This window comes from Dermochelys coriacea, chromosome 27 (assembly GCF_009764565.3).
Source record: "Dermochelys coriacea isolate rDerCor1 chromosome 27, rDerCor1.pri.v4, whole genome shotgun sequence".
In the NCBI taxonomy this organism is placed as follows: domain Eukaryota; kingdom Metazoa; phylum Chordata; order Testudines; family Dermochelyidae; genus Dermochelys; species Dermochelys coriacea.
In genome coordinates this window covers 9,053,428-9,123,578 of record NC_050094.1, presented here as the reverse complement: position 1 = coordinate 9,123,578, position 70,151 = coordinate 9,053,428, and the positions used below count along the sequence as shown (strand labels likewise).

Genomic DNA, 70,151 nt, shown 5'->3' with positions numbered 1-70,151 from the left:
TGAGGTGTCTGTCACGCCGCCCTGGCAGCAGGGCGTGGAGTTGCTTCGAGCTCCATTGGAAAGTGCAGTTGACTAGGAGGGACGGCTCTGAACCCCAAAGGGAATTCAGTCTCCATGCTCACTAAGAGTATGGCTACAAGATAAAGAAATAAAGCCCTGGCAGCGAGTCTGAGTCCAGCTCTACAGCCTCCAGTGCCTGGGGCACCTGCTTCGGTGCTTGAAATAGCCATGTAGACGTTCCTGTTCAATGTAGAGCTCAGGTTCTGAAACACAGCAAGGGGGCTGGGTCTCTGAGCCTGAGTGGGAAAGTCTACTCTGCTCTTTTGAGCACTGAGTCTCTAGACCTGGGTTCTGCGACTCGCTGGCCTGTTCTTGCAGTGTAGATGTCCATTAAGTGCCCGGGGGCCCATGCTGCTGGTATCATAGCAGACATAGGCCCCACTCGAGCGACCAGAGTGCCGTATGGCTAGGGGCTGGGCACGCACGTAGTCAGAGACAGTTCCTGCCCCAAAGAGCTTGCAGTCTAAACAGACACGAGAAACAGAAGCCCGGTGACTTGTCCCAGTACACACAGCAGAGCCAGTTTTAGAGTCCCAGGCTAACGCCCTGCCCATGGGAGTATATTTCCCTTAGGTTCTGCTAATGCACCTTCTTCCTTCCACGAGGCCATCCTCTCTTGGGGAAATTCAGTCTCTAAGCTTGTTCTGTAGGATGGTTGTGCATCAGATTGACTGGCCCCTTTGTTTATCCAGCCCTCTTCGCTGTGACTGCTATATGGTGTTCCCAGCTCTGAGAGGTGGGAACTGTGCCATAGGGATGGGGCTAGCAGCTACTTTCAGACGCTACTGGATTTGAACCAGAGAATGATGTGAAGGGCTGCAGCTCAGCCTAGCAAGCGTCTGTTCTCTCGCACTTTCCTGACCAAACCCATCTTGGTGTCGGTGCTATAACTTCCGTGGAGCAGTAGGGTTATTTTTTAAAAATACCTTTATTGCTTTCACAGTCCAGTAAAGCACTTAGCCAGGGCTGTAGACGATTTTACAGTCTGTGAACCCTAGAGGTTCATTGGCCTAATTCTGCACTTACACTGCCACAGTCCCACTGAGCGTGTAAACCAGTACACATTTGACTTGATCTGTTTTGAACCAGAATCTACAATGAACCCCAATTCTGCTTTCGGATCCAGTGCCCCATCTTCTCCTGGGAAAGATGCCTTCATGCGGGGAAAAGTCACATTAATTTCAACAAGCGTTTTGCTTGAATCAGGACTGCAGGATTTGGTCCTATAGGCTTAAGTAGGCTCATTTTAAAGAGGGACTGTGACATCAGCACAAACAGGGAGATGGCAGGGGGAGGGGAAGAAGTGACACCAAAAAAGGAACTTGCTTTTTCACTTATTGATGATGATAATTAGTGAAGATTTGGGCAGTCGATTGAAAGTTTTTATCCTTTCTATTTCCTAACCCATATTTTCCTGCTTGAGACACTGTGATGATGTCACCGTTCTGTATTTGTGACATCGCAGGGGTCACTGTGTGATGTCACATTTTCAAGATTTATAATGTCACCAGAGGCAGAGGACATAAGAGGAAATCTTGGCTTTAAAACACCAGTAGGACACGTAGGGTAAAGCAGTGGTGTTAATTCCACACTGCTGTTGCCTGTCTTATGGGTAAATGGAAGATTTGCTTTCCCTGAAATTTGCCAGTGACATCAACCAGGGCAGAATCAGACCAACATTGAGTACTTTTGAGAATACTGTCCTTTAATCTCTGGGGTTGTTAACACAGCACCTGAAATAAAATGGGTCTGATCCAAAAACCTTCCACCTGTCCCTCTAACACTTCTTTCCGGGCTGAAGGAAAAGAATGAAGGTTTTCTCAGTCATTCCTGCTCACGCAGGCGGAACGCATCTTCTCTGGCATTATGTGCCTGTGAACTAATCACTAGGATTGGTCAAAAAATGCCTGTTATTTTTCACAACAAATTTCAATCTTTTTTTCTTTTTCTCCCCTCCCCACCCCAAATAAAAATAATTCCTGCAAAAAAATTTTTGGTTTCTCTCTCTCTCTCTCTGTCTCTCTCTCTCTCTCACACACACACGCACAGAAACTAAATTATTTTGAAAAACCATTTTGGATCAAAAGAGTTGGGTTTTGGTGAAATCTTTCGCTTGTTGACAAACATTGAAAAACGCTGACCAAAATGAACTTTTCCTGCTGAAATTGGTTGAAAAGATGTTTTCCATCCAAAATAAATACACACACACACACACAAAAAAAAAGTTTTGAGGAGAAAATTTTGTGCTCTCTACCTCCAGGTATATCTTTGCCATTGGGCTACTTAGTCTTTATGACTCGCTCCCGCTGGCTAAGCAGAAAGGCTCTCCCAAAGCCAGGAGCTGGGAGTCAGCCTCAGTCTAACACATGGCTTTTGCTAAATGCACTTTCTGATGGAATATAATCAGAGGGGGGGATTAAATTGCTTTTCTATTTTCAGCAGAAAGAGTAGGTGTGTCGGGGGAGGGGGTTATTCCCCCCCTTTCCCAAGGATTCCACTTTGCCAATTAGTGTGAACTCTGCAGTTCTCCCGTCACTCATTCCTCCAGAGCCTGGGCAACAAAGCAATTTTCTGTCATCAGCAGGCAAAGTGTTCACAAATGAGGACTGAATGTGCTGTCAGCCGCGAGCTTGAGCCCTTCCTGTCGGCTCTTTAAATGCTTGGCAAATTCTTTCTCAAGCCTGCAAGCTCTGACACATCCAGCGCGCTAGTCTGGGCAGTACAGATAAAAATGCACTGAAGACACCCAGCAGGAGTTCTGGGATGTGTTAAGCTAATTTATTCATATCCCCCCTGCTTGGGTCCTCCTCGCAACTCATCCCAGCAGCAGAGCCAGCTGTCAGGAGGCTTGGCACTGCAGATGTGCCCCTCCTAGTGCGCTGTTAGTAAATATGATTGGACTGGGCCATCGGGCCTCAACCGGAGGGCTGCAACCACTCTATGCTTCCCCTGCTAAGTGGGAAGAGGGGTCCCAGTTAGAGAGGAGCAGGTTTCAGGGGGAGGAAGGCGGAAAAGGGTTTCCTGTTATGGAACCACTGAGGAAGGCCAACTCTAGTGGGACATCCACCCTTTGCCGCTCTCCGGTGAATGGCTAGATCCTACTATTGGTTTACCCCCATGTAAATCTGGATTGACACCAGCGTAAATGAGAGCAGAGTCTAGCAGACTCTCTTTTTTCCTGCACTGCTCTCCATAAGGCTGGATTCTCCACTCTTCTGCACCGCATGTCGTCGTTCGCACCGATACAAACCAGACAAAACCGCTACCCAATCACGCCAGCACCTTGTTCACATTTGCTGCATGCTAGTGTAAATGAGTGAATGTCAACAGTGAATTTGGCCCAGAGTCTCTAAGGGCCGGTTCCTCCCTGCGCTGGCGGGAAGGGCCAGTTCTCTGGTGCTTTTCAGGGATGTGCCCCAATGACGTAGAGTAACACTAACACCCAAGGTTCTCTTGGAGGTACTGATAGCTCTGCACTGGTGTAAGGGACTGCGGAAGACTTTGTTACGGCCTAGCTAGGGAACTTTCGCTTTCTCGAGCCGAGAGGCTACTGTGGGACATAGAAAGCTGCTTTGCTATTGTAGGAGATAGTTCTTGAAGGACATAGCTGCTTTGCATGGCCCTTCGCCAGGTAGTAGAAAGCCCCCCTTTAAGAAGCACCTAATTTTATATTCATGAGCTGTTTTTGTGTAATGCTTATTAATGCTGACTGTCTGCCCCTCCGTTGGACTCCGTCCCAGGCAAAGCTCCGGTGTGCTGGGTTCCCTGCCTCCGTGACTGCAACGCTTGGCGTCCCCGTTGCGGGTGGGTCACTCACCTTCAGTAAAGCCAATAACTCACAGCTGTGTGTCAGCCTCGTTTTTCTCAGAGTCCTCCTGCCAGGCCTGTGGTGCTTCAAGCACCTTGGCCCAGAACATTTGGCGCAGCGAGCAGGGTACTCGGAGAAGCGATGCCGCTTTGGCCGAAGGTAGGGGAAGTGGGGAAGCCGTCGCTGTCCATACAGTACATACCAGGATGGCCCTCGACGGAGCGCTGGGGGCCAGTGGGGCAGGTTATGGCCGGGTGGGCTGCCCCGGCGGACTGGCCGGAGTTCCAACAGGCCGCGGGGGTCACGCCCGTGCAGCTGGTAGAGGGGTTATAACGGTTACGAGCGAACCGGTGCTCTGGGACGGAGCGGCGGGCGATGGGGGAGCTAGGGTGGCTCCTGCTGACCACTGTCCGGGCCCAGGACAAGGGGGTGCTCCACTTACAGCGGGCACTGGAAGGAAAGACTCAGGAATGCACGGCGCAGGGGGACGCCCGTGCCGGGGCTCAAGACGTCGTCACCTGCCAGGCGGAGCGTGCCCAGGAGCTGACACGACGCTGCAAAGTGTTGGTTGCCCGGGTAGCGAATAAAAGGCGCCTCAGGCATGGGTGGCAGACGGTCACCATCGCCCAGGTGCGTGTGGTGACCGCTGCCCCCTCCTGGGACCCCGAGACTTGGGATGGGAACATTTGGGACTCCTCATCCTCGGACGAGGGGGGGGAGGAGTCCCCTGCGGTGGCTCTGGTGCGCCCAGTCCAGGAGTTGCGGGTGCAAGGAGGCGCCCTACAACCAGAAGTCGTCCGCACGTTTAAAACGAGTGAGTTGCAGGACATTGTGAAGACGTTCCGCCAGGAGCCCGGGGAGAGTGTCCTGCAGTGGCTCGTGAGGGCCTGGGACAATGCAGGTAACACGGTTTTGTTGCTTTCTTATGAATTTCAACAGTTGGGGGTCCTATCGCAAGACTCTCAGGTACGTGCACAATTGGCAAACCCGCCGCGGCCACAGGCCGAGGGATAGGACGTCGAAAGCCCCTCATTGTACCGCTGGCTGGCAGCTGCAGTGGAGGTGGCCTACCCCTCGGTGGCGGAGTTGGAGGCACAGACATGCCCCTGGAAGACCGTTCTGGAAGGGGAGCAAGCCCTCCGTCAATCGGGAATGGCCTGGGCTGTCTCCACGGGCCGGATGATGTACTGGTGACAAAATCAATTAAAGCCATAGTGTTACGCCTGGCCCCGATGAGTTAAAACCTTCCCTCCTCGCAGTTGTCATGGCAGAGAATGGGCGCATGGGAGATTTGGCAGCCACCTTATGCAATTGGAAGCTGCCTTGGCGGGTGCTAGGCCAAGAGCCATACGGGCTGCGAAGGGGCAGCAAGGCGGGGGACAGGAGAAAGGGGAGTTGCGGGTACCCCAGAAGACCTTGTGGTTAGATCTCTTGCAGGCTGGTGTCTCTCGTGAGGAAATCAATGGAAAGCCAACCGCGGACTTATATAAGCCGCAGCTGCCCCCTACCAAACGTAGTGCTGGAGGAAAAGGGGAAAGAGTGTGGAGCGAATCAAGCCAGCGGAGCCCTCTGCTCCGCCAGCCAAGTGGAAACGGCCGCGCCCATATTGAGGGCATGGCAGGTCCTCCATTCCGTGTGTCGCGGCGGCCACACACGGGAGGGAGGCGAGGGACCGACACCCCTAATGAACCCCTAGCGATTCGCTGGCCGAGGGGGGGAGTCCAACACGTGTTGGCCTTGATAGATACGGACAGCTGGGTATTATACAAGGGCATCCGGACCTGGATAACTGCGTGGGAGGCGAAGGTTTGGGAACTTGCAGGCTGGCCCCTGTGGGGAGCGGCGCTCTGGCAGCAACTCCTGCGCTATGCCCGACGAGCCCCTCTGGCCGTGCGACATGTAGACGCCCACACAAAGACTAAAGCCTCCGAGGCCCACTGGAACGCGGCGGCCGATGCAATGGGAGCGAGGGGAGGCCCTGTGTAATCTGTTCCCTTTACCTCCCGTAGGTTTAGAAACCAGAGCCCCGAGCGAGACTGAGTGGCACGTATTGGCTAACGTGTGGTGGATGGTGCCGCAGCGGGAATCGCAGGCCGCCGTAGTCCTCACCACCGGCGAAAGATGGCCATACATACTCCCGGAAGGGGAAGACTATCCCTGCATGGTCTCGCTCTCCCGTTTGTCGCGGCGCTCCTTATGAGAATCACCACTGCAAGAGCTACCACCTCCTCCGTGAATATCTGGTTGGTGTTAGCCCAAAGTGCTGTTAATGCAACGTCGTTTTGCTTACCGCATACGTAAGCCGTGGGTGCCGTGATGGAGACATGTTTCATCGGCATCTGCACAGACCTGACCCTCGTTTAGCACTATTCCTTACTGAAGACAATTGATAAGACTATTACATATATGGATTTGTATGCTTTGGGTCCCGCCCAATACAATGTAGACGCGTCTATGTATTCGTTCCGTCTTCTTGGCTTGTATTTTTGCTGCCTTTGCGGCCGTGGCCTAGTCTCCCAGTGCAGTGCGCTGTTTCCCCTCCGCACTGTATCCTCATGGTCCTTGACATCGCTCAAGAAAGCGAGGGGAGGAGTGTAAGGGACTGCGGAAGACTTTGTTACGGCCTAGCTAGAGAACTTTCTCTTTCTCAAGCCAAGAGGCTACTGTGGGACATAGATAGCTGCTTCATTATTGTAGGAGATAGTTCTTGAAGGACATAGCTGCTTTGCATGGCCCTTCGCCAGGTAGTAGAAAGCCCCCCTTTAAGAAGCACCTAATTTTATATGCATGAGCTGTTTTTGTGTAATGCTTATTAATGCTAACTGTCTGCCCCTCCGTTGGACTCCGTCCCAGGCAAAGCTCCGGTGTGCTGGGTTCCCCGCCTCCGTGACTGCAACGCTTGGAGTCCCCGTTGCGGGTGGGTCACTCACCTTCAATAAAGCCAATAACTCACAGGTGTGTGTCAGCCTTGTTTTTCTCAGAGTCCTCCTGCCAGGCCTGTGGTGCTTCGAGCACGTTGGCCCAGAACAACTGGGGAAGGGTTTCAACACCGGGGTTATGCCAGTTCAGCAGCCCCTTTGTACCAACCTAGCCGAGACAAAGGCATCAATCAGAATTGCCAGTAAAGAGGACCAGTATTACCTGATATGATAGGTTGGGAAACTGAAAGGCAAAGCCCAATGAGCCTGGAACAGAGACTGGAACAGACCTTAGGCATATGTTTACACTGCCGCTAGCCACCTGAGCTGGGGCCCACCCAACCTCCTAGGCATGAGCTGGGGTGGCTGCAACATCCACATTGCTCTCTTTAGCAGTGTAGACGTACCCATAAGGACCTGCCTGCTAGTCCTATGCCTTGACCACAAGCCAAAGCTCCCAGCTAGCTCCAGGGCTCTCTCTCAGGTATACTTATATGCGGCCCATTGTTCATGGTGTTTCCCTGCACACAGAAGACAGAGAAGAGAAAAGTTCTCAGGAGGTTGTTCCTTCCAATGGAGGTGACCCTGGCTGGGCAGCACCTCATCCTCCTTTGATTCAGGCCTGCTCTATACTTAAAATGTAGGTCAACATAGCTTAAAATGTAGGTCAACAAATGTAGGTCAACGTGAGAAATCCACACCCCAGTAGCCATGCTGACCTAACCGTCAGTGTGGACGCAGGTAGTTTGATGGAAGAATGCAAACCAAAAAAAAAAAAAAGAGAAAGAGAGAGAGAGAGAGAGAGAAACAATTGTGTTGGCTCAAACAAAACATTTCATTTCATTTTTGAGGGCTTTGTTCCTTTAATAAAATTAAAATTCAGAACAAAACGTTGTTTCAAATTGAAAAATCTAAACGTGTAGTTGTGAAAATGTCAATACAAAATGTTTCCTTTTTCTATTTGTGTGTGTGTGTGTGGTGGGTTGTTTTTCTGCGGGGGGGGGTGGGGAGGGTCCGACTGAAACAATTTGGATTTGTGCCATGGTTCAGTCAGGGTTAGGGCCACACAAAAAATGTTATTGTTTGAAAAATTGTGACCTGTGCTAGTGCTGAGGTCTTTCGAAAATCTGATCTGTATTTAGAAGTCTAAAAGGAAGTTGAGCTCTTTGGAAACTCTGGCCCCAGTTGATAAGGCTGAGCCTTTAGAAATCCGGCCCTGAGCTCTCTGGAAAATTTGGGCCCATGTGCTGAGCATTGCTCTGGATCTAGATGGTCCTGTGATTGTCATACACACAAATCTCCCTTTGTCCTCAGTGTCATCAAGTGCTAGGTTCTAGGTGATAATTAACCAGTAATCTGTGGGCTCCAGGGAAATATTACACAAATACCTCCGTGTTGCTAACATTGTTTCATCTTCACCAGTGTTAGTAACTCTGGGAATCCTTTAATAGACAGCCCATCATCTGCTGTCATTTGAAACACCCGTAGACTGACCCTAAATCATAGAAGTCAAAGGGAGCTTTGCAGTTTATTTCAATGGAGACAGCATCAAGCCTGATGTCATGTAACCCTGCTCAGAGTGGGTCTGATCAACAAGGGGACAGATTTTCAATTATCCAGTTCAGCTATTGGTTCTATGAGTAGTAGATATAAGGTTTTACATGAAGCCCTCTGTTAAACTCCTGTTCAGGACACCACAGGCTGACATCTGTGGGACTTAAGTACATACTTAGTGGGGTGAGCCCATGCTTACATGCTGTCCTGAATAGGGGCGGACTTAAGTGATGAAGTCTCCGATCCTCATAGGCATTTAGGTGCCTAACTCCCATGGATTTCAATGGACGTTAAGTACCTAAATACTTTTGAGGACCTGCGCCAAAGAGATTTCCTGAGTTAAGGCTGTAGAGAGCACACAGAAAGAATCTCAGAGCATAGACTAGCGCTAAATCCAGCACAGATCTCTAAAAATGTCATATTAAAATCCTGCCCAAACCACGACCGGCTAACAAGGAGAGCACATCATCCCGTGAATTATTGTTCTTAGCACAGTGGCATGTAAAACCAACTACCACCGATCTCTCCGCTGTTAAAGCAATAAAACAGCTACCTCCCGTTTTTGTCCTCAAGCCAAAGTTTACATTTAGGAGACATGTGCCTGTAGGAAATTATTCTGAAAGAAATTCATCCATGTTTTTTTTGGATCAAACTCCCTGCTCAGAGGCCAGCACTCTCAATTATCATAAAAAAAAATTCTGCTTCTAGTTATCACAAACTGCCATGTTATGTTGTTAAAGTTACAAACCCTGAATGGATCCCACTAAAGGGGAAAACAATAGCTTCTCAAATGAAAAAGTCAGTCTGATAGGAAATAGAGAGAGGATACAATCCCTTGGAAGTATAGCAAAAAAAAAAGGGATTAAATATTAATTGAGCTTATTTTAAAGTTCACCCTAGGAGGGGAAATCAGCGTCTGTACCCAGTGATCTATAAGAAGCCAGGACAGTATTTTTCACTAATTAAGAGCACTGTGTACTACACAATAAATATGAACTTATTCCTTTTATCTGCTCCAGTAATGTAACTGAGGCAGCGAAAGGAAAATAATGGCATAGCATCAAATTAGAAAGGAAGGGTGAGAGTTTGACCTCTTGGAAGACAATGGCAAAACTCTTATTGGCTACAGTGAGGTCAGCCTGAGCCCAAGCCCATTGAAGTCAATGAAAAAGCTCCCATTGGTTTGGGTGTGGACCTATTTTGCATAAATGTGCCTCTATGTAAAAAGCAGTCAATTATCCAATTGGGTAGCAGAGTTATAAATATGGCCCTGAGCCTAGGGCTGCCATCACCCATTCACCAGGAACCTCACCTGTGCAGTGGATCAGCCCAGACTGATCCAGTTGCAGGACCTAGCCCTAATTCTTACAGCAGTGATAGGTTGCCTAGAAATGTCATGTAAGTGAAACTGCTATGAAAAGATTATTTTTTTCTTCCCCAGCGCTGGAAATTGTTAGATGGTCTTAGAGTCTGATCCTGGAAAACCTTACACATATGCTCATCTTTATGCACGTGAGATGGTTTCTTCAGTGGCATTACACAATGTTAAACAGTTGTCTAAGGGGTAGCAGGATCAGGGCACTAAGTAGTCTTTATCTCTCTCTATCTAAGGGATGTTTTAAAAATGGAATGAGAAAGAGGTAAATGTAAACCAGTTTTGTTTCCTTAAAGTTTAAACAGGTGATTAATACAGGCAACTAAAAGGGCTACCCCAGGTTTTTCCATTAGCAAATTGGATGTTTGTTACATGCTCATTGAAGTTAGCTCTACATGTGCAAAGTTTTATTAGTAGCATTATTTAAATATAAGGCAGGGACTCGCTCCTCTGATACCCTGAACTGTGTGTTGTTAATTACACCAAGAGCAGAGTTCAAAAAAGATGTAAAATGTGATCAACTCAGAGCTGCAGGTAATGTGTAAAAGACATATCTGAAAGAAAATAGATCTATGCATTTTATATATGCACGGTAAGTTCACTTTGGTGCTTTCTCTCTGTCTCTCTGTTAATTGCAATGTGAAATAAACAAAGGTTAAAAAGTCCCTTTAACTGGCTCTCTTGTCAAATGAATAGGGTAAGGCATTGAGGCTGGGGCTAATGAATGGAATAATTGATTAAATATGTCACATTTTTCACTAACAGGTTCACACCTTCCCCAAAGGTTTCCAGATGGGGCATAATTAGCCTCCAAACTGGCTTCACATGTCAGGGCAAAAGGGGAATAACAGTGACACTGAGAATTTAGCCAGCAGAAAATTGCTACCACAATTAGTTCCAGGCACTTAATAAAAGCGAGAAAGAACAGCAGGAAAAGAGGGAAAAGCCCTGTATGCACTCACAGTGGCCTGCTTCCACTCTCCCGCTCACACCCATAAATCGGGAGTAACTCCTTCAAAGCTAGCTGAGTTACACTTGTGTAAACTTGATGCGAGTGAGAAAAGAATCAGGCCCTGTGTATTTTGTAGCAGTGGTTCTCAATCCGAGTGCACATATCCCGAGAGGTATGCAAAGGTCTTCCACGGGGTACATCAACTCAGCTAGATATTTTCCTAGTTTTGCAACAGGCTACATTAAAAAAGCACTAGCAAAGTCAGTACAAACTAAAATTCCATACAGACAATGACTTGTTTATATTGCTCTATAGACTATACACTGAAATGTAATGACAGTATTTATATTCCAATTGATTTATTTGATAATTATATGGTAAAAAAGAGAAAGTCAGCAATTTGTTCAGTAACTGTGGGCTGGGACACTTTTGTATTTTTATGTCTGATTTTGTAAGCAAGTCACTTTTAAGTGAGGTGAAACTTGGGGTATGCAAGACCAATCAGACTCCTGAAAGGGGGTACAAAAGTCTGGAAAGGTTGAGAGCCACCTGTTCATAGGACACTAAAAGCTGGATCAGTTAAAATAGAAAAGAATGTTTCCCACTAAACATAATATTTGAAGGTGGAACTGTTTTTCTGTACTAATGACCCTTAAATCCAGATAAGCACACGGGCCTAGTGTAAATCAGTGGTGCTGCACTGAGTCAGTGCTGATTTACACAAGTTATGGATCGGGCGCATTGACTTCAGTTAACACCAGTGGAAAATCTAGCATTTATGCTGATGATTTTCAGTTGACAATCATCCCTGTGACAAATCAAACGCGCACTGGATTGAGATTCTAGACAAGATTTTCAGTTAACAAATCAACATGTTTGCTTAATTTTTTTTAGCACAAAAAATAAAAAAGATTAAATGATGTATGCTGAAAACATTCAGAATTAATAATCACTGATGGGTCCCGTAACAGGTAAACAAAATTAGGGGGGCATCTTAGCCCCATTGAAGTCAATTGACTACCTGAGAAACACAAAATAGTGACTGAAATGTATATATCTTTAAACAAACCGCAGGTGTATGGGGGTAAGTTCTGGAGACAAAGGAGCTATGCTGCTTTACGCTATCTGGGGGATCTAGCCCATTGATTTATACCAGCTGGAGACTGGCACATGAAGAGAAGGAGTGATCTGAAAAACAGGGAATTAGCGAAACCTACGAAAGGTAAGTCACAGAAGCGACCTGGTAAAACCCCATGTTGATGCCTTCTGCCAATGGAAATTGGTCTATTGTGAGAAAAGGCAGCTTTCATGAAAAATTGTCAAAATCTCTGGAGGTTTTGTGAAGCTTTTTCATTATCTCTTTTTTGCTTGAAATGGTTCTAGGCACTTTTTGCCTACTGAAAATGAATAATATTGATAGTTCTTATCAAAATGGTTATAACACCAATTTTACCAAAAAAAAACAACCCAAAAACTAACCTTGAACCCTGCGAAACAAAAAACCTCAGAATGCTGACAATTCCCCCCCGCCCCCGAGTTCATTTGTGAGCAGTAATTTGCAATAAATAACTAGATAATATTTATGGCAGAGTTTATATAGTAAATCTCTGCATTTACATATACAGTCCACATATCACTATAGCTACGTAATCGATGTATGACCCCAGATCCTGCTATACATGTGCTTACGTTAACACAGATGAGTAGTCTTCAGAAGGAAGACTTGAGGGAGTAAAATGAAGTATGGGTCTGATCCTGCTCCCATTGAAGTGAATGGCTTAAACTCCCAGTGACTTCAGTGATGCACAATCAAGCCCTATATGCACAGGTCTTCACAGGATCAGGGCCCATATTTGTTTAGCTAGCTAGCTAGTTTCTCTTGTATACATATTAACTAACTTCATATGTATGTATGAACTGTGTACATGTCATATATACTTAATCTGTGTAGCTAATTATAAAATTTAAGCCCCTATTTATATAAGTCTGTCTATTAAAAATTTCTAGCCAGACATATTTATAAATATGATGTGGCATATCCCCAGCTGGTGTGAATTGTTAGAGTTGCAGAGGCTTCTGTGGGGTGATGACACGTGACATCAGGTGAGCAGCTACCGCTCAGAATCTCTTGCAGACATTTCATACATCCTGAACACCTGTTATGGCTGATGGCAGAAACATTACTTAAACTCTTCCTGGGCTTTTGCCCCATGTATATTTCCAAACTATATCCAGAAAATGGTTCTGCCAACTCCCCTTCTTCCCCCGCCCCCACAACACACACACACACCTACTGAGGGTGATTTTACAGCTGCTCTTTCTCCTTTATCTTGTGCAATAAAAAAGCAACTTTAAAAAAAAAAAGAAACATGCTTCCTATTTGCAAATGCACCCTGGATTCTTCTCCCAGCCCCGATTTATTATTCATGTGCTCAGCACACGGTTGCTAGATAGTATTATTGTTCAGTTAATATGGCTGTGGTAAAGCGTGGGAGGGCAGACGCCAGGCTGTCTGCTGACAGTTTGCTAGTCTTGTTATTAACTTCTCCTTGGGCTTCCATTAATCCAGAGTTTTTGCACTTGGCTTCAGGCTTGCCCCTGGCTGTTCCACCTCTAATGCATAATTACAACTGTTGGGACCTTCCTTTATCTTAGAGGGGCTATAGGTTTGTTACCTGGCACATGCTCCTTCTTTCCCATTCCTTAACCCTTCCTACTTTCATCTGACCTATAAGTCTCCCTACCCCTCCTCCCATTTCCACAGCTGTAACTTAAGAGTAACTCCATTGAATTCAGCTGAGTTATACTGGGATGAATGGGGAATCCGGCATATTGTCTGGTTATGAGCCCTAAACTCAAAAGTCTGCCACCTGCTGCCTTCCTGTTAAACAAAGCTCCTTTTAAAAGGTCATTCACCTGTTAATATTTGGATTTTAAAGCGAATTAGCTCCTCCAAGGCTCATCCCTTTACTTGGCTTCAAATATTTCCCTGGGCTCTTTATTGTATCTTTTTTCATAAAGCCACCCAACCCTCTGCTAGACAGAATGCCTTGGATCAGGAGCTTGTCCTCTTCAGATCTAAAAGGCGAGTGGCTTGGAGGAATATTGAGACGTGGTATTATTTATTAAGTGCCAACATGCCCTGCCACGTGCAAGACACACAATGGAGTCGGTCCCTGGCCAGAGGAGCATTTGATCTAGAAGGCAGGATGTGCTAAAGACGGTGAAATTTTCCCCTATGCAGAAGGCGAGTGCAGGGCCCTATGAACTGCTTAAATTCCGCACAAGCCCTCAAAATGAAAGTTAAGGTTGAGTGGACGACAGAGGTTGGCCTGTTCTGTTCATTCCCTGTGAATCCCCTGGTATTGGCCACCATTGGAAAACGGGACTCAGGGCTAGACGGACCATTGGTCTGACCCAGTGTAGCCATTCACATGTTCTTACGGTCAGAATTTTTCCAAAGCTCTCCGCTCCCAGTTAGGTGCATGAAAAAGTGGCCAGATTTTTCCCAAGAGCTCAGCATGCTGGATGCAGGCTGGGTGCTGAGCTCTTTTGGAGAATCCACCCATCGGTGTCAGAATGGGCATTGGTGGGTGCTAAGCCCTTGAAAATCTGTCCCTAAGCAGGGCCTGGCCCTTGTGCTGGGGCAATGTCAGCGTGAAAAGCACCAGATGATTTTACTCCCCTTTGGATAGTGCCAGAGACCAGTGGATGTGGCTATGGGTGCTACTTAGACCTGATCCCTGCTGAAGTGGATGGGCCATGTATCTTTATTGCCTGAAGGTTTCACTGCCTCTTTCTTTCCTACGTGCCTGTAAAACAAAAAAATACCCAGAAAAACCCAGCCCCTGCAGGGCCCCTGCAGCTCCACAACTGATGGGCTCATGCTTTCCCTGGGAGCACAGGCTGGGCTGCAGCTACGCAGAACGCTGTGTAGCAAGAGCCTTCTTCTGCACCCCCCAACTCATGTGCACATGGCATCTGTGAGTCACCTGAGTGAAGGACGCAGAATGGGATCCTAAATCTGTCATGTTGCCTCCACCAGCGGCCCATCCCTGATTCGCTTTGGAAGGTGAACTCCTCCCTGCCCTGTGCCCAAACCTAGTAACTGGGCTGGGAGCCAGGTGGGACGTGGGTTGGAAGTGGAGTAAGGAATCCTTCCCCTCCACTTCCAACCCCTCTCCAGCTCCCAAAGGCTCTAGTAGCCACCTCTGTCCTGATGGAATCCTTTTGGGAGGGGGTGGGGCTGGGTATCAGCTGATCCTCTGGCCCTCCCAGGGCCTGCATGCTGTCATGCCAGGTGCCTTGCATGGGAGTGGGCTCCAGCCCACCTAGGGGGTGAATGTATTTTTTCACCTTCTTCATTTGCTCCCTACAATCTCCGGCTTATGAATGCTCTGGGACCAAATCCTCAGCTGGTGTAAACCAGGATGGCTCTGTTAAAGTGAACTTTACACCAGAAGAGGATCCTCTCCAAAAAAGCCTTTCCACCAGAAAACCGAAACTTGTAGCACTGAGACCCCCCCACACTCCAAACCCCAACACGGAGATCCCCCCCACAAGATCTAAACCCCAACACTCAGACCCCCTCTTGTCTCCAAACCCATAGGGGGGGAAAAAAAGGAGGAAATTAACAAAATCTTAAAAACCCTCCTTCAAGAAGAGTTTTGACCCTGAAAAGGGAGAGGGGGCAGAGACACCATTAAGGCCACCAGGGATTTGACCTAGAGGATATTAGAGTGAAGGGCAGCAGGATAAAATCCTAAAATAGGTAGATTTCTGGATAGGAAAATGATTGTGATCTATCTGTGTGAACTCTCTGCTTGGGAGAGCCCTGGTACTGCCCAGTTCTCCATTGTAACCCAGAACAGCTGTGCTGTTGGTCCCAGTGAGGAGAGAACAAGGTGAACAATAGCACAAACCTCTCAGATCCCTCAGGTGAAATGAATCTCTCTGGTCTGGGCCACGTGCCACAGTTGGGTTTTGGTATAAAGTGAGCTGCATGGGCCCATCGTAAAACACAGACACCTCCCCACAGCGTGCCCAGCCTAGTTAGCTAGCTATATATATGGCCTTCATTGCCCCAGTACATGAGGATCTCTCAATTATTCATGGCCTGTATCCTAATAAGGCCTTGTGAAGTATTCTCCACATTTTACAGATGGGGGCAGTAGGGGTTAGTCTCAGGAAAACTAATCTGAATTAACAGTTAAAGTGGTTTAGCTAAACCACCTTAAATCCCAGTGTGGACGTTCTTATTCAGAATTAAAGTGATCTTCATTTGATTTAGCTTGTGGTTTTTGTTTTGTTTTGGTAGTGAATTATTTCCAAAGTGACTTAAGCTAAATCAAATGAAACCACTTTCGTTCTGAATAAGAATGACCGCGCAGGGTTTTAATGTGGTTTAACCAGTCCATTGGAACAGTTAATTTGGATGAATATGCCTGAGTACTCCAGTGTAAACAAGACGTTAGGTGACTTATCCAAGGTCCCATAAGAAGCCTGCAGCTGAGTCAGGAGTTAAGTTCCTGAGTCCTGGTGCAGTCCTCTAGTGAATCCTTCCTATGTTATCTCCCACTTCCTTTCGGACACCAGTTAAAGGGCTTTGCCATTCTCAGCTGGATGGATTGTGTCTTGCCGCATTTCCCCCACATGGGTCCTGGCTCTACCTTTCCGGACACAGCTCTTAGTAAGCAGGATGAGCCGGGATGCATTGAGAAGCAGGCTCGCTGGTGGCTGATTGTGGCAAGCTGGGTCCTGTTCCCTCGAGATAGAAACTATGGAATCATGGGAGTACGGCAAGTGAGGAAGTGGGATAAATATGTGTCAGTTAAAGCTTTGTCTTAACAGTCAGAGTGACTGAATTTTACATATGGTTGTAGACAAGCCGGGTGGTTCTGAAGTGATCCAGTCAGGCCTGTGGCTTTGTCTACACTAGAGGCCGGGTGCTCTGTTATGCAGCATCTTGCACAGGCATTTCCACTCGTGCAAAGTTGGTGTAAAACTTTTTACTGGGTACATAACTGTATAAGATACAGAGTAACAGATAGCCCAGTGCCCTATCTGCCAGCCCCTGCCGTCTAGTGGGACAGGCTAAGAAACCTGGGTTCTATTCTTGAGAGGCAGTGTGGTCTAGTGGGTAGAACATTGGATGGCGACTCAGCAGATTGAGCTTCTATTCCCTATTCTGCAGGTGACCTTGGTCAAGTCCCTTCGTCTCTGTTTTTCCCCTCTCAGCCTTTGTCTGCCTTTTAATGGTAAGCTCTGTGGGGCAGGTGCTTCCTGGCTATGTGTCTGGACAGTGCCTAGTACAATGGGAGGTCGGGACCAACTCTCTAGGCACTCTGGATCAGAAGTGCTGGAGCTCCCAGAGCTCCAGCTCAAGTCAGTGAGAGCTGTGGGTGCAGCAGCTCTGAAACTCAGGCTCTTGGGGGAAACCAGAGAAGAGTCTGTTTGGATATTATTTGAAGAGAGCAAAAAAAGGATTGCAGTTATGTCCATCCCCCGCCTCCTCCCTGGTGTACATTCAGAAAGGACTTTCATTAGGAGAGCTGGGTGAATGGCTTAAAAAAAGCAGATTGAGAGAACCTGGGTAGGTTAGACATGTGAAACTTTTTAACTCTAATATAGGTAAGCACTGGAATAGCTTATGGGGCGGGTGAGGGGGCAGGTATGGATTCCCTGTCATCAGAGCTTTTAAAGAACAGGTTGGCCAAACACCTAGACCATCCCTGAGAGGTGTGCTTATATCCTGCGGGGGGGGGGGGGGGGGGGGGCAGGGTGTTGTTGGATTAGATGACCTCACAAGGTGGCTTCTAGGGTGACCAGACAACAAATGTGAAAAATTGGGACGGGGTGGGGGGTAATAGGAGCCTATATAAGAGAGAGACCCAAAAATCAGGACTGTTCCTATAAAATCGGGACATCTGGTCACCCTAGTTGCTTCCAGCTCTACAGTTCTATAGTCCTACTGGTGCAAAAACAGTGAGTTGGGGGTGTTGTGATGTAGGGGGTTGTAATTATTTGCAAGCATCTGGTTAACTGTGGGGTGTTTGTGAAACCATTTTCAATCCCCAGGTGTCTCTCAGATCGTAACACAGATGATCAAATTCTGGCTGTGAGTGTGTCTCTCATTGTTCTCCTGTTCAGTGCCTTTGCTCATCCAATCAGAGAGCAACTACAATACCATGTGACTTGGGTGGCCAACTACACAACACCACAAATGACATATAGTGAATGGTCAAGGAGAACAATCCTCAAACAACCCATAATCCAACAATTATTCAACTGAGCCAATGGTTCTTAAGCAGAGTATTGTAAACAGGTGTTGGGAGATGAAGACCATCCTGCCCTTCTCATATCATTGAGCCATGCAGGGGTGTTCTGGTTAGATTCTGGCTAGATGGAAGTAGAACTCAATGGGGAAGCCGCTGGGTCATGGGAGGCAAGTGGAAAGTGGCCAAGATAGAAGGGTCAGAACAGACGGGTCCAGGGAATTGTGGGATAGCAACAGTGGACTCCCCAGACACTAAGCTGAAGCTCATGTTGCCAGGCAAGTCCTCAGTACCAGATGGGCAGGCTTGGTGGTATGTTACATCAGCACACAGGCGTGTACCCAGAGTGCTGGGTGAGCCTTGCAGTCCATGTTTTGAGGGGGTAACGATACATGTCAGGGAGCTTTGTGTGCGGACTGTCAGGGGGGATGTAGGTGGGCTTAAACATATGTTAGAGCTCATGAATATCATATAGAGTGTGTCTACACTACAAGCAAAAGGGGAACCAAGCATGGAAAGAGCTGGGAACCGTTGATCTATGCTCTCTGGCAAAGACTTGTGAATCCATTCAATGAATACCAGGGTTGCTTCATGATTGACTTAGTAGCCAAAAAAAGGCATTATTAAGGAATATTATTCATAGGGTGAAATTCACCCATATGCCGTGGCATGCCGCTAAGACTATGTGCCCCTTACATCCCATCTAACTGCTAGTTTAAGGGCATCAGTGGGATTTGACCTTGTGTTGGGGTGAATTTTGCCCATAAAAAATAATTCAGCCAGCTCTAGAACATAAGAATGGCCATACTGGGTCAGACCAAAGGTCCATCTAGCCTAGTATCCTGATAGTGGCCAATGCCACATGCCCCAGAGGGAATGAACAGAACAGGTAACCATCAAGTGATCCATCCCCTGTTGCCCATTCACAGCTTCTGGCAAACAGAGGCTAGGGACACTCTATGACTGGACATTACTTCTTGATAAGCTCAGCTGGACTGGAAAGGGTATGTGCTATGGGGCACAGCGGCAGTGCTGAGTGAAATAGTGTCTACTGTGAAGCATAATATTGCTTTTGGAAAGTCTTGTGAAGCTGTAGGAAAAACCTTGAACAGAGGTGCCGATTTGTCGATCTTGCCATGTTGAAAATCCTCATTGGGCAGCTCATCTGTGGCTAATGAAGATCTGCATCCAAATACAGTGGGGGGTGGATTTTGAAAGTACTTTTTACAAATCAACCCCAAATGGGTCAATATATACTGCATAGAAGAAGCTTGGGTTTTTATTGTTTGTTTGTTAGTTGGATAGGAAAAACTACCCAGCGTGTCCCAGGGCTGCAGGGTTAGCAGTATTTTCATTGCTATTTATATCAGGGCATTTAGGCCGTGTTCAGGAATGACTCAGACTCTTTCCAAGCAATGTCGAGATGGAAACATGTTTGGAAGATGGTCTAATCCGGGGGTGTGCGTCCTTCCAGACAACATCTTCTGCAGAATGTCCCTCTGCTGGTGACACAGTCGGCTCCTCCTGAACAAACACAACCGCAGGAAGTGAAAAATGAGATATGACTGGCTCTTGGGGTGGAATTCAAGCCCCCGGTGTCTGTGGGTGCAGCTCCATTGACATCAATGGAATTCACAATGTTTTGCACCAGGGCTGAATTTAGTCTTGGCTTAGATTAAATATGTCACTAAGGGCTGGATTGTGTAGCCCTTCCACTGGTGGACACTTACACAAGTAGTTCCACGACCTTCAATGGGGATCCTGGTGCAAATTAGTGCCTTCCAATGGGAGGAAATGTTTTGCAACAATCTACTCTTCCAGCTTCTGAACCATTCTGAGAAAACTGGAGAAGAAAAATAAGACCCACAGCTAGATCCTCCGCTGGTGCGAAACAACAGCATCGGTGGAGCTATGCTGAGGTGCTCTAGCTGGTAGATCCGGCCGATTGACTTCAATGGAGCAATGCTGATTTACTGCAGCTGAGCACCCCAAGAACTCTCACTGAAGTCACTGGGAATGCACCTCTAAAAAGCAGGCCCCCGTTTCTATTCTAGATGTTGTCTTTGACGTTACTACTTATACAGAGTTCATCACAGTAGTTTGAGTGCTTTCCAGCAGTGCATTAAGCAACAGGACTAACATCTATCTTGCATTGGATACCCACAAACTGAGGCACCCCCAAAATCGGACACCACTTAGCCTTACTGGTATTTCTGACTTGTCATTCAGGAGCCCCTACAAGCTCCAATTTGGGATCAGGATCCCATTGTACTGGGTGTTGTAGAGCCACATAACAAGACAGGAAGCTCTTGGAGGCAGAGACTGGGTAGAACTGTCTGTGCCTCCATTTCCATTTCTATAGAATAGGGATAATAATTCTCCATCTCTCCTGGGTGTTCTGAGTTGGGAAGAGTCTCGGACAGAAATTTAAGTGCTAGGGAAATGCAAAGCAGAAGTCAGAACAACATGTTTGTTACAAGATGTAAGTTGCAAAATCCCTTGCCTTGCAGTCTTCTGAGATCCTCAGTGGAATGCATTTTGTCATGAACCATAAACTGTGTATTTTGCTCCAAGGGCAGGTGCAGTTTCTTCTCCCAGGGAGGGCTGATGACAAGCCACTGCTTGGATTTTCCTTTCCAAGCTAGTTTTTGGAGTGATTACCACATCATATAGCAGTCACTCCCTCTTTACTTTTGGTGAACCGATGGCCGAGATTCCAATGAAATCTAATACCATCACCCAAATAGTTAATAGCCGTAGCAATTGCAGTCCCAACCAAACTTTTTTTTTTTTTTTTCATGGAAAGTGTTTCCTATTTGTATACTATATGTTTAAAGTTAATTGCCTGATTATGTAGTAGAGATGCAATAATCTAGCATACCTATCTACCTGCCCTGTATAATCTTCCGAGCAATAAATGCACATCCAAATACACTGAGCCAAATTTAAATAACTGTCCAAAGATTTCATCTCCACAGTCTCTTATGATCAAAACTTTTCAGTAAATGCTGGGCTCTAGAATTAAACCATCAGATGTTCTCATGGTCAGAGCAGGGCGGCAGGAGGCCTGGGTTTTACGCTTTCTGCTGCTGACTCCCTGACTTGGAATCATTCCAGATGACCTGGTGCTAAAGCCCAGGGCTCAATTTCTGCCTCTCATCCACTCAGGTGTTAAAATGAAGGCCAGCTCCTCAGCAGGGTATAAATCAGCAGAGCAATGAGGCTAAGCCAATATATACCTAGCAGGCCCTTAATTTCTCTAGCAACTGTCATGAATCCCCTCATCCCCAGCCTAGAAATGAAGGGGCCAAGCCTAAAGTTGTTAGTCTGGTGAAGCACCTAGTGACGTCAATGGATATTTCGCCTGAGTAAAGACTAAGGCCCAGCTCCACCAAGGGACATAGACATTGCAATGCTGAGCATCACAACTTCTGGGAAAATCACAGGAGTTACAGTGCCTGAGTCTGATGCTGAGGCTCCTCTACAGTGAATGGGGAGAGATGGGGGGGGTCTTGCAATCTGATCCCCAAAACCCAGCACACTGAGCAGGGAGCAGCCTAAGTTAGCCAATGGGAGAAGCCAGTGGCGGGGGTGGGGAGTGCTGAGCCCCCTACCCCTCTCAAAGATAGGTGCCTAGTTCCGGGCATCAGGGAGACACCTAGCTTTGCTAACCGATCCATGAGTGGGAATGGCTGGGCAGTTTAGACACAGCTTGTGCGACTGAATGGGGTGCCAATGTGGCTCCACAAGATGGGAGGAGATGGCGGTGTTGTCACCTTGTAACTTTTAGCCAGAGAGAGGGAGAACGAAGGGGGCGGAGGTAGGGCTGGATGTGCATCGTCCCTCCCCCCGCTCTCTAGTCACTTAGAAGCTCAAGGGGGATTCTCCATATGGGGGAATTTCCTTCCCCATCTTTCTCCCTAGGGGCAGTGCGGTTTCTTCCCAGGAGATTGCTATTGGGTCAGGCCACCAGAGTCAATGCAGGGGGCCCAATCTACCTTTGCCTGGCATCCTCCTTCATGCCTGGGCAAAGTGGGTGAAAAACACCCCCAAATGCAGACTCCCCATTCCCCCCTGCTTTGTGCTGGCATAAATGATAACCCAATGGTCAAGGGCAGCTGTGGGGAATCAGCCCCGGGGAATCAGCCCCAGGACCTCAGCCAGGGTGGCTCTGATTCACCCATCATTGGCATGGATCTCAGGGGATCTATGGGTTCTGAGGGCTAAGCTCCCACCCCCCAACTCATCTGTGGCAAGAGAGGGGAAAGGGAAGATGTGAAGAAGGGGTGGGGGCAGGAAGCCTCAATGTGTTTTCCATCCTCTGGGCTCTCCACTTGTTTTCCTTTCCCATCCAGGCTTAGGCAGTTCAAGGCCCCTGAGGAAGGACTTTAGGATCTGGTGGTTTGTTGTGGGAGTGTGAAATGAATTAGCCCCAATTAATGGGGGTCTGAACTGGGAGAAAACTCTGGGTGGGAGTTTTTACTGTGTGTTCTCTTCTCCCAGGATTTCAGGCAGTATGTGTGAAATTAAAATTAGACTACAACCATCAGATCAAGTTCTGGGAAAACTTGGTTATGTCCCAAAGGCAAAAATCAAGATGAAGGCAAAAGGTCATCGTCCCGATTCCGAACCAAATGTGGTGCAATGTTCATTGCCTGATTCCAAGACATAGCTGCACCTCAAAAGAAGCACATCTTCTGCCAATGGTAAATTACCACCCAGGCAATTTGGAGCATGTTCAACTTCCAGTCAAAGATTGCAAAAGGCACTGGAGTCTTCCAGTCCTGAGATCATTCATCCAGGAGGCCAGCCCCACACACAAACTGCGGGCCGGATCCTTGGCTGGTAATTTGGCATAGCCAGGGTGGGAGGAGAGCGTGGAAAATAAATCTCTTTTCCCCCCATACAGGGGAAATAGCATCTCCCAGTTTGAACTGCAGCCTGTAGCAATTGCAAAGCATGGTCTATTTGCATTGTGAAAGGACTTGCTTTCATAATGCTATCGAGTATTTTGGCAGATTTAACTGCTTGTAGCTGAAATTGCTTGGAATTTACCGCCGATCCCAACTGTTTGATTCTGTCATCTCTTTGGAAGTAGGTTTGTCAGGTTGTTATGTGTTTTATAAGCTACCTGCTGGTCATGGTATTCAGTATCCAGGATCACAGCTTTCTCTGTGTAGAACTGCCAAACTCCTTTGGGGAAAGGATAGCTCCTCTAAAAAGCAACAGTTTCAGCTTTATTAGGGTTTTATATTCATGCTAGAGGGGGAGAGGAGTTGTCTACACAACAGTTTCAGCTTTATTAGGGTTTCAGCTTTTATTAGGGTTTTGTATTCATGCTAGAGGGGGAGAGGAGTTGTCTACACAACAGTTGTCTTGTTATTTCATATATAAAATGGAGGAAAAAAGACACCAGATCCTTTTCCTCTTAAAAACGAGTTGGTTCAAAATAAACACTGTCCATTCCACCCTCCTTCACCAGTGGAATCAGTGGGAGTTTGTCTTTGCTTATAATAGGCTAAATTGTGTTGGTTTGTTTTTTTCCCACAAGCCCTGAGCACTGTCTGTCTGAGGATCTGCCCACGCTCCCAAATAAAAAGGGTGTTCTTAACCCAGGTGTTAAAATAGCAGTGAAAACAGCAAATCAGCTTTTAGCTCACGTTGGCAACTCAAATTTAATCCTAGGCTGCCGGGTAGGACAATTGATTTCACTCCATATAGAGCAGGAGTTTTTTAGAATTTCTGTTTCTATTCCAGGATTAAGTTTGGTTATGTCTGAAACTGAGATTTCATGGCTGGCAACATAACAAACACATAGGCCGTGATGCTGCAAAGATTAGCCCACATTCTTAACTTTATGTACGATGTCCTTCCCTTCAGCAGTCCATCCCTATTAGGCAAAACACTTGAACCTAGGTCTAATTTTAGGCATGTCCTTAAATCAAGAGAACCTAAGCATGTGCTTGGCTGCATGGCCCTGCTGGATGACCTTGAACAAGTGATGTCACCGGCCCATACCTCAGTTTTCCTGTCTGTAAAATGGGGTTAATGATCCTGACCTCCTTTGTAAAGTGCTTTGAGATCGACTGATGGAAAACCCTAGATACTATTAGTAAGCATGTGCTTAAATGCTTTGCTGTATGCAGGGCCTGGGAGTAAATAGTTCCACTGACCTCTGTGGGGCTACTCTGTGCTAAAGATTATCATGCATGTGAATCTTTCCAGGATTAAGGCCACCCTCTGAATTTTCACACTGAAATGCTGCTTAGCACTGGAGGCAGACTTTTTTTTTTTTTTTGGCTCTTTACATCAAAATGGCCATTTTGGTTTGTCTCTGCATTGAAATATGAAATACAAGAGAAATGTTCCTTTGTTTGTTTGCCAGCTGCTAAAATGTAATTTCCCCTTATAAAATTTACACAATTTTTTTTATTTCAATAAAACTACTTATCCTTAATGGCCACATGTGCATATTAATTTATTCAGCCCCTCTTGGGGGTGGAAATGCCCATTCTCTGGGGAAAGGAGCGAGGAGTTTGGGATAATAGATTTGATCACAGGATAGGGCCCAGCTGTACAGATCTTCCTGCTCTGTGAATGCAGCCCCCCTTCACTTTGCCAACTCTCACCTGTTTTGCTCCTTGTTAGGCATCATTTAAGGCATCTGTCACCCATATATCTATATACAAAAAATAAAATTGGGAGAAATTTTAAAAAATATTCACATTACCGTCATCCTCTTTTCCTTTCACCACTGTTATGGCCTTTATTTCAGTACCTCAGATGACCTCTAGAATGAAATATTTGCCCTATTCTAGCAAAGTGTTGTTTCCCTCCCTCCTCCTGCCCTCCTAATAACAAGTTACTCTAAATCACTACTGAAATAATGAAATAAATCCAATTCAAATAGAGCCCCCTGGCAGTCTTGCCACAGAGGGCGTGCTTTTTATGTTTGGATGAGTAAAAGATAGGGGGTCAACACCATAAATGAGGAGGAAGTGAGTGTGGGGGAGGAATTATGGAAGGGTTTTTATTATTATTTGTATCCCCAGAGCACCTAAAAACCCCAGACATTGTACAAGGTGCTGTACAAACACAGAACGGACCCCAAAGAGCTGAGGCTGGTGGGAAAGGCCAGACGCTTTGTTATTCCTTGGACGGTTTGCTTGGTTGTTGATCCTTCTCTCACTTTGCAAAGTGGAATCTGTTCCCCCATGAAAGGAGGGGTGGGTCATCTTTTGAAAGGACAATGCAGCAGACCTGATAGGACAACAGGCCTGCAAATGAAATTAACCCACCTCACAGACTACACCGGGCCCGATCCTGCCTGCACTGGGGGGAACAACCAGCCACAGGGCTTTAATGGAAGCTGGATGGGGACCCTAAAAAGAACCTCCCTGTGCCTAAAATCTTATCCCTCCTGCACTGCGTGGAAGTGTAAATAACTGCCATAGGCTACCATCTGATCTCACAGGGAGGGGACAGTTTGGGGGGAACAGGGAATACAGGCTTAAGACCCTCCCCCGCTGTCAAACGCCAGTTTATACACTTCTCCTCTTCAGAAAAAATGTACTTCCGTCTCCTTCATGTGGGTTCCAATTCCGCGGTGTGTCAGAGCTAGGATAAGACAGAAGAGAATCCGGTTCCTGGATGAATGGGGTTTACGCTATCAGACAAGGTGGGAAGAGTCGGGGGCGAGGGGAGAATCGTTTAGTCCCTAGTTTAAATGGCGTGTAGGCAACGGGACTGGGCTACTAGAGTGGGTCCTGTGTGTGAGCAGAAGTCTCGTGTATAAACAGCTCGTGTGTGTCTACACGGCCTGTTCCAGAGGCGATCGAACCGGCCCGAGATTGCAGGGTTTGCTTCTGTGATGGTTCTGCGCCGTTTCTGTGCGTTTCCTACGAACCCCACAGAGTTTCTGCCCCTAGGAGGTGCAGGCTGGGGGGGGGATCTCTGCTTCAAACTCGGGGCGGGGGGAGAGGAGGAACATTTGGAAAGGATGAAAATTTGTGTTTTAAAACCCTGCTCAAAAAAGCGAAGGGCTCAAAGTGCTTGCAAACGGGGGTCCCGTCACAAAACAACACATATTTGCTTGTGTTTAATGCTAACAAGGGGCTCGGTTTTCCACCGATTTAATGGGGGGGGGGAAGAGAAATCCACATGGATGCCTGGTGGCAAGACGGGCGCCTCAGGATTGAATTTGCATGTCATTAGCCTGGAGAGAGGTGTATTTATGTAATTAAACTCCACATTTAAGACACCGCGGACGTTTCACTTCCGGAATGCCAAGAGGGAAGGGATCAAACAAAACAGAGGGGGAGGGGGGGTGTCAAGCAATAATAACACAGCGCAGCCCAATTAATCAAATTCGGCAAAAGAATCCACAAAGCCGGCGAGGTGCACTGAATGCCGCAGGAGAATTCTTAAAGAGGCAGTTTGGACGCAATCCAGCTCGGGTGAATTCGGATCAGCCCCGTTTAGACACAGGAGAGAGAGAAAAAGAGGAACGCTTGCTGCTGTCTAGACCTCGATCCAGCTCTTGGGTGTCTGTTATGGCTAGCGGCTTGTTCGTTACAGGTGACCCAGGACCCAGTCCTGCAGTCGATGACCTATGGGAGATTCCTCTGACTTAGATGATACAGGTAAACCCTGCCATGCACCAAGATGAAATGAGGATCCGATCCTAGCAGGGCTTCAGAGGTGCTGATTTTATTTTCTTCTCGCCCCATAGATTTTAAAAGAGGAAGTATTTGTAGCTCAATGATCTCGCTCCCTGGGCCACATCCCTTTCCTCCACCTCAGCTTAAAGGCTGAAGCCCCCCTGACAGGACACTATACTGCCCAGGAAGGAAATCCTGCACATGGCTTGGTCTGGGGGTAAGGCCCCCCCGGGAGGATTATAATGAAAGCCCAGCTACCGATGGGGAACCGGTGGGGTTCCAAGGGCTCCAATTCGCATCTCCATCCTTGGATGCTTACCAAAGAGTTTGCCTGCTCCGTGCAATGCAGGGATGCTGGTAGGGCCACCTGAAGGAATTAATGTTCTGTATACGGCCTATCACACCGGGGTCCTGATCCTGGACTTGGACTCCGAGACGCGAGCGCCATGCCAATAACCAAGAAGAACAATGTAATCCAGCAATTAACAGGCCCACCCAAGGGCCTTAGACCAAAAGGTGCAAAGGCTCCGCTTTTCTCTGATTGGTTTTGGAGACAATTTGCTGGAACCTGGTTTTGTTACAATTGAAAGTGGATGGTCAGATCCCCCTCGCCCCATGAAACCGACCAACCGAGCATCCCCAAAGCCTTCCCCTGGGAGTGATGGGCTCTTGCTGCTATGGATGGGTTAAGAGGATGCCGAATCTCTCTGAAACTCTTGTACTTCAAACCAGCTTCAGCAGGGCTTGGAGTTGTAAGGTGCGGGTTTACCTGGGCCATGTAACAGTGGTAGGGGCAGCTCCCGCTGTCTGCCATACAAACCCCCTCATTAAGCATCAGTTCAGGGGAGCTAGACATGTTACGAGCGGGGAATAACGTTTGCATCGACCCCTGTTCCTACTTGCAAGGCGGAGGACGCACAAGGAGAAAGAAAAACGAACCCTGCACCTCAGTCGGAGAAGGGAGGAGGGTTAATGGGGGGGGGGGTGTTCTTCTTTTGAAGAAAACTTCTTCCAGAAATGAAAGCCTGAAAGAAAAACAAAGGCTTTTGCAAAAACAGCTTGGAAGCTCCAAGATTAAACCCCCTGGTTCGCAATCCATGTTCATTTCAGCGGCGGATGGGGCAGCATCGCTGCCAGTTTCGCTGGTGCTTTTTGGCTCTAAAGCACTTTGCAGAGGTCAGCAAACACCCTTTCCGCCGGCCTGTGCGCCCGCAGAGCCCGGGCCCGATCCCTCATTGCTCTGCAGCGCGCCTGGGCGTCACACCTGCCCGCAGAGAGCGCCGAGCGCGGGGTGGTTTCCAGCCGGAGTGAGGCCTGATTCTCACAGCGGGTGTTCTCAGACGATGGCTAGCCAACAGTGTCCCCTCTTTTCCTTGTCCCCCCTCCCCTCTCAGTATTCATCTCTTGTCTTTGTATTTAGAGGGTGAGCTCTGTGAAACCGGGACTGACTTTTTGCTCTGTTTGTAAAGCTCCGAGCACCATGGGTCCTGCTCCTGGATTGGGGCTCCTCAGTGCTATAATTAAGAACAGATTTAAAATGTTTTATGAAAGATAATGTTAAAATTGTCTAATGCACAGGTTAAGGAAAGAGTGTCTATACCTCTATGTATAAAGCTTAAATTACCCACAAGTACAAAATTTGGTTTAAAAGTCATAAAAGACATATAGGACATAATCTTCAATATGCCAGATTTGGGTTGATAAACGTAAGGATAGAGTGTAGCTATTAGCACCCAAATATTCGGGTCTATCACTCCTAGGAGGTTAAGGAGTACTTGTGGCACCTTAGAGACTAACAAATTTATTAGAGCATAAGCTTTCGTGAGCTACAGCTCACTTCATCGGATGCATTTGGTGGAAATGCCCCAATTTTTTTCCACCAAAAGCATCCGATGAAGTGAGCTGTAGCTCACGAAAGCTTATGCTCTAATAAATTTGTTAGTCTCTAAGGTGCCACAAGTCCTCCTTTTCTTTTTGCGAATACAGACTAACACGGCTGCTACTCTGAAACCTAGGAAGTTAGACTCAGAGTAGCTTGTGGAAAACAAATATCGCAAGGAGTGTTGGCTTGTCCCTCAGTAACGGAGAACTGAGGGTGGACTGACTGGCCCTTTACACCTCTCTGGCTGCGTCAAAGGTCCTTAAATAAGTCAGTGGAATTCACACCCCTTCGGTCAGTGGAAGACTGTGTCAAACTCCTCCAGGAAAATCCCCTTTCAAATCTCCTCTCAGCTCCTGTCGCTTTTTCTATCAGAGTTCGTTGGACAGCTCTGATGAACTGACCCATGCCCGTGCTGGTTTAATAAGGGCCCCAGCCTCCTTCTTCTGCCTGTTTTGGGCGGAGGCGGTGCTGGGGGGAGGATGTCCTATTCCCCCTCCCCCCCCCTTTTGATTTGCTGTTTTGTTTTTAATTGGAGCTGGCTATAGTTTTTTTTAACTTTCAGTGACATCTGGGGTGGGGGGGGGGAAAGTAAAATATTTGGACTTTTTAAACCTCTTTCAAAAACAAAAACAAAACCCCCCTCAGATAAACACATTTCTGACTCCGCCAATGAGCTCCCGGGGCTGAGTCTGCCCTGACTTGCCCCCGGAGCAGAATCCATTCAAGCCCGTGGGGGAGGGACACGGGTGGAAAGCCAGCGTGGGCTCCTGTGGACAAACATTTATGCTAAACTCCCCCCCCCCCGCCAAAAAAAGTAGCCCAAACCTGTTGCTCCAGTGCCTCCCCTCCCCCCGTCCCACGGCCTGGCTTGCAGGAAGGCAGCTGCCATTAGCCGGCCTGTTTGTTAATTACCGTGATGAGGGGCTGCCCTCAGGGCTCCGTGACGTCACTGGCCGCCTGGGCCAATCGGGGAGGCCCGGGGCGGGGCAGGGAGGGAGCAGGGGGAAGCCCCGGGGCGAGCTCTGAGCAGGAGGTTGCACCGCGGAGCCTGGATGTAGCCGCGGGGGGGTCTGCGCCGAGAGGTCCCTGCAGCCCGGGCCGGGGCAGGAGAGGGGCGAAGCGCGGCGGAAGCAGCGGGGCTCTGCCCGGCCCCAGCCATGGCTCGCCGGAGCAGTCGCCGCCGCCGCCCGGCCGGTTGCTAGCCCCGTGCCGGTCGGGTTGCGAGCCCGGGCCTGGGCTCCGCGATGACTATGAGCTCCCTGGCCGAGAGCCTGCTGGGGCCCGACCCCTCCAAATCCGCTTTCCTGGAGTTCGGGCACAGCCACCCGCCCTCGCCCCAGCCGCCGCCCTCCCCCAGCCTGGCCCACGGCCACTACCCCCTCCACGGCTTGCACGAGGGGGGCCCCTTTGCACCCTACGGACGGCCCGTGCCTTACCCGTACCCCGGCTCGGCTGGCGGCACCCACCACCCGCACCATCTCCACGGCAGCCCGTACCTGTCCTACCAGCAGCCGGCCAGCGCCCTGGGGCACCGGGGCAGACTAGAGGAGACAGGTAAGGGGGTGTGCGACTGTGCCTGTATGCTGGGCACACTCTATTCCAGCCCAGTCCCTCGGGGCGGGGGTCCTGCTAGCCTCCAGCGCCGGGCCACTCGTGTAGCCCCCTCTGGGTGCCCCCTAGCCCCTTGCGAGTGCCCTTCCGCTGCCCACCCCCAGGCCCGGGCCCCGGTTCTCTCTGGCTCCGTCTATAATCCAGTCCTTTGCAGGAAGATTTCTTTCCCCCGCTGCTACAGACAGAAAGTATCTGGCAGTTCCTCCGACCCAAGCATCAGACCGAGAGGCGAATCTCTGCTCAGAGTTTGGAGTTGAAAGTAGCCTTCTCCTGGCGCAGGAGACTTCTGACCCCCCCCCTCCCCCCCTTGGCTTGTAGCAGAGCACCTAGCTTAGCCCTCTCTTTAACTAGGGCTTTACTCCAGACCTGCTACAGCTTCCTTTTGAGAGTTTTTTAAAGCTCCCCCGCCTTTTAAGGGAACAAAATAATAATTTTGACAAAACCGAGATGCTACCTCTCCCCCCCCCCCCGCAACAAACAAACAAAAGAATTACAAGCTCAATGGAAATCCTTTAATAGGGAACTGTCTTATTTTGTCTCCTCATTTATGAAAAACATTGATTTCCTTTTAACTTGGTACGCTCGCAATGCAAACACGAATTTTTAAGATAACTGTATTTTTCCCACTTAAAAATGTCTCTCTGCAGCAAAGCAACTACCAGTTGGATTGCAGGGGCCTTGCCATCTCTCCTGAGAGTCTGGGTTGACGAGCGTTGTGGGTTTTGTTTTTTTTTTTTTTTTGTTTACTTTGGGACATTTTCTTTTAAAAAAAAAAAAATACGCACTGGCTAAAATATCCGAAACCCTCTCTTCGCTGTTAGATTGGAAACATATGCCCCTTTACCAGAAAACATCTCCTATTTGTTTCTGCATTTTATTCTAGATCTGCCATGGAAGCGATTTTCTGAAAAATAATATTCCTCCCTTTTAGCAAGGAAGAAAAGCCGTTTTCCTATGCTCCAGCGGTAAAATTCTGGCCCCATGGAAGTAATAGCTCATCTTAAGTGATCACTCTCCTTACAGCGTGTATGGTAACACCCATTGGTTCATGTTCTCTGTGTATATAAATCTCCCCACTGTATTTTCCCCTGAATGCATCCGATGAAGTGAGCTGTAGCTCACGAAAGCTTATGCTCAAATAAATTTGTTAGTCTCTAAGGTGCCACAAGTCCTCCTTTTTCTTATTGAGTTTAATGGGGCCGGGATTTCCCTCCAGAACTTTGCACACACCCGGAATAACCTGTCAGTTACCCTGGTGTATCTGTCAGATTTATCTGCAATGCCCCAGAATTGGAGGGTAAGAAGAAGAATGCAATTGTTTATATTGTAACAATTGGACTGCATGGCACCTTGTTAATATCTTTCATCGCCTGGCTGCAGAGGCGAGGCCTGCATCAGCCATAAAATAAATTTAGCAATGTTTAATTTTAATACAACAAGGGCTGGATGGTTGGGAAAGGCATGCACAACCAATCATTTCCATTTCGTGTATTTATATTATTTAATTCCAATAGCCTTTAATTGGCACCTGTCAAGGTTCCAGGGGCGATACAAACCGGGTTCATGGCAGATCAACAGCATTAGGAAACTTGCCATAAAGAATCCACTTAAACAGTCCATTGTTCTTTGGTCACATCGCTTTCTAAAACGAATATGTTTACACCGCCCGTTTGGAGCTATTTCGTGCGGGCAGCGAAATTCTTGGAACGCTTAGGGAAGTCGTTTAAAAAACGAATTATATATTTAATACGTGAGGGTAAATGCCAAAATATTTAATCACGGGGCATAGGCTAGAAGCAAAGGACTTTATAGAGATGCCACAGGCAGCGAAGAGCTGGCAATGGTATAGTCCTAATGTAGAAAAGAAAAGTCCTACTTTTAAAAAATAAAACAAAAGATTTTGGAGTGACTATCGGAACGGATTCTTTCGTAACGGAAACAATGCGGACAGTTGCCTTAGCGATTTTTCCTAGGCTTTTAAGAGCCTCTGTAACAAAAAGTTAGTCATTAAAGTGATCCGTGCACCAGGGGGAAAAACCACAAGAGCCGCCAGGAAGAACCTTCTCAAATGAAAGTGCGTTTCTGTAAACCTGTGCAAGGCCCCGTCCTGCCCCTGCGTTCATCCAGGTTCAACTGCAAAATGTTCCTTCGCAGCAGGATACGGTCCTAAGTGTCTGCAGATCGTAGAGACAGAGGAGGCCAAATTCTACTCCCCCTTTCCTGGAGTGACTCCGGATTTACACCGATTTCACTGAGAGCAGAATTTGGGCCGTCGTGTAATAGATTAACACATTCTGAATTGCGCCTGTCGCTGTTAGTGACTACGACTAACAGAACAGCAGAGAATCTCCCTGCGGCACAGAAACCCTTCCTGAGGGTTTTAATTATTAATTGGGTTAATTATTAATTAGTAGTAGTTTCCGGAGGTGGGTTAAAATTCAAGCTCTCTTCTCCTGAAGCGTTCAAATTTAGAACTAAAGTGACTCTCTCTGACCCTTTCTACTTTCTTCGAAAGCTCCCAGGAACAAATGAAGGACTGAGGGCGGTGGACAGCGAAAGCAAATTTAGATGAATCAGTTGCCCATACATTTCGGGGAGCCGGAGAGACGCTGACTTTGAATCGCAAAAACTTTTCCCGGCCGCTTTGGAACTGTGGCAGGGGGTTGGTGGCTTGTGTGCCGCTGGCTAATGAGATATGTCATTATTTATTTCAGTATTCCCTCTGCAAAGAGAACCCCCCTTTGCCAGTGTTATACTAAGTCTCAGGGGGTAGCCGTGTTTGTCTGTAGCCACAAAAACAAGGAGGAGTCTGGTGGCACCTTTAAAGGCTAACCGATTTATTTGGGCATAAACTTCGGTGGGTAAAAAACCCCACTTCTTCGGATGCATGCTATTTCTGATTGCACCTAACAAGGGAAATCCCAGGCTCCAGGCTATTCAAATTCTGCCTCTATTTGGACTCAAATTTCCTCCGCAGTTTCCATTTGAGTTCCTTTTAAATGTTCTGCTCGCTTCTCAGAATACTAATTCGATACTCAGAACAAGTCACGGGTCGTTAATATATTAGGAACGTGTGTGGATCTATACACCTGCCCAGTTAATTTATTGCCATCCAGATTTAAGGAGGAATTATGAAACTGACACTTATTAAAAAGTATTGAATCTATTTTCAAAGGTTAGGCTTCATCTCGTCGGGAAACAAGAATCTTTAATTTTACATTCAGATCCATTGGTCCATAGAGAGTCAGACCACAAATCGATTGGCTAAACATTTTCTGATCTTAAATTATTCTAGTGCAAATCCTGATTCACTCCATTGCCGCCTGGGTGAATCCACCTGAATTACTCTGGGTTTAGATCAATGTCATTTAGACCAGAATCTGGCCCTTTCACAATAGCACGAGTTTCAAGCTTTTGATTTCTACCCTGCAAGCGAGTTCTTCACTGAAAGAAAGAAAGAAAGAAAGAAAGAAAGAAGTAAACGAAATGTCCATGCAACTCATTGGCAAATCGGCTTTAAAATGAATTCGACAGGACGCTAACAAAACAACCGGAGAAAGGGAAAATGGGCTAACAGGTATTGTGCAATGGGCTAACAGGAATTTGCTAATTAGCGCTGAGATTTTATATATGAGATTTTACTGCACGTTCTTTTGTTTTGAAATTAAGTGATTCCTTGAGGGTTTTTTTTTAATTATACTTTACTCTTCTGTTGACTCAGTGAGCCCTCACGCTTTCCATTTGCACGTACAGATCTCATAACGATCTCGTCGATTGAAAAAGAAAATTGCTATCAAAATTAATTACGGTGTGGAGCAGCGTTTCGAAGCTGCCTGGAGAATGAGAAGTGAATAAGTAGCTCATTATTTTATAACAAATTTATACCCTACTTTGATGTTACCCACATAAATTTAACAGAGCACAGTGCCCTGCCCTGAATTCTTTCTATTCAAACTTCCCAGTGGCTTGAATTTTGCGTGTATAAAGACCGCCTCTACAGTTTGCAAGTTATATAATCGAACATAAACTAATCTAAGTTATATAATCTAACAATGCAGCGCAGTTAAAAGACCGAAGTGACGTTGGCAAGGGTGGCTGTAGAACTTGATTATAAAGGATAAACGGCCCGGCCTGAGAGATGAAGCCGAATTAACAAAAGGGAGCAACAAATACATAGACCGAGATCCATGGGGACCAGACCTGGGACGGATCTTTAGCTGATGTGAATTGTCAGACCTCGTTAGGGAGTTATTACAATGCAGGGTAGCTGAGTTAATAAAGTTAAGCAGGGGCTTAAATCTTTGCAGGAGCCGGGGCTTCACTTTCGAAGAGTGCATCCGATGAAGTGAGCTGTAGCTCAGGAAAGCTTATGCTCTAATAAATTTGTTAGTCTCTAAGGTGCCACAAGTCCTCCTTTTCTTTTTGCGAACACCGGAAAGAAACCCCAGACGAAGCGCGATATGGATTTGGGATATTCTCCGCCACCTGCTCAAGGGGGAATGGGCGGGGGGGGGGGGCGGCAGACACCTGAAAATGAAAAGCACAGAGTGGCCTATGCAGAACGGATACATGCTACACTAGTAGACTTCATAATCCGCAAACTCGGATAGGGAGACGCCTCTACTTTGTGCAGAACTAATAAATGTCTCCTCCTCATTACTGCTAATTAAGGGAATGTCACGTGGCGGAGGGTCTGCTCCGTTGCAGGGAAAAAAAGGTTTCTGAATAGGATAGATAGCTAACAAGTGGCTTAGATTTACCCTAGAATACTTGATATAATATGCCACATATTTAAAGGATCTATTTTATAGTTGTTGGGTGTGTGTGTGTGGGGAAGGGGGGTTCTATCCGTTTTGTTGTTTTTTTCCCCCTGTTTCCCTGCCCTGGCCGATCGATTTGGATTTTTAAATACAAACGTTGGGAGAATTTAAGCGGTATTTTACACACACACCCCCGCGCCCCCCAAGACCAGCCTTTGACTGAAGGATGGGGGCAGCCTGCGGACGGGCTGTACCACGCCCCAGCCAGCCCACCACCTTCTCCGGGGGAAGGGTCGGCTGTAAGACCATTCAAGAGAAATACTTGTGCCTGATGCAATAAAGCTGACATCTCGATGCGCTCCCAGGCTTAAACTTCCAGGAGCTGTACATCGATAAAGACCAACAAGAAGACACACCGCTTCCTTTGCTCCCCGTAGGCCCGATTCAGCTGTCAATCCGGAATAAGGGGCGATTCTGAGCGCTGTAACGGATTTGGCCTTGTTCTCTGATGGATGATAAATAGACCACGGGGCTCCGAGGGCTTTCCCCGAGCCAGATCATGCTGTCAATTACACCCCTCCAACTGCAGAGTTGATGCAAATTTTTGCCCCCCCCCCCCCGTCCCAGGGCTAGGAAAACACACACACAAAGAGACGAAACCTCTTTTCATTGTTTTAAGGTCATTTTTCAGCGTTTATAAGGGTGATTAGGGGACCCGATCCTGGGCCAAGAGCGTCTTTTGGCGTCAACGAAGTGTGTGGGAACCAACCGCAGGCATTTAAACAGCGTCCCACGCCATATGGGGGTGGCTCAGCCCCGGGATGCTTCCCTCCCTTTGTTCTTCCCTGTGGATTCGGGGTGGGGGGGGAGGTGTTGGATCTCCGGGATCCCCTTATCACCCCTTTCTGGCCTCTCTGCGCCAGGCTCCCCTCCCCCCATTCCGGAGGCTGCCCGTCGCTCTCGCTTTATCGAGGCTTTTCATCCACCCGTGATTTATTTTTTTGATTTTTTAATTTTTTTTTTCAGAGCACGAGAAAACCACCGTGATCGAGAACGGCGAGATCCGCATCAACGGCAAAGGGAAGAAAATCCGCAAGCCCCGCACCATCTACTCCAGCCTGCAGCTCCAGGCTCTCAACCAGCGCTTCCAGCAGACCCAGTATCTGGCCCTCCCTGAAAGAGCGGAACTGGCGGCGCAGCTGGGACTGACCCAGACGCAGGTACCGGCCGGGGAGAGCCAGAGGGAATGGGCTGAGATCCAATGCAACCCCCACTGAGCCCTTGGCAACAGCTGGACTTTAGCCACGGGGCCAGATTCTGCTCTACACTGGAGCGAATCCGGATTGACTCTGAATTTGCAGGGGTGTGACTGGAAGCAGGGTCTGGTCCTGTCTCTCTAACATACAACAAAATAGTAGGCAGAGTTGCATTTGGTTTCATTAAGTCACATCTTGCTCTCAGTTACAGCCATGAAAGTTCAGAGCTAATCCGGATTTAACCCTGTGTAGAGCAGAATCTGGCTCCATCTCTCCAGTGTATAAGAAATAACAATACATGCAGTTCCTTCCGTTTGCTTTCATTGGGCCACCTCCAGCCTCTGTTCCATCCCTGTACATCAACAGTTAATTCGGATTCATACTTGTTTCGACCAGAATCCGGCCCTGCCTCACCCATCTCCACATCTTTGTAAATAGATCATTCCAGTATACACAGCTCTACCTGCTTTAGCTGGACCAAATTCTGCTCAGGAGTAAATCTGTATTGTAGGGGTGTAACTGAGAGCAGGATTTGGCTCGAGGAAAGCCCTAGGAGCCCTGTGATTCAGAGAACATGGCCAAATCTGTTGCACCGGTCAGAATGGCCCCTTATTCCGGATTGACAACTGGGTACAGCAGAATCGAGCCTAAGGGAAGCAAAGGAAGAGGTGTGTCTTCTTGTTGGTCTTTACTGTTTTACAGCTACTGAAAGGAGGAAGAAAAGTTTAAACCTGACCCATGAAAACTGACCCAGTTCTTGGGGAGAACTGATATTTTTCTGTAGGAATTATCTGGGCTCGGGCCCCGGGGCACATTGACAACCTATATCCAGGAGGGCAGGGGGCGAAGTAGTGATCCGCTTTCCACTTCGGATCACCGGCTGGACGGAGCTCAGTTCTGTCCCGTTCTCCCTCTGGCTTCCCTGGGGTAACTCTGGGCTGGATTTGGTTCTGCACCGTCTCTCTCTCTCTCTGTGTGTGTGTGTGTGTGTGTGTGTGTGTGATGATTTGTCCTTAATTCCGGCGCCTTCGGCTCGGCCCCCTTCTGCCGCATGTGGTTCCCATTCGCCCTCTTTCTCTGTCTTCAAAGCCCTGTGGAATTGCTCCCGAGCTGAGAGGCATTTCCTTTAATTGTTCTGTTATTTCTCAGCGAGGGTGGGGATGTTTGTCTATTTGAGGTTGACAAACTCTTCTGCAGGGTGGGCGGGGGGGGATACTGCCTGCCAGGGAGAAACAGCCCCCCTTTGAGCGGCTGCTCAGCTCTGTCCCCAAGGAAACCCGGAGCTCGGCTGGTTTCGTTTCAATTTCATTTACGTGCAGAAGAAACAAATCAGACAACCGTGAAGCGTCGCTCGGGAAGCCCAGGGGTCCCCGGCACACGTAAACAAAAACAAAGACCAGAAACTAGCCCCAACAATGAGATTGGACCGAATGCTGGCTCTCAGCGGTGTGAAGTCGGACTCGCTCCTTTGCAGCGGAGTGACTCCGGAGTTGCAGGGATGGAATTTGAGAGCAAAATCTTGGCCGCCTGGTTTAAAAATAGTGTAGAGGAAACCCCGGAATAAAATTAGCAAGCAGGGGCTTGGGGGGGGGGCCAATTAGCTGATTGGATAAACCCTGTCCCCCTCTTGGGGCCCGATCCTCAGCTGGGCCATGGCTCCGCACAGCTGGATGGGAACGTGGGGGCAGGAGCAAAGGGAGGCGGGTGAACGGCTTTGAAGAGAGAGATGCAGACAGGCAGGCGCGAGGGATCAGTCCACAGCCACGGGCAACGAGATTTAATAATCATCATCGTCATAAAAAAGCAAAGGAGACAAGTGAGGGCCTGCAAAGCAGCGCCCTGTCAAAAGAGCCAGTCAGCTGCGCGCTGCGCCGCGTTACGAAATGGGGCTTTCCCCCCCCAGAACTGCAGCGCGGTTTCCCCCCCTCCTTTAAGCTCCCTCTCGCCTCTGCTATCCACCCCGGTGTCTGCCCTAGGCGCAGTCCTCTCACAGTCAAAGCAGAAGCGCCCCCCCCCCACCCCACAGAGGGGATCCTGTCGTGTCCCCCCCCCGGGAGTTTTGCCATTGTCTTCAGCGGCGCCCGGATATTTTAAGGCACTTCCCCAAGCATCGCCCCGGACCCAGACTCTGGCTCCAGGAGCGGAACTGCCCGAGGCGCTGCGCAGAGACGCCGCCTACGATTCCCCCCTCGCGTAGTCACCTGTGCCTGAGGATGGGCCCGATCCGGCTCCTATTTCACTCCGAAGCCAGCACGCCCCCCTCCCCACCCGCCGTGGGCTTCCTTGCCAGCTGGAGCAGAGCCAGGGTGCGTTAGTTTCCCCCAAGTCGGGCGGGCCTTCGGGCTGGCGGACCGCCCCGGGGGCACCCCGAGGGAGGCCGGTGGGGAGCCGGGGTAGTCAGCACCGATCCACGGAGAAAGGACCCGAGCTCGGGAAGCCCCAGCCGCGGCAGGCTCCACGCCCAGCTGCTGCTTTGTACGCCAGAAAGCTCACAACCGGGGCGCTCCGTGGGGCCCCAGCCTTCCCCTTCGCAATTAGCCCCCCGCCCCGGGCACGGCAATCAGGTCATACAACCCTCCCCCCAGTCACTTCTCTCTAGCTCCTGGGAAGCTGCGCTTTAAAATAAACCATCCAGCCCCCTGGCGAACGCCGGCCCCCTCCGCTTGGAAGCGGAAATCGATTAAAAATCTTCCCTCTTCAGACCAGAGTTCCCGGCCCCCCACGGCACTGGCCCCCCACGGGGCCCAGCTGACGATCGGGCTTGGGACTTTGGGGCCCGGGCGCGTTCCACGTGGACACAACGGCGGGGCGTTGGCGAGAGGTGGAAGGGGCTTGGGGGGGAAAGGGGGGGTCAGACAGCACAGTGCATTCAGCGGCAGGCCTGCAAGCGGAGGCAGGTTGAGAAACGGGCTGCAGGCGAATCTCCCCACCCGCCGCTCGGCCCCCCAGCTCGGGCGACCCAGGGCTTTGGGGCTTGTTTGTAAGACCAGACCGGGAAAGAGCGGAGCTGGGGTGGGGCGGGGGATTTATTTTGCCTTGCAATGTATGTATATTCTCTCTCCTATTTGGGGGGTGGGGAGTGACAAGCCGGAGAGATATTGGCAGGGAATCCACACACACTCCAGATCCCCCCCCCCCCCATTCTAGCTGCTAATTGAGTATATAGCACCCCTCCCCCACACTACCCTACACTGCCCCCCCCCACGAACTCCTCTGTAGTTCGCAAAAAGAAAAGGAGGATTTGTGGCATCTTAGAGACTAACAAATTTATTTGAGCATAAGCTTTCCTGAGCTACAGCTCACTTCATCGGATGCATCTTTGTAGTTCGGTGATTCTTTCCTCTCCTTGTCCTAGGTCAAGATCTGGTTTCAGAACAAACGCTCCAAGTACAAGAAGATCATGAAGCAGGGCTCCAGCGTTCAGGAAGGGGAGCACCTCCACAATTCTGCATCCTTGTCCCCCTGCTCACCCAACATACCCCCTTTCTGGGACGTTTCCATGGCTGGCAAAGGAGCCCCGATCCCTCCTAGCAGCTACATCAACAGCTTTGGACCTTGGTATCAGCCACACCAGCAAGACGCCATGCCAAGACCACATATGATGTGACACCGGGCTCTGCCTTCATCCCTCCTCCCCACCCACCCCCAGAAAAAGAAACACAAGCCCTCAGCTCTTTGAGGAATTTATGAAACCATCAAGTCTCCGGGAGTTCCGCCGGCTACATGGGAAAATTCTCCAGGCCTTCTCCTGAGAACATGGAACCTCTGTGAGGAGTTGATGCTGACATTTGCATAGAGCAAAGGAAATGATGTTATCCCTGCCAGGAATAAAGAAAACCTACAAAGAAATTGTTCAGGAGTCTGGGGACATGTTCAGAGACTGGCTTTTTTTCTCCCCTGCTCCTCAGAAATGTAAAGAGGGAGGAGATGATCCTCAATGGGCGTTAACTGGTGGCAAGTCAATGGAACTAGGGCAATTTACATCATCTGACAATCTATTCCCCCCCCCCCAATCCCTCCCTCTCTTGGATAAAGACTTTATCGACTATCCAATATTACCCTCCTCCCTTTTTGTGCTGTAGGTAACCCATTCTATACACATCGACAGATTTCTACTTGGAAAAATATATATATGTGTATATAAATCTCTCTATAAACTCTTCCATACTGCAAAGCAAATGCTCACTCCACATTTGAGTGTCCTGCTGTTAATATTTTTAAAGTTCTTTAATATCAGGATTGTGTTTACAGACAGTGACTCAGAAGAGTTTGAGGAATGTAATTTCCCTCCAGGCCTTTTATAAAGCATCCCCCCCACCCCCAAAGGGAGAGAGAAAACTTGTTCGCGTTCAGTTTTAGCCACCAAACAGTGAGGATTTCTTTCTGGAAGAATTTGTGATTCGATTTAACACACATTCTCCACATTCATTCAATCTCTAATCCCCTCCTGTACCCGCCCACTTGAAGCCATGGTTTCTCCCCTCCTGGTTGGCAAAGATTTATTTATAAATAACATTTTGTTATGATGTTGTTTCTCTTTATAAATAGGATGTAAAGCTGTATAGTAAATGTCTTTCCTCCGATCGTTTTTTGTCCCCCCCCTCCCAAAACACATTTTATAATACCAATTTCTAATGCAATTTTTCAACTCTGGTCTAAGGAGGGGAAATAGGTTTTCCTCTGGTCACTACAGGAAAACGTCGAGTAGAAATGTTTTCTTTAACAAGAATTGTTTCCATGTTTTCCCAGTAAAAAGAATCTAGTGGGTTTAAATAATACTTGCTTGGATTTTAGTTCTGATTGCTTGGAACAAGGGCCTGCAGCCTGAGGACGTTTTCGCGGGCGCTTAACTTTACTACCGGTAGCAAAATGTAGGCAGGAAAGGACCGAGGTCTGCAAAGCAGATTTAGGAAGCACTGAGACCCATGCTGAACAAGCTCGGGGGGGCCGCAGAATTCGCGTTTTATGTCCCTAGGGGCCCGATCTAAAGAGCCTGGGAAGCTTTTTGATGGACCTGGGGCAGGGTTCGAATTTCCGATGCAAACAATGAAAGAAAAGTGCGTTTGCCTTTTATGCTATTAGAAAATTCCGGTTGGAGGATTATTACTGTTTTATTATTTAGCTCTCCAGCTGTACCGAGAAGTACAGGGCAAAGGGAAACCTTTATCCAAGGAGAAAAGGAGGACTTGTGGCACCTTAGAGACTAACACATTGATTTGAGCATAAGCTTTCCTGAGCTACAACTCATTTCCTCAGATGCAAGGGAAGCTTTCTCTTATGAAAGGAGTGACTCCCTCTACCAGGCAAACAGGCAACACAAATTCTAGGCCCTGATCTTGCTTCCAGGTTAGTTAATGGCCAAAAGTCCCTTTGGTTTCAAGGTTACAGGGCCCCAATCTTGCTTCCAGGTTAGTTAATGGCCAAAAGTCCCTTTGGTTTCAAGGTTACAGGAGGGGGGATTACTTTTTTAAAGTTAATCTCCTGTTAAGAAAAATGGATCCCTCCGTTCAAATATAATTGTTTAAAAAGCAACCCCCCCCATCATCTCTTGCTGGCTTTCCAATACCAATCAAATGTCTGGGTTGCCAACATAACAAAAGAGCCCTGCGTCTGGTGCAGTCAGGACCAGTCTTGCATCTGGGATGTGAAATGCTACCAGATCCTAAGTACTTTGCACTGCTGGGGATGAGGGGAGGGTGCTGGAGATTCGGGCTTCAGGGTCCAACATATATAAGGCCCCATTTTCAGAGAGGCTCGTAGCCCGCCGCTGGGCACCCGCAAAAATTAGCTCAATCGTAAGGCTGGTCCGGAGAAGGAAATATCTGACATTATTTCAGAGGAGAGGAAAATAATCATTACACTTATTAATAATACAAATAATACCTACCTCTAGCGGCTTTTAAGAACTTCAGGAGCCGGATCCCGCCGCATTATTAGGCGGGACCTGATTTTGCTCTGAGGTGTAAATCCGGAGTAACCCCCCTCCAGTGGCTCCGGATTGACCGCGGTGGCACTCGGAGCAGCTGCGGGCCCTGGGCGCCCTTTCAAGGCGCAGGATCGAACCTTCCGCTGGGGGGGGAGGTTGTCTCCGCTCCGAGGGTCCTGCTGTGGAAAGGGGAGTGGTGGCGGCTTAAGCTGTGGGTGCGACCCCGCATCCAGTTGGAGGGAATCTCCCAGTAGGATAAGTGGGGGGAGGGGCGCGATTTTGCCAGCTGTCCTTTAAGGGGGAGGCTGACCTAGGTCTCTGCTCCCTTCACCATTCAAGGGTCGGTGTAAACACCTCCAAATGATCGCTGGGGTGTAATTAGCGCCCATTAAATCTCGCCCAGGTCATTAGAAATCCCCCCCCCCCCGCTTTGTTATAGTCTCTGGGAATAAAAAGAACCTTTATCCACCCGGCTCGGTTTCGATTTCTCTTTCATTCCTCTTGGCCTCTGCAATTTCCGAGCGAGGCCACATTAACAAGGGCTCCAAGTATTTCTATGAAAGAAGGAGAATCTTTGACTCGGGCAGCTCAGACACACACAAAGACACTATCGATTTTATATGTCTCTTGAAGGCATTATCTGTACTAGATAGACGGATAGATGGGGTGTATGGAGATAGGTAGATGTAAAAGTACTGCCTTTACGACGCAGACCGATGCCAGGGGAAGGTGAGCTTTGGGTACCCCTCTTTTTAGCTTCACACGTTCATGCAACCCTTCCTTGTTTTAAAATAACCCAGACCACCGAAGTGGTGTCAGCACCGGCACTGCACAGCAGTGAGAGACAAGCCGATAAACAAAACCACAGGTTACAAATACAGATGTCTTTACCTGTGTGGCTGAGAACTTCTTAGGTAAAAGGAGAACCCGGTAAAAAGCCGGGGCCCCGATTCGCATTGGTTCTGCACCGTGCGGGGTCATGTATACAGTTTAAGGCCAGAGGAGATTGTTTAAACTGGCCTCCTGTCTATGTGCACCAGCTCAAAACGGATGTAAAATGCGACCCGTACCCATTCGGTAGCTTTTTAACCATGCTGCACAGATGTACATAAGTGCACAAGTTAATGACCCCTGTATAACCGTTCACTATTATGTATTATTATTTTCATCGCGACTACGAGCCCGGGTCGTGGACCAGGGCCCCGTGGTGCTCGGTGCTGTATCATCCAACAGAGATTTTCATTCCTCACAGCGTTAACAGATTGGTAAATTTCACATGGCTCGAGAATCACTTTCTGGTCAGTTTCACATTGTTGTTCCCAGGCTCAGCGTTGGGGATGCAGATAGAGGAGGTGCAAGCTGGTTTTAACACTGATGTCACTGACCTTTTTAATTGTATTGATTCTAAAGTTTGCAAAATGCCTGACCCTCCCCCCCAATACATTTTGAGGGCCAAGTCTACTTAGAAGAGTCCCTCTTAAACCAAAGGAAGGAATTTGATTGTCAGCTGAATTCTACCTTCTGTCAATGCCCGATAGTTTAGACAACTTTCATATCCGGATTGGTTCCAGGGGGGTTCGCGGAGACAGGCTATTGCTGCGGAACTGGGTGCTGTAATGTCTGTGGGGTTCCCGTACAGCGATGCTAGAGAGAACATATTTGAATGAATGCACTGAATGCATCCGATGCAGTGAGCTGTAGCTTAGGAAAGCTTATGCTCAAATCAATGTGTTTGTCTCTACGGTGCCACAAGTCCTCCTGTTCTTTTTGCGAATACAGTCTAACACGGCTACTACTCTGAAACCTGTCATATTTGAAAGGGAGTGTTGGCAAAAACAGGGGTGAGAGGAAAGAATCTGACAGCACTCCAAACCCGGGGGGCGGGATGAAACACTGTCCTGGTCAAAGCAGTCCTCCTCCCCAGGTACGACCCCAGTGACACTTATTTATTTGTTCGTGTGCTGGGAAAGCCGCGCACAGATCCTGGAAGCCTCCGGCGTCTGGTTTGTCCTAATATCTGACTGCAAATGATCAGGAAAAATAGAAGCGGGAATGCAGGAATTGGTGGGGGTGCTAAGCGGTTAAATCAAGGATTAGCTGTGCGGGGGGGAGGATTTCGTTGGTTCTTCCACCCCCGAAAAATAAACCCCAATAAGTTTCCTAAGCTGGCGCCCAGCACAGCCTCAGCTACCATGAAGACGCGTACAGGTGTAATAGCCGAAGCTGGCTTCCTCGGTTCGGGTCCTGGCCCGCTTTGCAAAGCCAGTCCTGCACCCCTGGGAGAAAGCGTGCTGAGTGACAGGAGCAATGCTCTAATCCCCGCACCCTGTAGCGGCAGGGGGGAAATGTGGTCCAGTGTAGAGATATATTTTATTAACAGCCAAAGATGTAGCTAGATCACACCCCGCCTTGACAAGCCCACCTGCGTGGAGTTTCCAATTAGCAAGCCTCTTGTACTTACAGGAAATCCCCCTTTTCTCACATGCCAAAGCCTTTGCATGATAACATCATTTACTTCTTTAACCCCCCCTCTCCCCCCCGCAGGGGAAGATATAGCCGTGCACAGGAACAGATAAGATCTAGGCTCGGAATGTGTCTCCAGAGCGGAGATTCCTGGATATCAGTTCATTAAAAAACCCGAGCGGGATGGGCGGTGAACTAGCAAGTCGATTGCAACCTCTTGGTTCGGGCTGGTTTCTCTGGTTTGTCTCAGGTGGCTAAGTGGGTTTGTTAGCACAAGTCGATGGGGGTTTTTATGATTTGATTCGAGCGATCTTGCCCGCGTTGGCTTAACGGGAAAGCCGCCGGATTAGACATAGAGTTTGTTTAAAGCGGTGGCTACTGCGGCTGTAGAAACTTCGATCCTTGTCCCCCGGCCCCGGGGAAACCGGCTCCCGAAGCCACTTTCTCTCTTTCGCGTGAGGAGGAGCGAGGACGCGAAAACACGTTTGTTTTGTCGCACGTTGCTGGAGAAGCAGCAAAATCCGGGCACCACCTTCCTCCGGACCCAGAGGTCGGCGGCAAGGGGCTGGAAAGACCCCGCGGCGCAGTCGCGCCCGGGCGTAACTAAAGAGCCGCAAAGGGCCCAGCAACGCGAGCGCCCAGATTGTATTGCTGGTTTTGGTTTTTCTGGTTCAGGAGAACCGTGGGGAAGAAGGGGTCTAAAGCTCCCAACCTCCCCCACTCCCTTAACATCTGCACAAACAAACCCCGCTGTTGTTTTAAGACAGTCGCCTGTTCCTATGAAATGAAGGGGCAATTATAGTAATTTTGGACAGAGGCTGCTAAATTAAGGCTTTCCCCCCCCCCCTTCAATTGGGGTAATTGCGAGCAATTTGCAGCCGTTGAAAATGTCTCGGTTAATAAGCGAAGAGAAGGTAGGGGTGGGGGTTAAAGAGGAGGGAGACGGAGACGGGGAGCATTCAATGGAGGGGCAGATGCTCCCCCTGGGAAATTTGAGCAGTAACTCGCCTGGCCGTTTCGGGAAATGACTCGCAGGTGCGGGATATTCAGACCGTGGGGGAAAGCCAACGGCGGGGCTCAGCGATGGTGGACATTAGGTGAGGGGGGGAAAACATCAAAATAGAAACCCCGGGGAGCTCTGCGCTGATCACAAGGCAGGGGAACAACAGCAGGTGAAGGGCAAAGTTTGGCAGATCCCCCCCCCCAGCTCTCCGGTCCGAGCGAGGCGCCCGAAGGGGGGGCAGGTGGTTTAAAGCGCTCAGCACCCGCTGGGATCGAATCCCAAGGCAGGGTGCGGAGGGTTTGAAATCCCGGCCCCTGTAAACAGAGGGAATCGGTTCTTTTTAAGCCGTGGTCGTTGAGAACGATTCAACTCTTAAATCGGTTCCCTTCTCCTCTGAACGGCAGCAGCTCAACCAATGGGAAGCGGTTTTTTGTTTTGCACTGAAAACGACGCTTTAAAATCCTGTTGGTTTTTGTCCAGGTTTTGCCGTGATGTCTTATTGCTTCCCAGCTCCTTCTTCTTAGGACCTGCTCCGCATTTAAAAAGGCAAATCGAGCTACGAGAAGGGGTGTCTCTCTAAACAGAAATTGCTTCAGAATCTTTCATTTTAAAAAATACACCCCCCCCCTCCGCGTCCCCCTTTAAAGTCAGTTGGAAAACCCCTGGGTTCTTGCGGAACAAAGAGGATACGGCGTAAAACAAAGACTTCTTGACGCGTCTGGCTTCAAATAGCAGATCGCTTTAGTTTGCCGTGTCGCGCGTTAAGGGACCCCTTTAAAATACTGGCCACCAAATACAAATTACGAGAGGGGCTTTTTGGGGCGCAAGGGGGATCGAACTCCCAGGGCAGAGCTAAAGCGGGTTCCTCCTGCCCCCCAAAGACCTCCTTGTCTGTGTTACGCACACTGCCTTAACCCCCCTTGCCTCAGACCCTGGAGTTCAAATCGGGTGAACTTAAAACCGGCTTTTCCTCTGAAGATGACTGGGGACTTTTTAAAATATTACAGCTGCTTGGCTGGGATCACCGGCCCCGAGACGGCAGCTTGCGTGTGTAAACGCGCATCGATCCCGTTCCAATCAGACACCACGGACCTCGCCTCCCCCTGGCCTGGGGCGATGCCCTGTGCCAGCGGGACCTTCCCCAGAGCTCGTCCTAACGGCGTGGGAAATCTCGCAGCGCTGTCAAGCGAGCAAAGTTTAACCCTAAAACTCCCGGCCCCCATGCAAAGCGTTTCCAGTTTGGCTCTCCATTTAGTGTGCGGGGGTGGGCGAAAAAATAATAAAACCTCCTTTTCTGGCAGTATCAAGCCCCGCTCGGGGCTAACAGCCCGAACCAGCTGGCAGAAGAGCCTGACATGGGTGTCTTCCCCCCCCCTTAAAGGAAGCAGCTCGCGTGTAAACATCCACTCTGACATCAAACGGGCCAAAGGTCCCCCTTTACCCTCCCCTAGGCTGGCCGACCAACTCCTGGCAGCTTGCAAGGGACGGTTTAAAACCCAACGCAGGACAAATAATCAGTTTTTAAAATGGCCCCTGAGGTATTGAGGTGCCTACCTGCCTTTGAACGAGGCGCCTCCAGACCTTTTGAGGATTAGTGTCTATTTTTAAAAAAAAAACAAAAAAACCCACACACGCCGGGGAAGGGGGCAAAACGAAACGCCTGGCTTTTTAAGAGTGTCTCCTGTCCGGAGATCGAAGGGTTAATAGGCCGGGGCGGCTAGGAAAGGGTTAAGGGAGAGGTTCTGTCTTCACTTACCTCCGGGGGGGGGGGCACCGGCTTGATCTGGCCTCTTGTTTAGGTAGGGCCGCAGAGAAACAGAAGCGCGATCTAAGCGCTGATCTCCCACGAGGCGGCCCCGGCTCCCAGCGGCTGCCCCGTTTACACGCGGGTTTCGGCCGGAGAACTAGCTGGTCTCGGTAAACGGCGCATAGCCGCGAAGCGCGGAGATGCTAATAATAATAACAATAGTAAAAGCTGCCCAATCTGGGCAGCCGACGTCCCCGTCTCCAAACAGCGTAATTACCCGGGTGCAGCCTGATGAGTGGGAAAGGCTGGCGGGGGGGAGGGGGGCTCTGTTGCCCGTGCCTCGAGACAGCGCTTGGTGGGGAGGGGGTATATTTTAAAATCGGGGATCAGTTCCAAGATGGGGTGTTTGTTCTAAGGAGACACCCCCCCATCTCCGAATACGAATCCCCCCCCCCCCAGATGTCTGAATCTCTCCTAAACAGGGGAGGCGGGGGTGGAAATCCGACCCAGAGGCAAGCGGTCCCTGCACCGGGTTTCCTGGCTATTGTTCGGGTATTAAGCGACATCTCAAGGGTCTGGGAAGGGGGGCAGCTGGGCAAAGCAGGGCGCGGGAGCTCCCTGGAAACGCCCCCCGCGTTAAGTTTCCTACCGTCTGCCAAGCTTTAGGCAGCTGCTGGAGTCTCCCCGGGCGACTGGGCGGAGTGAAGTTTAAAAACGTGTCAGTTCGCACGGGGCAGGTACAAAATTTGCCTCGTTTTCCTAGTCTGGACGGGGCCACAACACACATCCACCCACCCCGCCTCTCGTTAAAGGCGTGGCTCAGTCTTTGCGGGACTAGGGACTCCGGAGAACATCCGTTTGCATCTTTTGGACTCTTTCCCCAGCGGTTCCCCCTTATTTCTCCCTGGAAATGCCCAGCGGTTTGCTTTGATCTCTCAGGGACTGGCCCATAGAGCTGCTAAGAATAAAATAACATACAAAAGGGTAAAACAAAAATCTATTTAAAATCTGTATTTGTAATTGTCAGAGACTATTTCAAGGGGACCCGAGCTCACCAGTCTGCCCTTAAAACCAAGAGCCACCGGCTCTCGTTACAAACAGGAGCAGAGGGACCCTCCCCTCCCCCTTTGACTCCGCATGTTATTTGCTGGTTATTTTTCTGCTAGGTTTAAAGTGGGGAGGGAAAATTTCTCAGTTCATTAATTTGATCCTCCCTCTCCCCCACCCTTGCTTGCTGAAAATTAATTTTCTCCCTGCAAAAGGGGAGGGGGAATTGTTTACTGGGCCCCCATCCTGAGATTAATTGGCAGTAAATCCCCAGGGTTTCTCTTTAACATGGCAATTAAAAAGCCAACTTCAAGAACAAGCTCAGGGTTTTGCTGTGAGGAGGAAAGTGAACCCTACATTTTCCTTCCCTTGGATTCCCCCCCCCCAACCTTTCAAAGTACCCTGATCCCAGGACATGTTGATCTGTGTGTGTTTGATGTGCCCAGAAAACCAGTCTTCTTATGTTGCCTTCTACATCCAGAAATCCCTGCAATGGTCCCTGGCTGAAGCTCTTTGCCAGTCAGAGGCTACCCCGACATACAAGCAAAGAACAATTTGGGAGCCTGAAACAGGGATAACATTTATTTTTTCATGATCCCCAAAATTCTTTCACAGCCCCTTGTGCTCCTGTACATTTCCCATGGATGCCTCCCCAAGGCCTGGCCTTGACACAGATTTTGTACTGGGGTGTGAGGTTTTTAAAATGAAAATAGCTGTTCCCGTATAATACCTGTTGGGGATACACTTAACTCTGTATAAAGGTGCTTTAAGGCTTATTTACTTTTGAAAGGTTTCAGAGTAGCAGCCGTGTTAGGCTGATTTCGCAAAAAGAAAAGGAGTACTTGTGGCACCTTAGAGACTAACAAATTGATTTGTAGCTCATGAAAGCTTATGCTCAAATAAATTTGTTACTCTCTAAGGTGCCACAAGTACTCCTTTTCTTTTTGCTTTTGAAAGTTAATTTGGATTAAGGGAAGGTATGAATGTAAAGTGCAGAGCTATTTCTGAAAAACTCCATGTGTAGATCCTCTTATTCAGGAGGAAGAATACCTTGTTCCAGGTTGTATTAAGGCCTGGTTTACTGGCATTGCTATATCAACCAGGGGTGTGACAGTCAGAAGGCACCATTCTGATCATCTAGTCTGACCTCCTGCACAATGCAGGCCACAGAATCTCACCCACCCACACCTACTAAAAACCTCACCTATGTCTGAGCTATTGAAGTCCTCAAATCGTGGTTTAAAGACTTCAAGGAGCAGAGAAGCCTCCCTCAAGTCAACCATGCCCCATGCTACAGAGGAAGGCGAAAAATCTCCAGGGCCTCTCCAATCTGCCCTGGAGGAAAATTCCTTCCCGACCCCAAATATGGCGATCAGCTAAACCCTGAGCATATGGGCAAGATTCACCAGCCAGATACTACAGAAAATTCTTTCCTGGGTAACTCAGATCCCATCCATCTAATATCCCATCTCAGGGGATTTGGCCTATTTATCCTGAATATTTAAAGATCAATTACTTACCAAAATCCCATTATCCCATCATACCATCTCCTCCATAAACTTATCAAGTAGAATCTTAAAACCAGATAGATCTTTTGCCCCCACTGCTTCCCTTGGAAGGCTATTCCAAAACTTCACTCCTCTGATGGTTAAAAACCTTCGTCTGATTTCAAGTCTAAACTTCCTGGTGGCCAGTTTATACCCATTTGTTCTTGTGTCCACATTGGTGCTGAGCTGAAATAATTCCTCTCCCTCTCCTGTATTTATCCCTCTGATATATTTATAGAGAGCAATCATATCTCCCCTCAACCTTCTTTTAGTTAGGCTAAACAAGCCAAGCTCCTTAAGTCTCCTTTCATAAGACAAGTTTTCCATTCCTCGGATCATCCTAGTAGCCCTTCTCTGTACCTGCTCCAGTTTGAATTCATCCTTTTTAAACATGGGAGACCAGAACTGCACACAGTATTCTAGGTGAGGTCTCACCAGTGCCTTGTATAATGGTACTAAAACCTCCTTATCCCTACTGGAAATGCCTCTCCTGATTCATCCCAAAACCGCATTAGCTTTTTTCACAGCCATATCACATTGGCAGCTCATAGTCATTCTATGATCAACCAATACTCCAAGGTCCTTCTCTATGACCCACTTAGCCTTTGAGCACTGTTGAGACAACCAGTAAGCTGAGCCATTGGTTAGCTGCATTCATATGGGTAGATGCCAACTGACAATTTGTATTACGGTAGCATCCGAAGGCTGCAGTCAGGATTGGGGTCTCATTGTGTTAGGTGCTGTACAAAAGTACAGCCAGACACAGAAATATCATTCTCTTTCCCCCCGCTTCCCCGCCATGCCTGGACACATCCCATCACTGAGGTGCTTCAACGCTGGTGCCCATAGAGTGTTTTGCAAAAAGCAGTGTTGAGGTTTTGACCTTTGTTTTTGTTCCTTCTTGGAACAGAATCGCCTAGTGGTTAGGACACTTCTCCAGGCCGTGGAAGGCCTATGTTAAAGTCTCTGGTTTGCCTAATTTGGACTAGGGACTTCCAGCTCCCAGGTAAGCAGCCTAACCACCAAGTTATGGTGTGGGTGTCTCTTATATCCAGGGTGGGGGGCCCCAAGGGCACCACCATTCTAATAATCTGATGCTTTATCAAGAGACTCTACTTATCTATGCTCTGCAGAAAACAGGACGTCTTTTTCTAAAGGGGCTGTGGCATCTGTTCTAAAGGGTAATGGCTGAAGCTTCCCTCCAGAAGTCGTTTATTATGGGACAAAGTGCCGGAGAACATCGTGCGCAGGGAACAATCTGCACCGGGCAGAGGTGGTGGGAGAGGGGGAAGAGCCCAGGTTCTTTGGAACAAGGTGCTTTCCCCAGGCATTGAGTGACCACTCACTCAGCTTTTTTTTTGTAGTGTTGCTGTCGAATCCGCCCTCCTACTTGGGTTTTGAGTCCTTTCAAGAATGTACCCAGGAGCTTGGTCTCTCCTAGCTTCTAGCTCCCTCCAATGTCATTGTATCGTGCTTGTGAAATAGTTTGAGTTTAGGAAACCACTTACTGGTCTTTGACTTCTCGTGTACTGAGAGAGATTTTGATTTGCGCTCCCAGTGGAGGATTTTGGAGCTTAGGGTTTAAAAGTGGAAGCAGACGAAGGATGTCTTGATAGACTGTCCCCCCCACCCCCCGCCACACTCAAGAAGGAAAGGATCTATTGGAATCCCGGGAACAGGAAGGCACAGAGCCTGGTTAATTCCCTGGCACCATTCCTTTTTTCTGGGTCTCCTATTGCACTCACAGTGCTAGCATCTATCGCAGCCCATTTTTATTTGGAGCAAATGGGCCAAGAGATTTTACCTTGTCCCTGTCTGTGTAGTGTCTGGGGGGCCTTGCAAACATTATTGAGTTCATCTTCCACACCCCCGGAAGGTAAGAAAGTTGTCTCTCACGCGGGAAGGACACAGAGGGTGCACACACTGCACGCCCAGCTCCCCTGGGCATCAATAGCAGCGTAGATGGTGATGCACATCTTAGGTGGGTAAAATAGAATAGGGTGCCCTGAACCCCAAGTGTGTGGACCCCTACATGGGCTCTCAACAGGCCCAAGTGGTGCCCCCCACATCGACACAGTGTCTTGCCACCTCCCAGCTGCAGTGAAAGGCTCTGGCATGGGGGAAGGCAGTCGGGAAAGATTCCAGCAGCAGGGAAATTGAGCTGCCTGGGGGTTTCTCTGCAGCATGTAGCTGCATGTATTCTACGCACCGCCATGAGTGTAGGCTTAGAGAGACGAAGGCCTGGCTCCCCCAAGGGATTTAGGCACCTACATACATGTATCAAATCAAAATGATTCCAGTGGGAGTTAGGCACCTAAATCCCTTGGAGGATCTAGGCCTAAGTGATTCACCCAGGGCATCTGTGGCATTGCAGGGACTTGAAACTAGTTCTCCCAGTTTAGCACCAGAACCATTGCCCCAGCCGCCCTCCCCGTGGGAGTTGGGATTCCAAACGTCACTTGCTGCTCACCTAGGTTGAACTTTGCCACCCCACCGAGGGGAATTTAGACCCATCACTCCCACACACTTTAATGGGAACTGTCCGTCTCAATCCCCTCCACGGCTTTCAGAAAGTTCTGCCTTCAAGCCACAGCTTCGCTTTAACTTGCTAAACCAACGAATGTTCCCCCTAGCGACTTGCCTACACATTGTTCCCATTTGTATGAAATGCTGTGGTTTGAGGCCTGTAATATTGTCCCCGGCTCTGAACTCTGTAAGGCACTAAGTGCTGCTTGTACCCTCCAGACAAGGCTGGCTCTCCCCGCCGGCTGCGATGCTCCTCAGGTTCAGGGTCACTCCAGAGGGTTTGAGATGCTCCATTGCTTGTGTGGTTTGGTTGAATCCCGATGCTCCTCAGCCTGGAGCTACCTGGTGCTCGTTACGAGATCCCTTCCAGTGGCCAGGCTATGGGTGCCTTGCAGAATCTTCGGTCGATCAGATGAGTTTCCCCTGGAGGGGTGGGATCTTTCTTCAGGATTCTCCTTTATCTTCTGAAAACCTATCCATCTGTCCAGAGTATGTTCCAAGGGGTTCGGCCTGGGTGTTCCCCTCCGACTGGAAAAACCCAGGAAAGGGGGCAAAACGAGTTGGGGGGATGCTGAAGGGTGCCTTCTGGGGTTCTTGACTCATGTCTCCCCTCCCCTTCCCCACCCACGGCAGAAGGGTCTGTGGCCACAGTGAAGGGGGCACAGCCTAGAAAATCTACAGCGTTCAAGGAGTCACAGGTGTATTGGTTTGCAGCTTAGTGGATCAAAGGGGGCCCATCCATAATGCCCTTCCATCCAGCCCTAGCAGCATGCCTCCCTCCGGGACTGGGGTGTCTGTCTCTGTCTGACTCTCTCTTGATGGTGTGAGGAATGGCAACTGTGGGCAAGAAGTAGAGGAGAAACCTCGCCTTGACTCAGTGCCAGGGGAGCGCTGCAGTCCATGCAGAGCAGATAGGGTCTTGGGGGCGTTAGCTCATCTGCCAGAGATGCAGAAAACTGAATGGCCATGGCGTTCTGTTAGTTGCCTTGAGAAGATGCACCGGGGTGCTGACCCAAGCGGGGATCTGAATCTGGGGTGGGTGGGAGGCTGAGAGTTCTCAGTGCTCTGGGATGGTTTCAGACGCCTGTCCTCAGCCCATCTGACCTTGCTGGGAGTATGTCTTTGTGGACATTGGTTCCCCATTCATCCCATTACTCTTAGCTGTACCCACTCAGACCTGTGCAATTCCTTTCACGCTGCGAATCTCCCCTGGTTGGGGTGACTTCCATGCTATGAAGCTGTCCTTGGATTTCCCGCATGGGGACCAGAACTCCAAAAGCATTCTTGGCTTCTGTACGTCATCGCACAAACTCTAGGAGCTTTCTTTCCTGACAGACTGGACTCAGCGAGCAGCTGGGTCCCCGACAGCCGTAGTAAACAGCTTGTTAGGCTGATTGAGACATTGTAATTAACTAGAAAAACACAGGGGAAGGGCAGGGGATGGGTAGCCCACACACATTGCCTGTGGCAGCATGACACAAGCAGCTGGCTTTGGCGTGATGCAATGGTGCAGGAAATGCACGGTCTCCTAGCAAAGTCACTCCACAGAGGAATGTCATATGGTGTGACACACACAGGGCAAAAGCTTCACACATTCTCAGCTCCAAACAAATGGGAGCTTCCCCCATTCCATGGCTTTGGCCAGTCGTCTGCCTCCTGGTCACATAAGTACCTCTGTCAATGATGTGTATGCAGGTTGGTGAATGTCAAGGAGAGGGGCTCAGTTTCTCCCCTCTTCTTGTATGTGGGCATTGGCCCAACTCTTGTCCAACCAAGTCTCCATGATGTATTGGAAGCAGTACGGCCTATAGCCCAGAGCAGGGGGAGCCAGAAGACCCAAGTTCTATTCCTGGTTCTACCATTGAGCTCAGGCAAGTCATTTCCCCTCTGTGCCTCTTTTCCCTCCCTTGGTCTGTCTAGACTATATGCTCTGTGGGGGCAGGGCTGTCTCCTACTATGTGCATGTGCAGCACCTACCACAATAGGGCGCTGAGCCAGGATAGCGTAGATCTCAAAGGACTTTACAAGGAGATCACTATCCCCCCTTGTACAAATGGGGAAACTGAGGCATGGGGCACACTGTGACTTGTCCAAAGTCACCCAGCAGAACAGAGAATTGAACTCAGGTCTCCTGAGTCCCAGCCCAGTGCCCTACCCACTAGACCATGCTGCCGACAAGAACAAACAGGCAAGAGAACAAAGGCTGCCTTTAACGGGTGTCACACGGCGATCTTTATTTCTGAGCTGGGATCCCTTGAGGCAGCTGGGTAAGCAGCCCAAGAGTACTGGGCTCCAATAGGCAGGTGGCGATTGTTGATGAAGAAGTTCTGGGGTAGTGAATGGGCCACTCTAATCTTGATGGATGGGGATGGGGTGAAGCCGGGGACACAGAAAAGCCCCATCTCCTCCCAATACCACGGAGAGTCTGAGCCCTGCCATCTGCAGCCCTCATGCAATGCTGTTAGGACAGGTGGAATCCAGAGTAGGCCCCCATCAGAGGTATTATCTTGTCCCCGGCACTAGAGATGGCGGGTATCCTGCAGCCTCTCTCTGATGAATAGCTTGGCTCAGATAAGGGGGAAGCCACATGGGAAATGGGTTTGTCCTGTCTTCTCGCAAGTGTCTTTCTTGGGTTAAGACCGAAATAGCAGTGCTGCAGGCCAGGAGTGAGGGGTGGTGGCAGAACTGGGTGTGGGGACCCAGGGCGGGAATAGCAGGGGGCTGTGGGTTGGGAGTGAAGGGCCTGGGCAGCGCGGTGGTAGGGAGCCCAGGACTAGAACCGGATCTGTTGTGGATCAGGATTGCAATGGATCATCAGCTGGTTGGGAAATCTCATGCAGGCCCTGTCTGTACAGTCCTGCTTCTAGCTTTGCTGCTTTGCGGGGCTCCTTGCACAATAGCTGATGCTCACCCTGGTGCCCTCGTATCTGCCACAATCCCTGGGATGTGCCCAAAGTGCGTCCCCGATGTCCTAGGAAGAGCTGAGAACCCAGCGCTCCCGTTCAGCAGAGGTGCAGGCTGTGTCCATCCATCCTCCCCTCTCCCTCTTGGGTCAGAGACAACATGGCCATGAATGGCACCTGGGTTTTCTCCCCCTCTTCTGGCTTCCGTATGGGGAGCCCTAGACCCCCCCCATCCACCTGCAAACAGGGCTGAACACAGAGCAGGGGAGGGGAAAGGAAGAAGCCAGGGGTGAGAGGCTGGAGAATCCGGATGGAGGAGGCATTGGGTTGTGGGAGCGGATGGATGGGCTCCCACTCCTAGGGCTGAGGGAGGGGATCAGGCTCTGGTGAGCTGGGCCTTGGAGAGGCCTGAGATGAGAGAGGGGCAGGGCTGAGTAGGGGCCGCCCTGACAGACCCCAGGGGACGTAGCTGGCTGCAAAGGCGAATGTGAGCTGGAGATGGTGATGGCCGTGTAGGCTGAACGGGCTTTCCAACCAATGCAAGGGCTTGTCAGATGACATTGTGTCCACACGGGGATGGGAGGCGGGGAGAGAAAGGGGTGCAGCAGGGCTGAGAAGGGAGGAACCGTCCCGAAGAGCTGCTGGCCCCACCCTCCAGCTTGGGGACTCCAGAATCGCAGCCACCACCCTCTGTGGTACAGGCCATGTGTCCGTCCTAGTCAGTGGAACCAGTTGGGGAGCTTTTCTCGACACAGGGTGAGCTGAGCAACCAGCCAGGTTAGCTGGGACTCATTGGTGGCCCAGATCCCTCCGGCCCGATCCCCCGCCCTGGGCTTGGCCAAAGCAGCAGGGGGTTGTGTGTGGGGGTGGGGGGGAGAGCTGTGCACTAAACAAGTAGGCGGGTGGCAGGAGTAGCTTTGAAGCCCTTCCGTTCAGGTTCATATGCCGCGCCCATCCCCGTGGCGTCTGGGGCCCGTGGGCTAGGGCAGGCGGAGTGGGCCGCGACGGGAAGCTGCAGAACCCCGGCTGCTCTGCAGAACTGCCAGCTAAGCCGGTCTGCGGCAGGAGCAGCCCTGCCCTTTCCACACGCAGCCCTGCACCCAGGGTTGTGGGGTTTTGTTGCAGTGGTGGCTGCGCTTACAACATGCCTTTCACTTCAGGCAATGCTGCTTGGGCTCCCTCCTTGTGCACCCCTCCCTCCTTCCCCTGCCTCTCTCTCTCTCTCTCTCGCTTTTGCTGGCAGCCGGGCCCTCATAAAACGCAGTGTCTCCACTCTGTCTGCCCGCCTGCCAGCACACAGATCCCATTTGCACGCAGGCCTCAAACCATACTGCTCCGGAGAACCCAAGGGGCTCGCGTCTCAGCTTAACCCTTTGTCGCCCACATCTCCCTGGGCCAGGGCAGGCGCCTGGCCTCTGCAGAAAGGTGACGCAGTAGAGTTAGGAGGCATGTTGTTTTTGGCAGTGGAAAGACGGATCTAAGCGCGTATGGCTCTGTCATGAGAGGGCCAGTTGGGTTTTTTTTTTTTTAAAGAAGTGGCGGCTATTGCAGTGTCTGCGTGTCCCATGTGCTTCTGATTTTCCTACTCCTCCAGCAGGCTTCTTCTCTAGGTCAGATTGGCCTCTTTGCAGGAATGAAAGACGACCTGGGAAATAGATGCGAGGCAGAAACGACCTCTTAATGTCCCATCAGATCTGCGATCAGCCACCAGCAGGGGTGGTTTTGAGGGGAAGGGGGTGGCTCCTTTATAAGGAAGTGGTGAGGCTTATCCCAAATGCTGGGGAAATCCCCTTCTTTATAATTCCAGCATAGGCTTTGCTATCATTTTAGCTGGGAAAGCTAGGTAAGGCAGCTGATGGTTATCATGTGCGCAGATAATACGAGCAAAAGGGAACCCTGAAATCCAGTAGAGGGAATAACGCGAGGAGATGCAGGCCATGGACTTGGACAGATAAGTGTGTGTCAAAGCCGTGCAACTGCATGCTTTTGCAGATGGAGCCTCACCTATAAAGTCTGCAGCACTCCAGGTGTGCTTGTCCGCTCTGCAGGAGTTCCCTTCTGGTTGTGTTTCCAGCTACGTGCAAGCCAGGGTTAGAAATGTGGCGGGAGGAACAGCAATCATCTCTGGAATAGAGACCCAGCTTGCTGGGGAGAGATGAAGCAGTCCCGGACGGTGCTCTGATTCAGACAGGATCCCGGCAGATGCAGGCGGTGAGGGGGATGCACCAGGATTTTCAAAAGCGCTGATGATTTTCAGAAATGCCAGCTCCCCATTCCCTTGGCCTAGAAACTAATTAGCCAGGGAGCAGTAATGCAGCTAGTGGGCCAGCAAAGCAAACTGTGCAGTTATTCAAGCAAGGCCACACGTCAGTCAGGAGGGGGCAAAAGCAGAGGGGTCGGCTCTGTCAGGGTTGGAAGGACAGGCCAAGTGAGCAGAGAAGCACAAAGGCTGCGAGGCAGTGCGGCCTAGTGGGTCGGGAGGTGGACTGGGAGTCAGGAATCCTATTTACAGGAGGCGTCGGAGCAAGTCACTCCCCATCTCTGTCCCCCTGCTTCCCTTCCCGTCCAACCCTAGCAAGCTTGCAAGCTCCCTGCTTCCCACTACAGCGCCCTGCACGAAGGGGCCCCGATCTCCGTTCGGCTGCTGAAGGATGAATGGGCTGAAGGGAGGAGGTGACTGACTCCTGAAGCACCACGGTTGCCCGGCTATCTTTGTGTATCTCTCGTTCTGTGGGGCCTCTCCCCTGCTGTGCCCCTCTCGTTGGTCTTCCCCTTCCTGAGCTGCCCCAGGGCCTGACTCTCTGCCAGGAGCAGCGGCAGGCTGGGGTGAGCAGCACTTAGTCCCATGGGGCAAGGTGCTTGCCCCAGACGTGAGTCCTGACCCCAGCCCTCCTCCGGCTTGGAGGACAAACACGAGGCCTGGTCCACCTCTAGACGTTATGTAGCTTGTCTGTGTCATGTCAGTCATACTGACGTCCAGCTGCCTTGACCTTGTGCGGCCTCAAAGGCAGAGGGCCCGATTCTGCTCACAGGTACTGGGAAAGCTCCCGCGAGCTTCAGCCGGAGCTGGATGGGGCCTGAAATGGGCCCATAACTCAGCATTGCCACTAAAGCAACATGTATGGAAATCTGGGGGGCAAGGGAGAAATTGACCGGAGAAAGGAGGAGGGTTCAGTCTTCAATGCAATTTAAAAAACAAAACAAAAGAAAAGCTTTTCATAAACCACATATAGATGGCTCCCAGTGCGTGAATCGCGTGACAACCCGGCCGCCAGGCACGTTCAGCAGCTTGTCATGGGGATTTCGGAGCTCCCTGGCCTACTGGCTGATAGCTGCACCCCTGGCAAGTTCATTTAACATGTGCAGGGCACCAGTTCTGATTCTTGCTTGAGATCTGCTGCTTTAAGAGGGAGTCGGAGTACGCTGGGAAACAAGTGGGAGTGAGGTTAGAGGGAGCCAGCATCAAGGATGCCTGCACCATCTGGGTGGATGAGGAGGTTAGAGCAGCACCTAGTCAAAAATCAAGCCCCACGCTAGGAGGCGCTGTACAAACATGCAGCAAAACCTCCAGGTGTTCTTCAGAGAAGTGGGGCCTACTGGTTCAGGGGCTGGACTGGGACTCTGGGAACCTGGGTTCTGTTCCTGGCCGGCTGGGTGGTGTTGCACAAGTGACTTTGCTGCTCTGTGCCTCAGTTTCTGCATCTGCAAAAGGCCTTTGGAAAGTGCTTTGCGATCCACTGATGGAAAGTATTAGATTATAATGCTAATTATAAAGAGTTTAGTTGTTACAAACACCTTAGAGGGGAAGGGCGACGCATCACTGCTTTCCACTCTGGAAATGGCTCTGGCCACCTCTTGGTGGGACTTGGCTCTGTGTGGGACTTGTAGCATCTAATTTCAGGCACACCCACCTCGGGAGATGAAACCCTCTTTGATCAGCAGAGCTCCAGCTGCCTGCCCTGCCTGCCAGCAACTCATGCACCAGGCTAACGTCCAGAGTTGCCGGAGGTTTTGGCAGCACACCAGCATGGCCCTAAAGGGATACATCACGACAGGACTCCAAGCCACAAAGTATGGCCAGTATGTGACACATGGGTTTGGGGGAAGAGAGGCAAGCAAAACAGAATCTCTGCATTATGGCTGATTTCCCGTCCCCAAGGGAAGCTGGAGCATTAGTCAAACTCAGACGTAACATTTTAAACAAGGAACATAACTTTTAAAATGTCTTTCGCTAGTTAAAAGATGGCAGTGGAAGGAATAAAAAGCCTTCTGATTGGCCAAAATGCCTATGCATGTCCTCAAGGCCTCAGGCAAACTCAAGATGTCCAGATCCCACTAACCCCGCTAGTGTCCCATATGGATCAGCACTAGCTCTAATTCCCTGACACAATTACTCGTATCAATGCAGATGGTTGGGAAAGAGAATAAAATAATGAAGCAGTACTGCCAGCCCCAAACATTCAGAAATCATGAGTTAGCCCCCCCAAATATAATGAGATTTTAAAATGAATGCATGGGGGGGGTTTCCTTTATTTGCCATCTGCTGTAGGCGTCTTCAGATATCAGGGTTCCAAGTTTTTCTCTGCTGCCATCAGGGCTAGAAACTGTCACTGTTATTTCATGAAAGTCGAGATTGTCACATCATCACATGAATCCGGCAGCTGGGGCTTTAAGACAAACACTGAACAGTGTGCTAAAAATCACATGATTTGGTAACACACTGCGGAAGGCTCTGGCCTTTCCAGATAGGCTGAGCAAAGCAGCCAGAGCTCCCATTGACTATCACTGGTGTAAAGGGTGTTCAGTACCCCTGACAATCAGGCTGTAGGTGGCTTGGGGTGGGGACATGAAAAATGGAGTGCTTCCAAAACCGGAAACTGCTTTGGAATATTTGGGCCTCCACCTCTGCAAATCAGAGATCATCTCTTGCAAAGTGCTTCAGTGTCTTTGGAAGCAAGGTGCTATAGGTACAGTGGTGTAATAGGTAAAGCAACAATAATGAAGTGTTATTTACTCCTTCTCATAACACAAGAACTAGGGGCCACCAAATTAAATGAATAGGCAGCAGGTTTAAAACAAACAAAAGGAAGTCTTTCTTCACACAATACACAGTCAACCTGTGGAACTCCTTGCCAGAGGATGTTGTGAAGGCCAAGACTATAAAGGTTCAAAAAAGAATGAGATAAGTTCATGGAGGATAGGTCCATCAATGGCTATTCGCCAACATGGTGTCCCTAACCTCTGTTTGCCGGAAGCTGGGAATGGGTGACAGGGGATGGATCACTTGATGATGACCTGGTCTGTTCATTCCCTCTAGGGCACCTGGCATTGGCCACTGTTGGAAAACAGGACACTGGGCTAGGTGGACCTTTGGTCTCACTCAGTATGGCCGTTCTTATGTTCTTATGAAGCCCTTTTGTTTGCCTTTTGCTGGGGATCTGTAGCTCAGTGCCGCTGACGGTATTATTAAATTGTTGGGAGCCTTTTTGAAATGCAGCTCTCCTTGCATGATCCCGTCCTGGGCCCATTACCAATGCTCAGTGGGCTTTACAACCTAAAGCCGTGATTCTGCAAACGCTTACGTGCCTTTAAATCCATGACAATTTCCGTGGAACTCAGTGCGACTTTTGACACGTGTGGCGTTACGCACACATGCAGAGTGCCAGTTGAATGTCCCCCACCCCCATTTTACAGATATGAGGACTGATGCACAGAGATGTGAAACGCCTTACCCAAGGTCGCAGAGCGTCAATGTCAGAGCTGTGATTCCCAGCCTCCTCCTCACCATTAGAACCACAGCTCCCTATGAAGTTGTTGCTTACCAGCCATAGATATTATCTACAGCTTCCTTTAATGTGGCAGGATTTCTCCCTGCATGATTCCAGCCAGACGTACGGCTGCTGTTGAGGCTTCTACGGTCTCTCCTGGCTGGAATTCACTGAGAAGAAAATATAGGGAGAACCAAGCAATTCTGAGCAAATGAGAACATAGCTGCCTTTTGCACATTCGTTGTTTAATGCAATCTGCTTTGATTACTTTACATGCACTCCTGACCCCCATACACCCCCCAAAAATGGGTTGAGAGAAACTTACGGTCTCCAAAGAGTTTCTGCCAGGACACAATGGGTCAAACTTTCAAAAGAGCTCAGGGCCACATTGTCAAGGGCTCCTCACCCACCACTGGAGCCAGACCTTTAGAAGGGCTCAGCTCCCATTGGAGCTCTTATATGTCAGTTTTCCAAAGAGTCCAGCATGTTGGGGTACCGAGGGCATGGGAAATCCACAGGTGCTGGAATCGTTTGAAACTCCTGGCCAGCATGATCAGCAGAAGTTACCAAATCACCTTGAGTTTATTTAACAACCAATCGAACCTTCCTTTGGCCAAAGGAGACCGTGAGCTCCTAAGGGAAGAAGGAACTGAATTCAAGTTGGCTTGGAACAATGTGTGCAAGTAGTTCACCAAGAAAACACCCATCTCTGGCCTGGGGAGAGTGGGTTCTGGGACTGATCCTTTACTGGTTTGTAACTGCTGCAGTCATATACACCTGTGCGAAGTGGGAGCTTGGATAACACAAGTTGCAAGGCCAGAGAGTATCAGGTTCTTGGTCTCCAGCCCAAATGGTGCAGGTCCATCAACCTGCTCTCAGTTTGTCTACATATGATTATTCAGTCCTGGCTTTCACCCACTATTACCAATGAGTGCTCAGATCTGCCTGCAGGGAGGTCCCATGGGGAGAGAGAGAGAGTGTGTGTGTGTGTGTGTGTGTTGGGGGCATGTTTTCAATGACCATTCACTCCTGAACACTTCCCCGCTCTTGCTGACTTTTTGACTGACTACATCTGTGCCCTGAAGAGGTCACCTTCTCCAGGAGAGGGGCAGAGGAGGGAAATCAGCTTCTGTTCATTTAGGACTTGCTCCAACTTTGTTAAAGGCCCCGATCTGGCATACATGTTTCACTTTAAACACAGGAGAAGCTCATTAAAGTCAATGGGGGACTGGGCACATGCGTAAAGTTAAGCACTTACTTATGTGTTTGCAGGATCAGGGCCAAATTCAATAGATTTATAGAGGTTTAAAAGCCAGAAGGGGACCATTAAATCATCTGGTCTGATCTCCTGTGTAACGTGGGCTGAAGATGTTTACTCAATTGCTCCTGTATTGAGCTTAATAACTGGTGATAGACTTTCAGCAGCACTTGGGTTGGACTCTCGACCTCATCCTCTTCCAAACCAAATTATATTACCGGTCCCCTAAGGAGGATGTTATCCAACTCTATACTTCACAGCTATGAGAACTCTTTCTAGAGGCCAGAACTTTATTTTTTTCGGTCTCCTTTTCACAGAGATTAAAAAAACCAAATTGGACCATCTTAAATTCAAAGTATTTTTATTAACACGGTATATACAGTTTTGTCCACTAACAAAGCAGAAAGGATGTTGGAACAAAGCCCTGACTCTAGAGGGAGCTCTCTTCTCCCCCCCCCCCCAAGCCAGGTTAAAGAAAACTCTTGTTTTGGTCAACTTTATACACATGAACCCTCTGTATGTGTTCTTTTCCCCTCATCTGCTCTTATTTATACAAAGCAACATAAATAGGAACCCTGGGACTGTACAACACACACGAGAACGCTTCTTAAAACGGCAGCTTTTAAAAAAAAATACAATTATTTTTTTAAAAAATATCCGAGATTTTTTTTTCCCTTTTTGGTTGTTGTTTTGTCAAAAAAATAGACATTCTACTTTGACATGAGCTTAACTGACGTGCGGAGAAAACGTAAACCATTAATAGGCTCATTTCCCATTTCAAAATAACTTAAATCGTTCCTGAAACACTTCAAATATTTTTTTGCATTTTTTTTAAAACAACCTCTGTTTATTTTCTGAGAATCCTAACAGAAGGTCAGATTCGCAACTGGCGTAAATCAGTGTGACTTCCATTGATATCAATGCTGATTTATACCAGTTGAGAATCTGGCCCGGAAGGGCAAAATTCTCCTCTAATCTTGCAGTAACTCTGGATTTACACTGGTATAACTGAGATCAGAATCTGGCCCTCATCCAGTACGGAGATTTTGGAACTCCAGTTTGCACCAGCCAAAATTCTTCTCTGTAAACCTGAAGTAACACTGGTGTAGAGCAAGATTTACACTGGTGTAAACGAGATCAGAATTTAACCCTTCCCCACTGCTAGGCTTTTGGTCCTCTCTAACAGTGGTCCCTTCAATAATGTTATTAAATGTTTCTATAGTGTCCAGTTCTGTACAATAGACATATCTAAGAATTGACTTTATTTATTTAGAATATATAGAATTTTTTTAAAAGACAACAAAGTGTGGCACCTCTTATTGCATTTTTCTTTTTAGCTTAAATTGTGCTTTCATCTCCAGTCTGACCCTTGTAAGGGTGGATGACAGGGAAGACGCAGAGACAATTACTTTTCCTTCTCTATCATCTGGGCGTGATGAAAAATCCTACCCTGATGTGGATGAAGCCAAGTGGTTTTTTGAAGTCCCGCCAGCTGAGATGTTCTTCCAGAGTCCTCAAGGAGACACCCCACAAACAGCTCACCCGGGAAGGTAAAAAAACCAGTTGTGCTGTTTTTGAACGCTTGGAGACAAGCGGTGTCTCTTGGCCTCTGTCCAGATGAGAGGTGAGTCTCTGGCAGAGAGCTCCAGATGGAAGAATCTTCCCATTCACTGTGCCTGGTGGTGGTGGCTGGGATGGTGGTGCAGTGGGGCCGGGGACCCCGTAGAAAGTAGGGGTGGGGTGAAAAGGAATTGGCAATTCTGAATCTTTACCGAAAAATAAAAATCCAAAACCTCTTCCCCAACCCTGCCCCACCTGCCCGCCACCACTCCTGCCTCGCTTGTGGATCGTCCTCTGATCGTTTTAACCCTTTGCAGCTCTGCTGGTCCTGAGACGGGCTGGAATGTTTGTGTGTGTCTGCCATTGTCCTGGAAACAAACCCACGTTTTAAGAAGGGTCTGGCCGCGACGGTGACAATTTTCTCTCTTGCTCCCCTGGTCCAAGGAGGCTGGAGGTTAGTACACGGCCCCTGGATTGGGAGGCGGCCCGGGAGGTGTATGATGCATGGTGTTAGTGGGCAAAGCCTGATGCGGTAAGTGAGGTCCACTAAGGTTCTGGTGGTGGTACCAGGGGTTGTGCTGCTCCTCCATGTAGCTTGGGGAAGAACTGTAGGGGAGCTGCTGGGGGAGCTGGTTCCTGCTGGAGGGGTTGCTGTGAGAGTTACTGTCCCAGAGGGCAGGAGAAGGTGGAGAATTGCAGGCCATCGAGTCGCTGTTATTGGGGCTGTGTTCCAAAGGTACTTCCCCGTTTTTGTAGAGCTTCTTGAACTTGGATCTCCGGTTCTGGAACCAGATTTTCACCTAGAGAAGGAAGGAAGGGAGGGAAGTGTGACTTTCTGGGTCCCTTTTACGTACATGGTCAATACACCACCGAAGGGAGGCAGAGGGGACGGGGGACAAATGGAGTGGCACGTGAACAGAAATGTCACCGCATGGGCAGATTTGCTTCTCTGTTTAGCCTAAGGTGCAGGGAGGGGTTTGTCCCCAAAACAGGTTGTTGCTTTGACAGCTAATGACGAGTTCCTTTGGACATTTATAAGTGGCCCTGTTGCTACAAAAGTCACCAGGCCAGGCAGGACAGTGACGAAACGGGGACTGGGGCAAACCTGATGGGGTTCATTTCAAATACTTGAGCGGGTTCCTGTTCCACTTAAAGAGCTGCCGGGGAGGGGAGGAGACAAAGAGAGAAATTGAGGGGTGGTGAGCAAGAAGACGGGTGAGATGGGGAAGGCAGATGAATCCAATGTGACAGGGAGAACCAGGAAAGAGAAGATAGAACAGCCAATAAAGAGCCAAAGGAGCGTAGTGTCCGTGTTGCCAAATTTCACAATATCTGGTGTTTCTGTAAAGCCCCAGCTCCTCGCATCCTGTGATTAGGTGAGCACCTCCACTCTCATTTAAAAATAAAGTTTCTAGCCCTCAAGGTGGCAGAGAAAAACCTGACAACATGACCTGACTGTTCATGACAGGCTCAAAACACCCCGAAATAATGCTTACGAGAAATCTCATGAGTTTTAAGAGGATCTTGTGATTTTGGGAGAGGCCTGGCTCATGATTTCTGAACACTTGGAGTTAGCACTACTGTAATATTTATGCTGTATAGGGAATATCCACACCTTATGCCATATATGGGGCACTCAGCCTCAATTTAAGGGGATCTTTCATGCACAATACACACCCTTAAGAAAAGCACAGAAATCATAAATCCCCCTGGTAACCCAAGGGAATAAATTAGAGTGCAAACACAAGCTAGCATTTTAGCACCCCTGAAAAGCACTGCTTTCCAGTCCAGCTCCTGTCGGGCTCGTGTGTGCCTCATTAAAGCTTTTCTGGAGTTTCCTTTGTTTCCAGAGACAAAAAGCAACTTGCAGAGCAGAATCTCCAACCACATTAAAATAAACAAACCAACAACAACAACAAAAAAACCCTAACAAATCAAACCCCTTTTAAAGAAGGGAATCAAAAAGAAACAGCTCCCTATCATGTCGCAATCACTCAAAGGGTGTAAGGCCCTTATGGCACAGAACATCTGCTCTTGGGCTAACAGCCCACGGAAACACGCTGACCTGGAACTTTATTTAGATCTGGGCAATTAAAAGTCAGCCTGTTGTCACCATCTATGACCAACCCTGCATTCCTAACTCCAGAGATGCTCCTGTTGACATCATCAGAAGCCCAGCCTGTAAGGGACTGCAGAAGCAGCCCTTTACGCAGATCGCCACTTGTTATGGGTGGGGCTGGATGTGACCCTCCTCAGAGTTTGGAGGTGTTCCAATTTTCGGGTGAGGGATGAGGGGGATTCACTCATCTCAGATCTGGAGGTGGGGGGAAGCTGTTCAGACTCCTTTCTATTAATCTTTCCCTTTACAACACCTCCCCCTCCTGCCCCCCCCTCCCCCAGATACTGTAGCATTCTAATGTGATGGTGAAGTAAGGATAGAGGGGTTGGGGATAATCTCTTTTGGACTCCACTATTTCAGGCTTAAACTTTCTATCAATGGAACTGAGGACCCTAAACACCTTTGAGGTTCTGGGCCTAATATATTAAAAGACTCTTTAAAAAAACAAAACAAAAACCCTCACCTGCAAGAGCTTGAGCATATTCACAAGTGCAACACGCACACAAATAAATGAGTTCTTGGACCCCTGACTCCGGTCTCTACACTAGATTACCCCTAACTAAAACCCCACTGACCCCACTGGACCCTGTTAGCATCCACAGCCCAAAGGCTGCTCTGATATAAATTAGTGGTTGAATTCTGAAGAGACATAAAAAAAAAATCCAGACAGGACCCAAAGATCCATCACTGCCCAAAGAGAGGAAGGGATACTTCTTCCTGGTTTTCTAGACCAGTGGTTCTCAACCTGTCGTCCGCAGATGTCTAAGGAGTCCACGAAAGGTTGCCGCTATGAGCCCTGGGGGTCCTCCAACTATGTCTAAGATTTCCAAAATGGGTTCGCACCTCCACTTGAAATTTTGTAGGGGTCCGCAAACGAAAAAAGGTTGAGAACCACTGAACTAGACTCTTCGGCCCACTTAGCCAAACTGTGCTGGGAATCCAGTGAGTAGACACAATGGGGAAGGAACTCCGAATTGAAGTTGGTTCTATGCACTTGATCCGAATCAGTGAGCTATAGATTGGGCCCTGAACCTTTAAGCGCTGATCATCTTTGGGGAGGGGGAAAAATCTCCCCCAATGGGGGAGAAACAAAACCAATCCATTTTCATTTATCTGGGCCCAATTGGGATGGCTGGGGTAAATCAGGAGTAACCCTAAAGTCAATGCATTGACACTGGTGAGCGCAAAGAGGATTGGGACTCTCTTTGCCCACATGGTTGAGCAAGCAGTAGGAAATGTATCCAAATGCCTAAAGAAAACCCACCTTTTTGTTCCCACTGTCTCAGACAGCCGGCTCCTCCACAATGGGTCCCTGTCTAATTGTGTAAGTGCTTTAATCTAAGCCCACTAAACCCAGGGGCTGTACAGAGTTGGCAACTCTCTCTTGCTCCCCCCCGCACAGAGGGGAAAAGTTTGGTATTTTTTATTCTTTTTGAAGTTACCTGCGTCTGAGTCAGCCCCAACTGAGCAGCCAGCTCGGCTCTCTCGGGCAGAGCTAGATACTGAGCCTTTTGGAATCTCCTCTGCAGAGCCGCCAGCTGGTAGCTGGAGTAAATGGTTCTGGGCTTTCGGATCTTTTTGGGTTTCCCGTTGACCATCCTCACCTCCGGTTCTGGTTCTTCCTTCACTGAGACTGGAAGTGAAAAGGGAACATGTTGGAATCTCAGCAGCTGATTTGCCCCCACCCAGAATGTTGTAAAAAACAACCCAAGTCTTTGGAGGTGGTTTCTGACCCTTTTCCCTGCTGGGGAGAGACAAGGAGGGTGGGGTGGGATTTAAGGGTGACCAGATGTCCCAATTTTATAAGGATAGTCCCGATTTTGGGGTTTTTTTTCTTATATAGGCTCCTATTACCCCCCATCCCCGTCCCGATTTTTCACATTTGCTGTTTGGTCACCCTAGATTTAAGCCTCCATCTAGTAAACCTCACCTCCCAGATGCCAAACCCCAAGGCTGTGGTGCTAGAAGTGACCCAGGAACCTGAATTGTATGTATGGCGAGTGAAAACAATTGTAGAGGAGTTAAGGGCTGATTACTTGGAGAAGTCGCTGTACAGACTCCAGGTAAAAGCTTTCAGAAGCACAGCAAGAATGGAGTATTTGGGGGGTTATTCTTTGGCATGCAAGGTCTTTCATTTCTCGCCCTCCCCCTTTGTGTTTTTTTCTCTCTCTCTTTGGTGCGTTTTTCTCTTCCTTTCTCTCTCTCTCTCTTCCTTTGGTACATTCTGTCTTGCCTTTTCCCTCTCCTGTCCCTGGCCACCTCTTCCTATGGCTCCATTTCACTAGCTCCCCAAACTCCCAGCTCACCCCAGCCTGCCTGTTTTTCTGCCAGGGGCTCCCCACCTGGTTCTGATCTGCTGGAAACCAACTGGTTCTCAGAGTTGGCCCTTCTCTTCCTCTCCGAGCCCGTAGGGTGGGTTGTGACAAGCCTGTCTCTAAAGCAGCCTCAGGTCCCAGCTGCCTGGATGTTTCCCAAGCTTTATTTTTTGGGGGTGGGGGTAGAATTGTTCAGTAAGTGGAAATCAGGGCAGGATCGATTTCTCCCCTCCCCGCGTCCCTTTCTTTTAGGGCAGCAGATTCTAGGCTTCTCTGAGCTTCCTACTTTCCTATAATCCCCCAGCACCTCAGACTCGCTTTAAAAACTACAAGATTATTCACAAATAAAACACTTTCCCACCCATATTCCCCTCCCCCAGAGCTGCTACCTAACTATTATCTTCCTGTCCAGTCATGGCATGGGTCATTCTCTCTACTCCAGCAGCCTGGGCTGGAAAGAGAGACGACCTATCCCCCCTGCCCCCCCAAAATGGTTCTCCTTTTCCATCAACTAACCTGAGTCGTCCTGAAGTTTCTTAAGATTTCAGGGGCAAAGGTGAGTGGGAGAGAGCTGTGGGGGTTGGAGATTGGGAAGGGTAAATAGCCACCCTGACTGGTGGCACAGAAAATAAAGGTCAGGAATTTGCCAGAAACAAAAGGAGGGAGAGTGTGTGGGTGGGTGCAAAAAGTAATCTTTTAAATCAGAGCCAGATTTCAGAAAGTTGTGCGTCCAAACCTGGATCTAGCAAACAAGCCCCCCACCCTCAGCAACTCCCTCCCTCTCACCACCCCACTTTTGTGTGATTCAAGAGGCAGTCTCCTGTGTGTGTGTGTGTGTGTGTGTGTGTGTGTGATATTGACAAGAACTCTCCTCTCATTCATATACACAGGCGGGGCGGCAGGGAGGAAGAGCTGTTGCTGACTCCAAGAAGTGACTCCTTTCCATACCACCACCCCCATCTCCAGACATCCACCCACCCTACCCCCATGCCCCTGGATCACTAGGTTCGGGGGGCTCCTTACCTGATTCCTGGGCCGGCAGCTGCTGCTCCCTCAAATGCCCATACTGCCTGTAAGAGGGGCTGTAAGGGTACTCTGCCTTGGTGGGGTAAGTCCCAGCCCCCGTGAGCCCATTGAGGCCGAACTGGTGGTGGTAGGAGTAGTGGTTGACGGGCTGGCTGTAGGGCTGGCTGGGGTAGTAGTCGTGCTGGTTGTGGGGGGCGCTGTAGTAGCCCAGGTCGGTGACCGAGGACTCGGGCAAGGTGGGGGAATCCTTGGAGCAGCTCAGGGAGCTGGAGAGGTCGGTCAGGATGCTGGTGATCTTCTTATCAAAGGAGCCACTCATGGTGCAGCAGGAGGCAGGGGCAGGTGGGATCCGCTCCCTTCCCCTGGCCAGAGCCTCTGGACAAGCACAAGATCCGCTGGGGCGTGTGTGTGGGTCTCTGTCTCTCCCCAAAGGAGTCAGGCGAGCATGCCTCCTCCAGGCCAGCCGCTGAGAGCTCCACGGGCGGCAGCTGCTACGAGGCGACTAAGCAAAACTCCCCAGCCCAGCCAGCCTGCTTCAAGCCTTTAATTATGGTGCAGGGCAGGGTGGATGCTGCGCGCCGATTGGCTCCAGAAATATTGCCTGGGAGGCAAAACAGACTCTTTTCTTTTCTTTTCTTTTCTTTTCCTTTTTTTTTTTTTTTTGCAACAACAAAGAGTGGGTGAAAAAAAAAAATCCAAGCTCTCAGCCGCCCTGTCAGCCGAACCCCTGCAGGGAGGCAGGGGGCAGCTGCTGGGCCGCAATTCCAGATCTGGGGCTATAGGGGGAGAGTGTCTATAGGGGTATAAGTGCCTGGGGGTCCAGAGGGATATAT

At 49.1% G+C, this 70,151-nt stretch overlaps 2 protein-coding genes and 1 long non-coding RNA gene across 5 annotated transcripts; 2 read left to right on the top strand and 1 right to left on the bottom strand.

The window, feature by feature from the left end:
- The first annotated feature begins 9,639 nt into the window (after window positions 1-9,639).
- On the top strand, window positions 9,640-27,545 carry LOC119849012. 3 transcript variants are annotated; one of them, XR_006277327.1, is made up of 4 exons: window positions 9,640-9,738; window positions 11,742-11,889; window positions 26,519-26,583; window positions 26,673-27,545. It is a non-coding gene; the product is annotated as an uncharacterized LOC119849012 (long non-coding RNA). The 3 variants fall into 3 exon arrangements; XR_006277326.1 differs by having other exon boundaries at window positions 26,519-27,545; XR_005290392.2 differs by lacking the exons at window positions 26,519-26,583; window positions 26,673-27,545 and adding an exon at window positions 22,445-23,285.
- A 1,964-nt stretch (window positions 27,546-29,509) lies between these two features.
- On the top strand, window positions 29,510-40,860 carry DLX4 (distal-less homeobox 4). Its single transcript, XM_038385557.2, has 3 exons — window positions 29,510-30,037; window positions 35,881-36,074; window positions 39,466-40,860. The coding sequence occupies exons 1-3, from the start codon at window positions 29,728-29,730 to the stop codon at window positions 39,715-39,717; spliced, it is 756 nt and encodes a 251-aa protein (XP_038241485.1). The 5' UTR covers window positions 29,510-29,727; the 3' UTR covers window positions 39,718-40,860.
- A 21,783-nt stretch (window positions 40,861-62,643) lies between these two features.
- DLX3 (distal-less homeobox 3) lies at window positions 62,644-69,852 on the bottom strand. The gene is made up of 3 exons (XM_038385781.2): window positions 69,316-69,852; window positions 67,420-67,610; window positions 62,644-64,658 (listed from the first exon to the last, which is right to left on the bottom strand). The coding sequence occupies exons 1-3, from the start codon at window positions 69,635-69,637 to the stop codon at window positions 64,314-64,316; spliced, it is 858 nt and encodes a 285-aa protein (XP_038241709.1). The 5' UTR covers window positions 69,638-69,852; the 3' UTR covers window positions 62,644-64,313.
- Window positions 69,853-70,151: the final 299 nt, after the last annotated feature.

Coding starts and splice junctions, on each gene's coding strand:
- DLX4 (XM_038385557.2), top strand. CDS start 29,728: ATGACTATGAGCTCCCTGGCCGAGAGCCTGCTGGGGCCCGACCCCTCC. Junction 30,038..35,880: donor GGGCAGACTAGAGGAGACAG/GTAAGGGGGTGT, acceptor TTTTTTTTTCAG/AGCACGAGAAAACCACCGTG. Junction 36,075..39,465: donor TGGGACTGACCCAGACGCAG/GTACCGGCCGGG, acceptor TCCTTGTCCTAG/GTCAAGATCTGGTTTCAGAA.
- DLX3 (XM_038385781.2), bottom strand. CDS start 69,637: ATGAGTGGCTCCTTTGATAAGAAGATCACCAGCATCCTGACCGACCTC. Junction 67,611..69,315: donor GCTGCCGGCCCAGGAATCAG/GTAAGGAGCCCC, acceptor TTTCACTTCCAG/TCTCAGTGAAGGAAGAACCA. Junction 64,659..67,419: donor TGGGGCTGACTCAGACGCAG/GTAACTTCAAAA, acceptor TTCCTTCTCTAG/GTGAAAATCTGGTTCCAGAA.